The sequence below is a fragment of the Lissotriton vulgaris genome, chromosome 9 (assembly GCF_964263255.1).
Source record: "Lissotriton vulgaris chromosome 9, aLisVul1.2, whole genome shotgun sequence".
Lineage (NCBI taxonomy): Eukaryota > Metazoa > Chordata > Amphibia > Caudata > Salamandridae > Lissotriton > Lissotriton vulgaris.
Window position 1 is genome coordinate 442,101,865 of NC_141697.1, and position 72,089 is coordinate 442,173,953.

Genomic DNA, 72,089 nt, shown 5'->3' on the forward strand with positions numbered 1-72,089 from the left:
CACTCCGGAGATCCAGTATACACCTAGACTCCAGGTTACCCTCAAGGAGGAAAGGGGAGTGGATAACTTAATAAACAAAGAAGAGACTGGTCCTGGAATTCTGACTCTCTCTCTTGCTCCTTCTTACTTCTGTTCCGACCAGCGGATTTTTTCTTACAAGAGAATCTAGAATATTAAGCACAATTATTAACCTTCTAAACGTACTCTATCTATTCTACACACTATTCTGTTTTGCCTATGTACCTACCCTTATATTCCAAGACGTGTGCTTCTCTTCTACCTTCTTGGTTCTTCTATTCTTTCTAGTTTTTCCTCAGCTCTATATATTCCCTATAAACAAATAATACCTTTTAAACTTACTCTTTTCTTTACTGTACTTGACTTGTTTATTCTACTTGTATCTATTTCTACTTACTTTTAGAGCTGTAATTCTATCTTCTATTTATCCTTAAATCCTTAACCATGTAGTGAGTATTTACAATTATCTGAACAATCTCTATAGTTGAGTAATTCTTTGCTTTTTCTATATTTGCAGTGAGCTTGGACTGTCAACAGAGTTTTGTGGTAAGTATGAATTTTCCTAAGTTTCGCATAACAAATCATAAATCAGCTTTTAAACATAACACTTTATTTTCTTTAGACTTAGCTCAGTCTTCTTTCTTCTTCCGTTTTTTCCCACAGCTGACAACTTGTTGCTGAGATGAACTAACGTCAGCTGCTACTGCTGTTTGTTCTTTGCCGGTAAATGGAACAGTAAAGGTCTTGTATAAACTCTCCTCAGAAGCGCCAACCTCCTTCTCAACACCTCTTCGCAGAACCGCAATGAAACTTGAGCGGAACCCTAACTAAAAGCTTCCGACGGTAGCCTCGAACGAAACCGGACGAAATACCCGGTGTAGATAACTCTAGAAATTCTCTCTCAAAATAACTATGGAGTAACACTGAGTAGGTACGAGCGCCTCAGAGGATTTCGGTGAAGTGCGCATTTGTCTCAGCACGAGCGCTGCAAATTGTGTCTCTGAGAACACCTGTGGCAAATTAAACTAGACCGCTGCCTGGAATGAGAAGGCGGCGTCCATCTTGGAATTCCGTTTCCTATGGTACTCTGTCCAGTTATTGGTTCTAGGCCACCTCTTCTCTTTCTGGTAAGAAACTTCATTCAACGATGTTTCTATTATTGACAGCATATGGTCTGGAGGTCCGATAGTACCCCCCAACAAAGGAGGTCCTCTCGGTCTTGGCTTGGTAGAGAATCGATGATTAAAAGAGTTCACCAATCTTGGAGCATGAACATCCAATTCCAATTCCCACGACCGTTCCTCAGGTCCATATCCTTTCCAGTCTATTAGGTAATACAGTTTTCCTCTCATTCTTTTTGAATCTAAAATTTCTTTCACTTCAAATTCTATCCCAGATTCCAAATGGATTGGTCTTGGGGGTGAAGCTTTTCGCAATTCAGAGGATGCCTTTTTCAGCAATGTTACATGGAAGACTGGATGGATTTTCAGCTTAGTGGGTAATTGTAGCCGATAAGTAACTGGGGTAATCTTTTCCTCAATTAGGTAAGGCCCTATAAATCTAGGTTGGAATTTTCTGTTACCTTTTAACCTAAGGTTTCTTGTGCTTAGCCATACACTATCCCCTTTCTCTAGAGTAGGACCTTCTCGTCTCTTTTTATCAGTGTTAGATCTGGGGGTCTCTAGTTGGCTGAGGTAGGCACCTTAGACCAAATAGGGACCCTTGCATCTAGTCAGGGCACAGGGACACACACTGTAGATAAAACCCTGCTCCCTCTAGGTAGCTTGGCTCGAGCAGTCAGGCTTATCCCCAAGGTAATGTGTAAGTATTTGCATTCGGTTACAATGACCCCCCAATGTACACCACAAACTGATACCACACAGGTGAGTTATACATAAATAACTTTTATCTAGTTTTGGCACTGTAAATAAAATCACATAAGCATTGCACGTATTTCTCTTATCACTCTTCTTCTTGTTTCAGGTAGGCACTTGTTTTAGGAAAGTTTCAAAATAGTCTCTAGTCTCTCAAAAATAGATTGTGATAGAATGACTCAGGTGTAGGAATTCAGCACTCAAAAACGTGCTTCCTAAACTGTACTTGACCCTAGCAGGAGCACCGCTCCTTCTACTCAGGTTCCCCCCTTCTCAATGGGGAGATCGGGCACTCGTCATTGGTCCCCGTGTCCCACGCTCAATGCGGGACCTTCGGGGGACGATGCGCACGCCCAAGAATACTTCCGAGGCGAACGTAGTCACTTGCACAGCCCCAGCGCTTCCTCTGCAGCCGGTGTCAATACCGGGTGCTGGGGGCAGGCGATCTCTCTCTCTTTAGGGTTTCAGACTCACCCTCGCAGGTACGATCGTTGTTGCAGGCTTCAGGTGCTGAACGCGTCTTCTCCAATCCGGTCGCGGCGTTTGCAGGCTTCTCGCTGACGTCGAGGAGTTCTCCGGAGTCAGCCACTCACAGCGCGGCTCCAGGGACAGCTTCCGATGACGCGGCAGCACTTCCTCCAATCGATGCGCAGCTCACGAGAACAGCTTACAGCAGCGGCCAATCACAGCGCGTCTTCTCCAACGAGCCTCCAGGCAACAACCAATCAGGTCGCGGCCCCTTCGTGCATCAGCCAAGGTGCCGATCAGTTTGCAAGTTGGTTTCGCGGGCCCTAGGCCGCAGCGGTGAAGTCCGATGGCAAGAATTTACGGCTTCCGGGGTCACAGGTCACACAACTCCGCACGGAGTGCGATTTAACCCCTTGGGAACACCGACAACACTTCTTCAGCCCCACACGTGCCGATGAGCACGTCGAACAGTGGTGCAACTTGTAGGGAATCTTCAGCGCGGCGCTCCTAGACTCTCAGAGCAGCCAGCGCGCCCCACACTCGATCTCTTCCGATTCTTCAGATCGAACCCACGCTTCCAGGAACACACAGCAAGGCAAGCAGGAGGGCACAGCAGATCTTAGCGAACACAGCAGTTTCTTCTGGGGCAACCTTTGTAGTCCTGGGTTGCAGACAGGAGGCCAGCTCTTCTCAGGCCCTTGGAGATTCACAGCAAGACACAGCACACAGCAAAAGTCTTTGTAGGTTTCAAGCAGGGTCACAGCACACAGCAAAGTCCCTCTTCTCCTCAGCTCAGTTGGTTAGTAGAACAGGTCAGCCCTTAGAGCACACAGCAAGGCAATCTTCCTTCAGTTCTTCAGTCCTTCTTCCAGCAGAGGTTCCTTCTTGATTGTTGTAGAATCTGATTTTCTGGGGACAGGGGTCCTATACTTATACCGCAAAAAGGCTTTGAAGTCCTTTGAAGTCCCTAGAAGTTCTTTGAAGTTCCTTGTGCATTGGACCCTGAATCCTTGTATGATCCCAGATCTGGGTGGAGTGGAGCACTTCGTTATCTGATCTTCCTGGTTCCTTTCAAGGAGAGGGGCAGGGTCGTCAGCCACCCAGCAGGAGGTTGGAGCCAGTGTTGTGGCAGGCAGGCACATCCCTAGCTATTTCCGGGTGCTACCTCCCCCCTTCACTTCCAGATGCTAATACCAGCACCCCATCAAAGGGCTGACTCATCTAACCCCCTGGGGGCTTCCTGCTCCTGTCACTTCCAAACCAGACAGTCAATCCCCAACCATACCCAGGCACACAGGAGGGCCAGACAGGAGAATAGCGACTTCTCTAAAAATACTATTCTCCCACTCAGGATTTAAAAACCACCCCTCACAAAAGATGGGTTATTAAATGCTGAGCGCAGGGATATGAAACACTCATGTCTTATCTTGTTCCTATGAGGAGTTAGGCTGACAGCCATTGGCCCCAGCCTCTCCCATGTTATCCTATGGAGCAAGATAACCTTGCAGCAGTGAGTACATAAAATGGCTGTTGTTCACTACCAGGGCAAGGTACCTGCACTAGTACATGCCCTACCTTTTACATACACCGCATCCTGCCCAGGGGGGGTACCTTGGGCCTTCCATAGGGATGACTGATGTGCACAAAAATGGAAGGGTTAGGCCCAGTCAGTGTGGACACTGACCAGGGTGACATGGCAGTCCTAGAGACTGCAGGCAGGCCTGCAAAGGCAGGCCTGAGACACCATTTTAAAGCTACACGTGTGGGTGGCGCAATCAGCGCTGCAGAACCATTAGTAGCATCTGACATCACCAACCCTGGCACACACAGTGCACATTACTAGGGACTTCTTGGTGATACAGATATGCCAATCAGGTATATCCAATCAAATATGATATTTTACCTTAGGAGCACTTACACTCTGACACTGATTAGCAGTGGCAGAGTGTCCAATACATCTGAACCAGCAAAACGAAATTCAGCATAGCATCACAAATCCAGGTAGCAAAGGCAAACTATAGGGGAAGGACTCACGCCAAAGATGTCAGGTCTAACATGTGTCCCCTCCAGCTGAAAGTGGGGAGAACTACCCACCCTCTTGGGAGATCTCATCACTAAGGCGGAAAAACTTGGACAGGCCGTCAGCATTGGCGTGTTCTGTACTGGGACAGTGTTCCACCGTCAAATCCATCCCCTGTAGGGAAATGGACCACCTCAACAGTTTTGGATTCTCACCCCTCAACTGCATCAACCATCTGAAGGGCCTGTGGTCAGTCTAAACACGGAAGTGAGTCCCAAACAGATAGGGCCTCAACTTCTTCAGAGCCCAGACCACAGCAAATGCTTCCCTCTCAATGGCACTCCATTTCTGTTCCCTGGGGAGTAATCTCTTGCTAATAAAAGCTACAGGTTGGTCTCCACCCTCGTCATCCATCTGTGAGAGCACCGCTCCCACACCTTGCTCTGAAGCGTCTGTTTGCACAATGAACTCACTAGAGAAGTCAGGTGCCTTCAGCACTGGTGCTGTTCACATTGCAGTTTTCAGGGCATCAAAAGCAGTTTGACAGGCCTCAGTCCAATTTACTCTCTTAGGCTGGTTTCTAGAAGTTAGTTCTGTCAAGGGGGCGACAATGGTGCCATATCCCTTGATAAACCGTCTGTAATACCCAGTGAGACCTAAAAAGGCTCTCACTTCTGTCTGAGTCTTGGGAGATTCCCAAGCCAGAATGGTATTAATCTTCGCCTGGAGGGGCGCCACCTGGTCGCTCCCTACCTGGTGTCCTAAATACACAACAGATCCCTGCCCTATCTGACACTTACTGGCCTTGATAGTGAGGCCTGCCTTCTGCAGAGCCTTCAACACTTCACAGAGGTGTTGCAGGTGTTCCTCCCAAACGGAACTGAACACAGCAATGTCATCCAGGTAGGCGGCACTGAATTGCTCCAGCCCGGTCAGTACCTGGTTGACCAATCTCTGGAAGGTGGCAGGGGCATTTTATAATACAAAGGGCATAACACAAAATTGGAAATGCCCCTCTGGAGTGGAAAATGCTGACCTCTCCTTTGCTCCCTCAGTCAAAGCAATCTGCCAGTACCCCAAAGTCAAATCAAAGGTGCTGAGATACCTTGCAGCTCCCAACCGATCCACAAGCTCATCAGCTCTGGGGATGGGGTGCGCGTCAGTCTTAGTGACCGCATTGAGCCCACGGTAGTCCACGCAAAACCGAAGTTCTGGTGTGCCACCGGGTGTAGCAGATTTCTTAGGAACTAAGACCACTGGGCTAGCCCAGGGACTGCTGGAGGGCTCAATTACCCCTAGCGCCAACATCTTGGAAACCTCTTCCTTGATGCTAGACCTGACCTTGTCAGCCACTCTGTAAAATTTCTGTTTCACAGGTGGGCTGTCCCCAGTGTCCACATCATGGACCCACAAGTTGGTGATACCTGGGATCAGGGAAAACAGGGAGGCAAACTGTCCCAACACTTGGCGACAGTCTTGCTGTTGTACTGGGGTCAGAGTAGGTGAGAGAATCACGCCATCTACTGACCCATCTTTCTCTTTGCTTGCCAGGAGGTCAGGAAGAGGGTCACTCTCCTCCTCTCCTCCATCATCTGTAGCCATGAGCATAGCTACTTCAACCCTCTCAAAGTGTGGCTTGAGGCGGTTAACATGCAAGACTCTCAGGGGCATCCTAGGAGTCTTCATGTTGATCAGGTAAGTCACCTCACTCTTGCGCTCTACCACCTCATATGGTCCAGTCCACTTGTCACGGAGTGCACAAGGCTCCACTGGCGCTATTACCCACACTTTCTGCCCAGGTTGAAATTCAATCAGAGTGGCATTCTGATCATACCACCTTTTCATTTCTTCCTGGCTGGCTTCTAGGCTTTCTTGAGCGAGCTTCCTGAAGCGCAGGGTCTGGTTGCGGATGGCCAGCACATAGCTGAACACATCCTGGGGGGTTTTTCCACGGGATTTCTCCCAACCCTCTTTCACCAGTGTGAGAGGCCCTCTGACAGGGTGGCCATACAGCAGTTCAAAGGGACTGAACCCTAAGGACTTCTGAGGCACCTCCCTGTAGGCAAACAACAGGCATGGTAACAAGACGTCCCACTTCCGCCTCATGGGTTCTTCAAGGCCCATAATCATGCCCTTGAGGGTGTGGTTGAAATTTTCAACCAACCTATTTCCTTGAGGGTGGTAAGGAGTGGTAAACTTATAAGTTACTCCGCACTCCTCCCACAGAGACTTCATGTATCTAGAAATGAAGTTAGTCCCTCGGTCTAAGACCACCTCTCTGGGGATTCCCACACGGGAAAAGATCTCCATCAATGCACAACCCACCACGGGGGCTGTGATTGTTCTGAGAGGGACTGCTTCTGGGTATCTAGTGGCATGGTCCACCAAGACCAGGATAAACCTATTGCCTAAGGCTGTCTTGGGGTCCAAGGGTCCCACTATATCAATGCCCACCCGCTCAAAAGGGGTGCTTACCACTGGAAAAGGCTGGAGAGGTGCCACGCACTTCTTCCCGCTTTTAACACTGGCTTGGCAAGTTTGACATGACTTACAAAAGGTACTGACATGCTTCTTCATCTGGGGCCAGTAAAAATGGGTGGCAAGCCTGTGATAGGTCTTGTCTTGCCCCAGATGTCCTGCAAGAGGCACGTCATGAGCCAGACCCAGTAGGAAGTTTCTGAAGCGCTCGGGTACTACCAGCACACGGGCTGCACCGGGCTCAGCAAACTTAGGCTCACTATAAAGTAAGTCATCCTCCCAGTAAATCCAGTGCTCTTTGGAGCTAAGGCCTGCTGCCTGGTCTGCAGCCTGCTGCCGCACACCAGCGAGAGAAGGGCACTCCTTCTGTGCTTGGCAAAAGTCCTCCCTGGAGGGGCCACCCTCTTGCTGCCAATGGGTCAGCTCAGGCAATTCCCCTAGTTCAGCCACCTGTTCCCCTGTAGGTTCCAGGGCATCCCCCTCATGTTCTGCCTCCTCCTGGACCGTGGGAACAGTGGGGGCCGGTTTCCTGCGCCCTCTGCCTTTTCCTCTCTTGACAGGTACCTGGGCCATTATTCCAGGCTCCAGTTCCACTGATTCACCCTGACTAGCTGTCACTGCACAAGTGGTCACACAGATCCAATCCGGCAGTCCTATCATCCCTAAATGAGTTCTGTGCTCTACTTCCTTCCATGGAGAATTCTCTAGGTCGTTACCCAACAGACAATCTACAGGTAGGGCATCACTAACACAGACTTCCAAAGAACCAGAGACTCCTCCCCATTCAAAAGGAACACGCGCTATCTTACAAAGGCGCACTGAGCTGTCAGAGGCCATTACAGGATGTAGGAGATTGGGAATTACCTGCTCTTCAGAAACCCACTGACACCTAACAGATGTCACACTGGCCCCTGTGTCTCTCAAAGCCTCAATCTCCTTTCCATTGATGATCACCTTCTGCCCGTATTTTTTAGTGTTATCGGGCACAATAGGATCCTGGACCATCTCTTGGTCTCCTAATGAGACTAGGGTCATCATAGCTACACCCACATCCCTACTAGAAATCAAATCCCCTCCCAAAGCTGCACTACTCAACCCTGGAACTGGCGCAACAGCAGGTGCTGCTCGGGGTTTCTTGGGACATTTGGGAGCAATGTGCCCCACCTCCCTACAAGCATAGCAAGTTGGGGGAGGTCTTTTGCCCTTAGGGGGCCCGGCTTCTTAGGCTGAGGGGGTTGGGACTCCTTTTCCTTGGAACTGTCTTGGGGCCCTTTAGTGACCTCCTTACGGTTACCCTTGTCCTCCCCCCCTTTCTGCTGGGGACCCTGTCCATCTTTGGCTGTGGTACTCACCACCCCTTTGTGAACCCTGGTACTAGTCCAACGGTCTGCCTCTTTAGCAAGCTCACTGGGCTCAGTTAACTTGCTGTCTAACAGATGCTGGCGCAGCTCTGGAACACACAAACTACTTAAGTGCTCTCAACTAATCAAGTGACACAACCCCACATAATCAGTTACTTTTCTGCCTTTTATCCAACCCTCCAGTGCACGCGTGTACATACTCACACACTCCACCCATGTACTTGAATCAAGCTTCTTAAAGTTTCTAAACTTCTGGCGGTACTGTTCTGGTGTGAGCCCATACCTGAGGCATAAGGCCTCCTTCATAGTGGGGTAGGCTAAGGTTCCTGCTGCTTCTAAGGGTGCTAACACATCCCTCCCAGAGGCCTCAAAATGCTTCCACAAACCTACCCCCCAACTCTTTTCAGGCACTTCATTCATCTTCAAGGCAAGCTCATAGGATCTACACCATGCGTAGATATCCTCACCCTTCTGATAATTCTGCACCAGATCTTTTGGTATGTATACTTTACCCGCTTGTACTGGTTGTGCACTGCCACCATTTAAACTGGAATCCACTTGCTTGGCTTTAAGCTCCAATTCCCTCATGCTCAACTCATGGGCCAAATGAAGTTTCTTCTCTTCCAAAGCAAGAGCATTCCTCCTTTCCTCCGCCTTCTTTTCACTGCCAAGGCGTAGTTTCCTTTCTTCTGCTTGAGCTCTGAGTTTAAAAAGTTCAATCTCATGGGCCCTAATCTTCTCATTTTCCTCCAGCTCCTCTGGAGAAAAACCCCTACTAGAATGGACGCTGCCAGCCCTAAAAGCTGGCACTCTCACTGGTAACGCATTGGGTTCAAACCCATGCTCCTGTGCTCCATCTTCTCCAGTAGTATCCTCTGTTACAACATTCTTGGCCTCCCACCAGGCCCTTAGAGCTTTCTGTTGCTCTTCCTTGTTAGCGCTGCCCTTCACTGGGCACTTGAGCTGCTTGCAGAATTGCTTAAGTTGCTCCTTTTTGTAAATGAGTAACTCTTCTACCTCAAACTGCAGCTCCGCTATCTCCTCGCTTCCTTCTATCAGAGACATGATACTTCCTAGGTCCTCCAAAAATAGCTTTCACCAGAAAACGACTTCAAAGAAGAAAAAAAAATTGTGCAATCTATTGCTGCTACTAGACTAGTGATGTACAAGGAATCACTGTAGGTCAAATGCAAATACTGGCTCTAATCCGCACCGCTGACCAACAATGCTAGATCTGGGGGTCTCTAGTTGGCTGAGGTAGGCACCTTAGACCAAATAGGGACCCTTGCATCTAGTCAGGGCACAGGGACACACACTGTAGATAAAACCCTGCTCCCTCTAGGTAGCTTGGCTCGAGCAGTCAGGCTTATCCCCAAGGCCATGTGTAAGTATTTGCATTCGGTTACAATGACCCCCCAATGTACACCACAAACTGAGACCACACAGGTGAGTTATACATAAATAACTTTTATCTAGTTTTGGCACTGTAAATAAAATCACATAAGCATTGCACGTATTTCTCTTATCACTCTTCTTCTTGTTTCAGGTAGGCACTTGTTTTAGGAAAGTTTCAAAATAGTCTCTAGTCTCTCAAAAATAGATCGTGCTAGAATGACTCCGGTGTAGGAATTCAGCACTCAAAAACGTGCTTCCTAAACTGTACTTGGCCCTAGCAGGAGCATCGCTCCTTCTACTCAGGTTCCCCCCTTCTCAATGGGGAGATCGGGCACTCGTCGTTGGTCCCCGTGTCCCACGCTCAATGCGGGACCTTCGGGGGAGGATGCGCACGCCCAAGAATACTTCCGAGGCGAACGTAGTCACTTGCACAGCCCCAGCGCTTCCTCTGCAGCCGGTGTCAATACCGGGTGCTGGGGGCAGGCGATCTCTCTCTCTTTAGGGTTTCAGACTCACCCTCGCAGGTACGATCGTTGTTGCAGGCTTCAGGTGCTGAACGCGGCTTCTCCAATCCGGCCGCGGCGTCTGCAGGCTTCTCGCTGACGTCGAGGAGTTCTCCGGAGTCAGCCACTCACAGCGCGGCTCCAGGGACAGCTTCCGATGACACGGCAGCATTTCCTCCAATCGATGCTCAGCTCACGAGAACAGCTTACAGCAGCGGCCAATCACAGCGCGTCTTCTCCGACGAGCCTCCAGGCAACAACCAATCAGGTCGCGGCCCCTTCGTGCATCAGCCAAGGTGCCGATCAGTTTGCAAGTTGGTTTCGCGGGCCCTAGGCCGCGGCGGTGAAGTCCGATGGCAAGAATTTACGGCTCCCCGGGTCACAGGTCACGCGACTCCGCACAGAGTGGGATTTAACCCCTTGGGAACACCGACAACACTTCTTCAGCCTCACACGTGCTGATGAGCACGTCGAACAGTGGTGCAACTTGTAGGGAATCTTCAGCGCGGCGCTCCTAGACTCTCAGAGCAGCCAGCGCGCCCCACACTCGATCTCTTCCGATTCTTCAGATCGAACCCACGCTTCCAGGAACACACAGCAAGGCAAGCAGGAGGGCACAGCAGATCTTAGCGAACACGGCAGTTTCTTCTGGGGCAACCTTTGTAGTCCTGGGTTGCAGACAGGAGTCCAGCTCTTCTCAGGCCCTTGGAGATTCACAGCAAGACACAGCACACAGCAAAAGTCTTTGTAGGTTTCAAGCAGGGTCACAGCACACAGCAAAGTCCCTATTCTCCTCAGCTCAGTTGGTTAGTAGAACAGGTCAGCCCTTAGAGCACACAGCAAGGCAATCTTCCTTCAGTTCTTCAGTCCTTCTTCCAGCAGAGGTTCCTTCTTGATTGTTGTAGAATATGATTTTCTGGGGACAGGGGTCCTATACTTATACCCCAAAAAGGCTTTGAAGTCCTTTGAAGTCCCTAGAAGTTCTTTGAAGTTCCTTGTGCATTGGATCCTGAATCCTTGTCTGATCCCAGATCTGGGTGGAGTGGAGCACTTCGTTATCTGATCTTCCTGGTTCCTTTCAAGGAGAGGGGCAGGGTCGTCAGCCACCCAGCAGGAGGTTGGAGCCAGTGTTGTGGCAGGCAGGCACATCCCTATCTATTTCCGGGTGCTACCTCCCCCCTTCACTTCCAGATGCTAATACCAGCACCCCATCAAAGGGCTGACTCATCTAACCCCCTGGGGGCTTCCTGCTCCTGTCACTTCCAAACCAGACAGTCAATCCCCAACCATACCGAGGCACACAGGAGGGTCAGACAGGAGAATAGCAACTTCTCTAAAAGTACTATTCTCCCACTCAGGATTTAAAAACCACCCCTCACAAAAGATGGGCTATTAAATGCTGAGCGCAGGGATATGAAACACTCATGTCTTATCTTGTTCCTATGAGGAGTTAGGCTGACAGCCATTGGCCCCAGCCTCTCCCATGTTATCCTATGGAGCAAGATAACCTTGCAGCAGTGAGCACATAAAATGGCTGTTGTTCACTACCAGGGCATGGTACCTGCACTAGTACATGCCCTACCTTTTACATACACCGCATCCTGCCCAGGGGGGTACCTTGGGCCTTCAATAGGGATGACTGATGTGCACAAAAAGGGAAGGGTTAGGCCCAGTCAGTGTGGACACTGACCAGGGTGACATGGCAGACCTAGAGACTGCAGGCAGGCCTGCAAAGGCAGGCCTGAGACACCATTTTAAAGCTACACATGTGGGTGGCGCAATCAGCGCTGCAGAACCACTAGTAGCATCTGACATCACCAACCCTGGCACACACAGTGCACATTACTAGGGACTTCCTGGTGATACAGATATGCCAATCAGGTATATCCAATCAAATTTGATATTTTACCTTAGGAGCACTTACACTCTGACACTGATTAGCAGTGGCAGAGTGTCCAATACATCTAAACCAGCAAAACGAAATTCAGCATAGCATCACAAATCCAGGTAGCAGAGGCAAACTATAGGGGAAGAACTCACGCCAAAGATGTCAGGTCTAACAAGCAGCATAAATCCTATATTTCTTTTTTGCTTCTTCCAAATTTTCTATAGCCATTTGGTGGACCTGCTTTAAATGAGAGACTATATCTTTAACTGCTGGAACTGAAAGGTCAATTAGGTTTACAGTTGAATTTGGATGTCGACCATAGTTCAGGTAAAATGGTGAATAACCTGTGGAGACGTTTTTTGCATTATTGTGTGCAAACTCCGCCGTCCACAAATATTCTGACCACTCACTACCCTGCTTCAGGAGAAATAACCTCAGATACTGTTCTAATTCCTGGTTTACCCTCTCCGTCTGCCCGTCTGTCTCTGGATGATAGCTAGTTGAGTATCTAGCTTCTATTCCCAAACCTTTCATAAAAGTTTTCCAAAAATGAGACACAAATTGTGAGCCCCGGTCTGAAACGACAATCTTTGGAATTCAATGTATTCTCACTATTAGTGTGCTAAAGTGAGTAGCTAATCGTTTAGCAGTGGGAACTTCTTTTAGAGCCTTAAAATATGCCATTTTTTGAAAAATGTGTCCACTATCACCAGAATCGTGTTGAAACCTTGACTAAGAGGTAAGTCTACTATGAGGTCTAGTGTGACAGTGTTCCAAGGATAGGGTGGTGTAGGTAAGGGTTGCAATAGCCCTTTGGGAGCTTGCCGTTCAGATTTTCCCTGAGCGCAGACTTCACAGTTCTTTACGTACTTTTCTATATCTTGAGTCATGTGTGGCCACCAATAATGTCTTTTAACTAGCTCCTCAGTCTTAGCCTCTTCTTTGTGGCATGCTAGCATATTGTCATGGGACTCGTGCATTGCTTGATCTTGTAACGCTTGGGTGGGCAAATACAAGACTCCCATATGATAAGGCAGTTGTTGTTGAATCTTCCTTCCTGCTTCTTCCTTAACCCAAACTTGCATTTCTTCTGGACTCATGCCCTTTGAAATTTGTTTCTGAAAATCAATTGAGGTTACAGTGCCAATAATTTTTTGTACTCGGAATTATGATTTGATCTCCTGTGTGACTCTTCTGGTTTTTGGTGCCTAGTCTAGACAATGCGTCAGCCTTCCGATTTTGGGCTCCTGGTCTGTAAGTGAATACAAAGTCGTAATCCGCAAAATACAATGACCAACGAAATTGTCTTGGGGTCAGAGTTCTAGCTGATTTCAGAATTTTTAAGTTTCGATGGTCAGTGAAAACTGTTACTTGATGCTGAGCTCCCATAAGATGGTGTCGCCATTCTTTAAAAGCATCTTTAATCGCCAACAGTTCCTTTTCGGTTATTGTATAGTTCACTTCAGCGGGTGTCATTTTTCGGGATCTGTAAGCAACTGGGTGTAGTTGCCCCGTTGTTTTATGTCGTTGGGATAATTCTCCTGCAACTGCTTGATCCAAAGCGTCAGTTTCTACGTAAAATGGTTCCAAAGGATCTGCATGTAGGAGTATTGGTGCAGTGGTGAAATCTCTCTTTAAAAACTTAAAGGCATCTTCTGATTCTTCTGTCCATTTAAAACAAACTCCTTTCTGGAGTAGTCGTGTAAGAGGAAGTATTTTTTGTGAGAATTTGCTGATAAACCTCCTATAGAAATTCGCAAATCCTATGAAGCTTTGGACTTCTTTCACACTCGCAGGGGATTTCCAGTCAACAACGGCCTTGATCTTTCGCTCATCCATGTTTATTCCGGTTGGGGAGATGACAAATCCCAAAGACTCCACCTGAGAAACATTGAATGTACATTTTTCCAGTTTTACAAATAATTTGTTTTCTCTTAATTTCTGTAAGACTCTTCTTACTTGTCCCCAATGTTCACTTCTGTCAGATGAATATACCAAAATATCATCTATGTCCACAATTGCACATTGGTCTATCTATTCACTGAGGATATCATTAATAAAATGCTGGAAAGCGGCTGGGGTATTGCACAGGCCGTACGGCATGACTTGGTACTCGAACAGCCCGAATATCGTTCGGAAGGCGGTTTTCCATTCATCACCCTCGCGCATCTGAACTAGGTGGTAAGCTCCTCTCAAATCCAGTTTGGTGTATATTTGTGCTCCTTTTACTTGATCCAATAGAACCGAAATGAGAGGTAGCGGATGGCGATTCTTCTTGGTGATTTCATTTATTGCCCGGTAATCGATGCAAGACCTCAATTCCCCTTCTTTCTTCACACGAAAAACAGGGGTGAAAATACGGGAGACTGAGAGGGTCATATGAATCTATTCACCAAATATTTGTCAAGATACTCTCGTAAGTGATGATGTTCCTTTTCAGTCAGGGCGTACACCCGGCTACAGGGTAAATTTGAACCAGGCTCAAGGTCAATTTTGCAATCATACACCCTATGAGGGGGAAGTTGCTCTGCCTCTGTTTTATTGAACACATCTTCAAAATCTTGGTCATCTTCTGGTATTTCCTGGGAATTGATGACGCACACTGATACTTCTGCCGAACACAAGGAATGAGCTGGGTTACACTCATGAGTCTTCTCTATTTCTCCAAAACAGTTTATTTTACAGTAATCAGAATCCATTACTATGGTTCTGGTGCTCCAATTTATTGTGGGATTGTGTTCCTTAAGCCATGGTAGTCCTAGTATGAGCTGGAACTGGGGCACCTCTATTAGATTAAATTGAATTATTTCCTCATGACCCTCGTTGGAGATTAGTCGCATCGGTTCCGTATGGCTCACTATGGGTCCGGAAGAGAGATTTGTTCCATCTACCGCTCGGACTAGTTCACTTTTTGTTTTCTTAATTGCTTGTAATCCCACCTTGTTTGCAAACTTCAGATCACAAAAGTTTCCTGTAGCCCTCGAATCTATCATTACTGAAACTTCAGTCAGAGTTACTTGCCAGAACTTAACTTCCATGGACAAAATTAAATGCGGAGCGGATAACTGCAAAGTATTAGCCCCCCGATGTTCTGTTCTGTTGGAGTTGATTTTTGATTAGCACCCACTTGTTCAACTCCTTCTACAAATGGTGCTGCAAGTTTTCCTTCGGCTTGAATGAAGTCTTCGGTTTCTTCGGACAACCTCTAACGAAGTGTCCACTCGACCCACAGTACATACATAGATTGCCAACTCTCCTTTTCTCTTTTTTTTCTTTTGTCAATGGACCCCTAATTGTCTCTATTTGCATGGGCCCTGGACCTTGTTGTCCTTCCATACTCCTTCTTCCTTCAGATCGAGCTCTATCGAATCGTGGAACTATCGACTTGAAATCTTTTCTCTTCTCTCCTTTTCTCTCACCTTGGCGGAAATCGATTTCTAACACCAGGTCAACTAATGCCGAAAGTTCCGTGGGTTGGTTCGGTATTTGAGCTAGCACATCTTTGAGTTCGTCTTTTAGCCCACAACAAAAAAAACGCTGCTCTTTTACTCTCGGGCCAATCAGTCTCCACCACCAGTTTGTTGAACTGAGCTAAATAACGCACGAGATCCTGATTTCCTTGCCGTGGGTCGAGCAGTTTATTATCTACTGCTTGGGAGATTCTTCGTCTGTCAAAAATCCGGAGAAGCTCCTGTTTAAATTCTTCATAGTTGCGCAATAAAGGATCGTCCCTGGTAACCAGAGGCATCGACCAAGACGCTGCGTCACCACTTAAGTATGACAGGACAAAAACCCACTCTAGACTGCGCATCTGGGAAAATGGAAGGGCGACACATGAAGTGTGAGGAGCACTGTGTGATGAATATTTGTGCCTTTTGTGGGTCCCCACTAAAACGCTCCGGTGGTGCTAATGGAATAACTGGCGACAAGGAATGGATTACTTGTGTAGTCATTCTATTTGTACCCTCCATAGAAGGATCTAAGGTTTCTCGTCCTGAACCAAAGGGTTGTCTCAACCTCTGCGCTAGTTCTGCAGTTTCTTTTCTGGTGTTTATTACCTCTTGTCTAAGACTCTGATTTTCCTCCCTAACTGCTACCAACTCTTTCTGTATGGTATCTAAAACCGTACCTAAGGTCTGTAAGTTTATTCCTTCAGCCATTTCTTTTCGGGTGCAAGTATATTTCGTGGGCACTTCACTCTGTCAGACTCTATAATGACTGACCAGAACTTGCAGAGGAACAGAGACGCTTGTTCCCAACTCCCTCTCAAAGATACTCCGTAGATCCAGTATACACCTAGACTCCAGGTTACCCTCAAGGGGGAAAGGGGAGTGGATAAAACAATAAACAAAGAAGAGACTGGTCCTGGAATTCTGACTGTCTCTCTTGCTCCTTCTTTCTTCTGTTCCGACCAGCAGACTTTTTCTTACAAGAAAATCTAGAATATTAAGCACAATTATTAACCTTCTAAACCTACTCTATCTATTCTACACACTATTCTGTTTTGCCTATTTACCTACCCTTATATTCCAAGACGTGTGCTTCTCTTCTACCTTCTCGGTTCCTCTATTCTTTCTAGTTTTTCCTCAGCTCTATATATTCCCTATAAACAAATAATACCTTTTAAACTTACTCTTTTCTTTACTCTACTTGACTTGTATATTCTGCTTGTATCTATTTCTACTTACTTTTAGTGCTGTAATTCTATCTTCTATTTATCCTTAAATCCTTAACCATGCAGTGCGTATTTACAATTATTCTCAACAATCTCTATAGTTGAGTAATTCTTCGTTTTCATAAATCAGCTTTTAAAGATAACACTTTAGTTTCTTTAGACTTAGCTCAGTCTTCTTTCTTCTACCGTTTTTTCCCACAGCTGACAACTGGTTGCTGAGATGAACCAACGTCAGCCGCTACTGCTGCTTGTTCTTTGCCGGTGAAAGAGTAAAGGTTTTGTGTAAACTCTCCTCAGAAGCGCCAACCTCCTTCTCGACACTTCCTCGCAGTACCGTAATGAAATTTGAGCGGAACCCTAACTAACAGCTTCCGAAGGTAGCCTCGAACGGAACCGGACGAAATACCCGGCGTAGATAACTCTAGAAATTCTCTCTCAAAATAACTACGGAGTAACACTGAGTAGGTACGAACACCTCAGAGGATTTCGGTGAAGTGCGCATTTGTCTCAGCGCGAGTGCTGTAAATTGTGTCTCTGAGAACACCTGTGACAAAATAAACTAGTCCGCTACCTGGAATGAGAAGGCGGCGGCCATCTTGGAATTCCGTTTCCTATGGTACTCTGTCCAGTTATTGGTTCTAGACCACCTCTTCTCTTTCTGGTAAGAATCTTCATTCAACGATGTTTCTATTATTGACAGCATATGGTCTGGAGGTCTGACAGGGCCTCAGAGGCAGAAGAATCTAAGAAAGAATCATCTGGTCTCGAAACAATCAGAAAATCAGAATCAACTGATGTTTTTAAATGAAAGATTTATTTTAAAGTTCCATGACTTGACTGATGGGTGGATGGACATGGCAGGTTACACTTAAGAGGGACAAATAAATGGGATCAAAAAGTGATCCTGGCCTCTATTAAGAGGTTGAAATCTTCGAAGAGAAACTGGCCATATTTATTTATTTAAATATGTTTACATCTGACATTACCACACACGATTTCTCAGCAGGTCAAGAAGAGGTGTCCTCATGGGTCCTTTGGCAAAAATAGGTATCCATGAATCCAGCCCACCTGGAATGCCCATTGTTTCTTTCACCTAAAAGTGGGTTTCTTTAGGATTCTTCCAAACCTGGGAGTATAAATAGAGTAGGGTTGCACCTGACCTCTTTGCGTCGGTATGGTTCGTAAATGAAATAGCTTATCAAGACTATTTAACAGCAGTGTTTTTGCAGGCATCGTAAAAGTGTAGAGAAGCAGAGCACTGTAACCTGTAGAAGGTAACAGTGGCACTTATAGTAGTGTGCTGGAACTGGTAGTTGGTGCGTGGACCTACCTTGACTAGTAATAATGCTATATGATGTCACTATTAGATGAATCACCAGCTTTCACTAACTTCATGGCCCTCCTTAAGTACTTGCATAAACTCCCAGTGGAGATGTCAGAGGTGCATCCGAGAGGGCTAAAACACTTCAGAGTGGGCTTAAAGTTCAACACCTTTTGACTCCAAAAAGTGAGTTTGGGATATTTTGGAAGGTTGCACAGCCACATTGAGGAGCTAGCACCAGGACACAGCCCCATAGACACCCAAAGACGAGGCTGTCACTGTGGCAAAACATTTGTATAAGTGAACGTAGGTACATGATTTTTCCAAGCAATGTATCCCTCTCATCATAGAGCACACTAGCCTGGTATGCCCATTGCAACATTATTACCTGATGCTATTTGTTGCATCTTTGTAGATCCCTGTCTCCATTTAGTTGTTTCTCCAGTTACTACGCATGTGTAAGCGAGTACGTGGTTGCACACAGGCCATATTGATGGCTTATTCCGTCATGGACTGCTAAGCCATGCGCACCACGATGTGGGTACATGAAACGAAATGATAAGAGTAAGCACTTTAGAACTAACACGTTCGGTGATTTCCTTCAAGAGGCAGTGATGACAATTTGCCTATATGATTAATTGACAAGGGTAATAATAAGGACAATGGGGCACATGCAGCAAGATAAGGAATTGTGATTCCTTAATAGCGATTCTTTAAGGAATCGCTATTTAGGAGTTGCAATTGCTCATGCGTGTAGGTTTCGCAATAATAATAGCGATTCCTACACAATCCCTAATAGCGAATCGTAAATTGTGATTCGCTATTAGAGAATGCTTTCCCATTCACTCCTATGGGCCTAGAAAGCATAGGAATGAATGGGAAAGCATTCGCAATTTGCAATTACGAAATAGGTAATCGAAAATTGCGAATGCATTGCAAGGGTGCTAGAGGGACCTAATGGCCCCCCTGATGCACCCCCAAAAAAGGTAAGTGTGAAGATGTGGCACACACACATGCCCTAGGGCATGTGTATGCGCCATATGGCACTTAGAAAAATGCAATTTTGTGTACTTTTCTAAGGATTTGCACATTAACATCAACTTGAAGTTGATGTTAATTTGCGATTCCTGCAAAGTCGCATTTTAAAAATGCTTCTTGAATTGCATTTAGGGGATCACAAATTGTGATTCCCTAAATGCATTCGCAAAATAGGTAATCACAAAAATTGCGATTACGTATTTTGCAAATGCATTTTGGGTTGATGCATTGGAAATGGCTTTTGACTGGTCGCAAACGGCCCGATTCTGCGTTTCGGCCCATTAGCGACCGGTAAACTGCTTGATGCATGTGCCCCATATATCTTCAAAATAGTCTTCTTGCCTACCAATGAGAAGCAGATCTCCCCCATGATGGGAGGTGTATGGGGAGCAGATGGTGCTGCATTTCGGTCAGGCAGGTGTCTTTGAAATCGAAAGCAATGGTATTTTTAGAGCAGGTAAAATATGTATTTTTCATAAGCCTGTCGCTCTTCCTAAGCAGGAGCATGACTTGTAGATTGCTGGTTGTCATGTTTCATTACTGCTGATTTCTGTGACTGCAAAACGTCCCATAGGTTGACACCAGAGTCTCATCTTGAACGCAGGGAATGGAAGATTTCTGTTATTGTTTCAGCTCTTCTGTTGAAGACAGTGATAGATTCTCCGGTGCAGGCTTCAAACACAACTTGCTTTTCAAGGCACAAACATAATCATGGCTCTGACTGCTATTGTGCCGCAATAAAATCCCTTTCTAATAACCTTGGTTTCTTTTGCAGCTATCGAGGTGACACATTTCATCCTTTTAAGCGATCAAAAGTCAGCAGAGTATTAATGTTCGAGGCGCCGCCTTAAGCTCTGGGCTGAAGATGTGCAAGTTCAAATATGGATTTGCACTGTTTGATCGCCAGCTCGCAGGGGGTGTGAATGTCATGGGTGGAAGTGACATGTTTCTTTCTGGGATAAGAAAGAGGCTGCTGATGCTCCCTCTGTGTGAGGGGCTTCGGTGATACGGCTTTAAGGCAGGATCAGAATAGATTTACTTGTCAGCAGGTAAAGCACGGCCAACTATACAGAATAATAACAAGCAGGAGGAGGGCAAAGAGAACAAAATCCCACTGATTTCTGGGGAAATACTCTTGAAAAGCCACCGATTAGCTACATGAATTATTGGGGTGGTGTACCATTTTATTGTGGTTTAAATCTCGCCCTCCAAAAATTTTGTATACATGTTATTGACTGCCAACATATTGTCAATGGTCATAGACGTTGACTTAAGAGTAGTAAATCTGTACTTCCATTTACCTGCTTAACTTGTCTCTCATAATTCAATTAAATGGTAAGTGCAGACAATACGTCCCATATGGATGTATGTCGCTACAACGCATACTTTTACAACGCATACCTTTACGCATTTTTTACACCGCAACATCCATTACAACACATGCCATTACAACGCATGCCATTACAACGAATTCTTTGAAACTACCTTTACAACGCATTCCACTACAACGCATACTACATTTATAAAGCATACCATTACAACGCATACCATTACATTGCATGTATGGTAAGTATTGGATAGTGTAGGGGTAAAAATTACTATTCTAACTCCAGGGGGTGCAACAGTAGGGTAAGTGTTGGATAGTGTAGGTATGCGTTGTAATGGTATGCGTTGTAATGACTGCATTGTAATGACATGCGTTGTAGTGGTATGCATTGTAGTGACATTTGTTGTAATGGTTGTGTTGTAATGGTATGCGTTGTAAAGGATGTTGCGTTGTAAAAGTTTCGTTGTAAAGGTAGTGCGTTGTAAAAGTTGCGTTGTAAGTGTTGTTTCCGGTCCCATATTTATGAAGCCTTTGTGTTTTTCTTGCGTCACGCAAGGTGACACACGGCCAACACAAATGCTTCGGTAATATTTAAAAAGCCACGCAAGGCCTGATTTCTGTGACCTTGCGTGGTTTTGTAAAGAAATATAATGCCAGACAGCTGCTTGAGCTACATTACATTACATTTCAACTAGGGACTCGTTCCAAGGGCTGGAGCCTGGGTGTTTCCATACATTCATCCATGGATTTTGAGGCATTCCCAGATTTACAAAGACCTGTAAGGCATAACACATAGCAATATCTTTATTTCTCATTGTTATTTCCTCTTTCAATCTGTGTTGCATTCTGCAGCACATATAAAAGGAGGAAAATGTCTCTAAGAATTGTTTTTGTGCAGGAAGGTGTCCCTTCCTGTACAAAAATAATCCTGCCTGTAGCGCAGACAGCCTTGCATTATTGTGCAAGGCTGCCCTCATTGGCGCAACGTTGCACATAGTGTGCCCGAGCAAGGAAAGAGCAGAAACGCTCCATATTTTTGCAAATATTTCTGTCTCTCCCTTTCCCTTTCAAATTCGATTTCTAACCTGTCGGAGAAATGACCACGAATTTAGAAAACCGACTTGCCCACCTTTCCAGAATTGCACTTGTTATGCTTTAAATGTTGTAGAAATGTTTATGTAGGAAACGATTAGTAGAAAAACAAGCACTGGTGTTGCCAATAGGTCTCGCAGTAGGAATGTTGGAGCTATTGGTTTTTGTAAATGACATTTCATATTTATGTTTAGTGATTTACAATGCCAATATTTTTAACTTTAGCAAATGTGACACTTATAGCATTTGTAATGCCACATGTTTTGTATTTACGTGACTTAGATGTATATATCTTCGTAATATAAATCGTTTTTTTTGTTAATTAATTAATATTGAAATAAAAGTTATTTATAATGTATAATGGCAATATTGTAAACTTTCCTAAATACCTTTTATGAATATTATGTTCAGTGTTTTTTTTGGCGAAGAATATCTAAGACTAGAAGTGAAATCTTAAAAAAATGTGGCATTTGTAATAAAGTTTGAAACATTGAGCGAAGATTTTATAAATAGTTGTTGTTGAATTTTTGCATGGATTGATGCTGTGGTGGTGCGGATAGATGTTGTTGCCTGTGTGTGCGCAGTGCCGGTGTGTGTATGCAGTGCCTGTGTGTGCGCAGTGCACTGTGTGCACTGTGAGTGAGGGCTGTGTGCACTGTGAGTGAGGCCTGTGTTCAGTGTGAGTGAGGCCTGTGTTCAGTGCGATTGAGGCCTGTGTGTAGTGCGAGTGAAGCTGTGTGCACTGAATGAGGGCTGTGTGAACTGTGAGATAGGGCTGTGTGCACTGAGTGTGTGCAGTATGCACTGAGTGCGGACTGTATGCAGTGTGATTGAAGGCTGTGTGCACTGAGTGAGGCCTGTGTGCACTGAGTGAGGCCTGTGTGCAGTGTGAGTGAGGCCTGTGTGCAGTGTGAGTGAGGCCTGTGTGCAGTGTGAGTGAGGCCTGTGTGCAGTGTGAGTGAGGCCTGTGTGCACTGAGTGAGACCTGTGTGCACTGAGTGAGGCCTGTGTGCACTGAGTGAGGGCTGTGTGCACTGAGTGAGGGCTGTGTGCACTGAGTAACGCCTGTGTGCAGTGTGAGTGAGGCCTGTGTGCAGTGTGAGAGAGAGCTGTGTGCACTAAGTGAGAGCTGTGTGCACTAAGTGAGGGCTGTGTGCACTGTGAGTTAGGGCTGTGTGCACTGAGTGTGTGCAGTATGCACTGATTGCGGACTGTGTGCAGTGTGATTGAGGGCTGTGTGCACTGATTGTGTGCTGTATGCACTGAGTGAGGCCTGTGTTCAGTGGGTGAACTGTGTGCTTGGTGCACTGCAGTATGCTGGAGTGCACATGGGTGAGCTGGAGCGCACTGCGGTATGCTGGAGTGCACTGCAGTATGCTGGAGTGCACATGGGTGAGCTGGAGCGCACTGCGGTATGCTGGAGTGCACCAGGTTGTGCTGGGTGAAATGAGGTATTCTGGAGTGCACTAGGGTGTGCTGGGTGGACTGCGGTATGCTGGAGTGCACATGGGTGTGCTGGATGCACTGCGGTGTGCTGGTGAGGGCTGTGTGCACTGTGAGTTAGGGCTGTGTGCACTGAGTGTGTGCTGTATGCACTGATTGCGGACTGTGTGCAGTGTGATTGAGGGCTTTGTGCACTGAGTGTGTGCTGTATGCACTCAGTGGAGCCTGTGTGCAGTGGGTGAACTGTGTGCTTGGTGCACTGCGGTATGCTGGAGTGCACATGGGTGAGCTGGAGCACACTGCGGTATGCTGGAGTGCACTGCGGTATGCTGGAGTGCACCAGGTTGTTCTGGGTGAAATGAGGTATTCTGGAGTGCACTAGGGTGTGCTGGGTGCACTGTGGTATGCTGGAGTGCAGATGGGTGAGCTGGGTGCACTGTGGTATGCTAGAGTGCACATGGGTGTGCTGGATGCCCTGCGGTGCGCTGGGTACACTGTGGTGTGCTGGGTGCCCTGCGGTATGTGGAGTGCACCAGGGTGTGCTGGGTGAACTGCAGTATGCTGGAGTGCACATGGGTGTCCTGAGTGCACCAGGGTGTCCTGCGGTATGCTGGAGTGCACCAGGATGTGCTGGAGTGCTGCGAGCTCCGCTGGGAGGTGAGTTGGGATGCAATGGGGGTCGGCGCCGGCACCGAGATTGGCTCGTGCCGCAGGTTTTACACTCAAAGCACTGAAAGCAGTATATGTGCACTGGATCCGGCTGGATGTTGCCAGAGTGAACAGAATTCCATTCCGATTCAGGCCCCGCCCCCCGGCTTGGATGCCTCCGCGGGGGTCGTGCCTCTCGGCTGCAGCTCTTTGCATAAGAGTTTTAACAGGGAATACAGGCTGCGTGTGCTTCCCTTTTGGTCACTTATGTGATAAGGAAAGTTTGGGGGATGGGGGGTGGGGGGGTGGGGGGGGCGTCCGGAAGGGGTGGAAGTTCACTGATCGCCCTGGCTCCTGGGGTGCGGGCCCTTCACCTGGCCTGCGGCTCACAGCTGCCTATCGGGGTGAGGGCGGAGGGGGTGCATGCGGAGCCCTCGGAACCAGTAAGGGGGCTCTTCACACCCCACAGGGAGGGGTCGTCTCAGCAGCAAGAGTCGTTTCTCCCCTCCACCCCCGGCTGGCGTGAGGACCCGCCTCTGTCACCATCAGGACAATGTCCCCTTATCCTCCCCGTGGAGAGGGGCTGATTGCAAAACCCTCACACCCAGGCCATTGTTGGATGTCCGACTCCACCTCACATTCAGGCGCCTCAACACAACAACAAGGCGCTGGCAATACTCTGCTCTTTATTTTATTTGATTAGTCGCGGTTTTCTATAGCACGGACTTGGCTCGTGGGCTTTAGAGCGCTTTACAACAGAACAAGATTTGTGTCCAGGGTATCAAACAAGTAACAACTGCAAATTAGTAATCGGAAAATAAAGTGTAGCATCTGACCTTGCTAAGAGAAAGACATTGGAAAGTTTGTGTTAAACATACGAGTGTTTTGAAATTAAAAAAATCGTTGTGCTCTGCAATGTGTGGACGTAATGTGTATACTGTCACTTATGACTGCTAAGGGCTCAGTTTGCGCTACAGAAAACCTAATGTAAATAGATGTATACACTAAGATATGAAAGAGGCGGGTGTTCCCTGTGTACACCCACACACTCTGAAACTCATATTAAGACGTCCCCAACTCACTCGGTGAAAAGCTAACCTGGTTCGACCACCCCTTCCATCAGCTGAACTTGCCGCCGCTTTCACCCGCCGCCTGGAGGCCCCATCTCAAAAGTCGAGAAATTGAACGTGATTGCTTTGGGGGAGCGGAAAGAAGACAAAGCCATGCAATATCGGAGACCATGACAGTAGGCCAGGCCTAGAAGTCTGAGCAGAGAAGCACATAGCCAGAGAGCTGCTTGTTGCTCACGAGCTACTCATTGGAGAAGCCTGCTCTTTCTATATAGGGGAATTTATTTCAGAAGTTCTTCAACAGGTGCCAGTGCGCATCACGAGAATTATAGGCGTTTCAGACACAATAACAGTATTTAGGAGTTATACAGTAGTTAAGATATATGTTACCAACAGTAAGTTACAAAAATACATAGTTTAGGGTAGGTTCCACACAACAACATATTCTATTCTGAGAGCTAGAATGTTCAAGTTCTTTGAAACTATCTAGACAGAAGTCGAGTGGATAAATACACACACTGAAACAACTGGCTGACAGAAGCCATGAATGAGTTTTGTAATAAGACTGAGCTCTGGAGATGCTACGATTGTTAAGAGCAAGATCACAGTGTGAGGGTGAGGGGGCAACGCAGGGGGCAGGATTACAAACGCCATGGGAGAGGGGAGCAATTGAAGTGCGGCGGAAGCATCAAAGGGCTGGGAGAGGAGGAAAGGTGGGAGAGAACACGGCCTCAACAAGGGCATCAAAGCACTGTACAAAACCCGAAGATGGCAAAACCGTTCATTATTCAGAAGATTTGTAACTCGAGTTTGGGTGATGGTTACACTTGCTGTTGAAGCGCTTAGAAATGGTAGGATGAGCTGAGCTGCTGAATAAAAACACATGGATTTTCCTGCAGCCTTTCATTGGTGCTCAGCATATGAAGCATGCTGTCGGGAGATTAGTTCCTAGAAGCTTGTAATTTGTTTACATGGTGGGAGCAGGGATACGCAGGCCTACTCTGTAGCTCCAGGGGTGGGTCTCTTAGGAGCTGTAAGGGAATAGGTTTCCGTGTATACGTCTGTTCCCATCTTCATTTGTAAAAAGGCCTCGGCTAAATAAAGTCAGAAAATGCTCCCTCAGGCCTGCTTTTCCTAGTTTTATTATCGGCGGAAGGAGCGGCGCATCTAGAGTGAACATCGTAATTTAGCAGGCTAGCCTGGCGGACCTCTTAGGCACCGAGTTAGTGTGTGAAATAACTAGCTCTGATTGTTTGCGTTTGAAGCCGTCTTTAAGGACCTGCTGGCCACATTCAAAACAAATGCCCCTTTGTAGCTCGGTTTATTACGGATACTGCTTTCTTCTATGTTTATTAAGTGGGGTGTAACCTGCTCATTCAGTTCAGTAACATGGCTCGGGGATCACGTGGTAGTGCCACGTGCCCTTTTCATGTGGTATTTTTCTGTGCATCAATTCGGTCAGGCTCTACCTTACAAAATGTGTAGCAGGAAGGCATAGTATTAGCCCAAAATTAGTAATTGCAGTTAAGATGCAAACGCAATTGACTAATGGCTGCAAATACAGTAAACACCAAAAGCATGGTCTGATTTCATATGGTTGTAAAGCATTAAAGGCAAACTTCTTGATGTGGGTCGTAGCCAGATAGAAAAGTACATACAATGAACAGGCTTCATTTAAAGTGCAATTGAAAAAAAGAATTGTGCTGCGCTTCACTTAAAAAAAAAGAACATATGCGTGTGAAAGGGATTCCGACGAGGAGGGAGTGGAAGAATGAAAGGGGTAGGGGAGGGGATTCACGCACGGGCTGTAAGGTGGATTAGGGAGATGCTCGTGCTTGTGCTGATGTCGCTCCAGCAGCGCCCGTTTCCTGCTTGAATGGATGCACCAAGGTCACAGGGCTCCCAGCAGCTTCCTGTGTTACACCCGGGACATGCACGCAATTGCCAGCTTGTTTTTTCCTGTGAGCATACAACTTGACCAGCCATAGCTGGTTCTACTCGGGCATGCACTGTGACACCATGATTCCCAGCCAGGAAAGCAGGCGAGATAAGCCTGTTAATGAGGGGAAAGAGAAGTTCTGATGCTCCGATGCGAGGCACAGCAAATGGTGGTGTGTGACATGGCTGGTAAGCAATTAGGGGGGAGAAGTGAGGCCAGCGCTGGGTGCAGCAGGGGGCGGAGCGGATCGCTTTGAAGCAGCTCACGGCCTGGCGACCGTGAGGGGGTGGGCTGCCCATATGGAGAGGGGGGTGCGCTGGGCTGCCTTGTGAGGGAGGCTGGGCTGGCTGGGCTCGTTCACGAGAGGCTTGTGGTCACGTGATTCTCCCGCTTTTCACATGCACTGTGAAGAAACTGCAGTCGAAACTGCAGTGGTTTGACTAGTGGATCCAGCACTTGAATTTTCGCCATTTTCCAATGGAAAAGGCGAGACCTAATAAACGGATGATGGTTAGAACACTTATAAATCAAACTGTGAAAATATATTAACTAAATATATGTATATTAATACATGTTTTAAAGAACATTTTCCTGCACAAAGCAACCATTTCTTAATGTGTATATTAACAAGGCCCAAAAGTCTTCTCACTTGACTCTTGCTTACAGTTACAGGAATAACAGATTTAGAAAACTGCTTAGCATTAGGGACATCTTTCAGAAATGTGCTATCTGTAACATTGTTTTTTCTAGCTCCTCACCCCATGCTAGATCATGTGTTAGAATACAATGCGCCATTAAACTGTTTATGCAAAATAATAACTTAGAGGCTTTATAAATGATGTTTCCGAATAACATTTATAGATGCTTTCATATTACTGACTAGCTATTGTTTATGCATGGGGCTCACACAGAATCCATCTTTTAGCTTAGGTAAGAGGGTTCTCATGAGAACCTTCTATAATATAACGTATTAAATACATTGTATCGACTAATGGCAATGAGGGTGCAGAATGTGGGAATCAGAAGAGCATTGTGTGACCGATGACACCACCTCACAATTTATTCCTATTGGATATCGACAGAGAACGTCTATTGAAATGCTATAAAAAGAATGAATCTATAATAATGAGTGTTTCCAGATAGTTAGACAGAGATTCTCGGATTTCTCCGACTTGGACTCGGACCCCTATTCCAGTGGTCTCACTGCTGGATCTCTTCTTATTCTGAAACTCTTCTTTATGGAGAGTTGATTTCTTCAGCAATTCCTCTAAGGTGACTACACTAGGATTTTTTGATGATCAACGCTACTGCAAAGATCACATGCTTATTTACATTTGTTACTGCAGCTGTGGGGAACTAGGCTGATTTTCCAGTACTACTCTTTACGAGGAGTTCATTTCAGATTCGCTCTTCTCCAGAGTAACTCTTCATGGGCTCTATTTAGAATAGATCCTTTAGTTAGTTTATGGGGTTCCTTTATGGAACGCTGTGTATAATTTTCAAAAACAACTCTTAACAAATTCTGTTTCTCTAAACGTACTAATCTTAATAAAGATACTTTGATACTTGAACCTTAAGATAAATAAAGGTTTTGAAACTTTCACAGCCCTCTCATCAGTGACTGATTGCAAATTCAAAATATCAGAGATGTTTGAATTGATTTAATAAGCTCTAATTTGTCTACGGTGGAAAAGGTCAGTCAACCACTCCGGAGCCATAGTGATTCTCTACGGCGACATTTGTAAGTGGGTGTATATTAAGATAGGAACTATCCTGCTGAGTCCTTGGGCTCCTGCACTTTCTCTGTTGCGTGAAAGTTTAGTAAATGTGCTCGTACATATTTAAAATTACCCAGGCATATTTCAACCATCTAACCATGAGCAAAACAGCTTTAGATTATTTTTGAACACTGTCATTTTATCGTTTTGGCCAGGTAAAAGGCTGGTTCATACTTTAATAGAATTTTTGACTGGATTGCATAGATTGCACCAATGCCACTGCAGCCCTATGCTTCCCAGGTGAGTCACATTAAGGTGCATCTGGATGGACTCATGATCTTCTACCACAATTGACGTTATGCACCCCATAGCTGTGGATTGGAAGCCTCTGGTTCCAGGGGAACTACATAGACATATACCCAAACTGCCTGTTTTCAGTGCAAGCCACTGACTGCCTGAAATTGTCCACCATGGCTGACTGACTGTATGCCTCAATGACAAGTTACTCCTCACTTCCGAAAGAATAAAAGAGACCATCCAGAAATGAAAGTTCCACTCTTGACTTGGTTGGAACCATACGAAACCACATAGTCTGGCAGAGTCAACAATAAATTGATGTAAAATTCATAAACTCTGTCACTCCTCTGTACCTCTCCTTTCATTACATCTCTGAATGCAGTGATCTAAGTAAGACAAGATTGGTGCATCACTTTGGGCACTCACATACATCACCAAAACATTTTCCACATAGGCCTCAGCTGCACTTACAATACTCCTATAAACAAGTACTCCCTCAGTGTAGTGTGATACTTGTCCACTATTGCAGTTCAATGCCTAATCTATGTTTTAATGCACTATATAAATGCAAAAATAGAAAATAAATACTGCCTCAACATATCTGGACACTGTAGATGACACCATTTACACTGTAATTTTGCACATACATTTTCCCATCACATAAATTGTGCCATTGGCTCTGTTTAGAGGAATGGGCAAGCTTAATGCACATCTTGAGTTTTTTACATAAGAAAATGTCTTTGACCTGAGCAGCTGTGCCACCACCAGCAATAAGTGCTGGGTCCAACCAAATATGAACAAGACTGAGTTCCATTAGGTAGTTTTCCACATAGTTTGACCAGGGGTTTTAATGAATCCTTCTTGGAACTGAAACTTCAAGTATTACTCTCAGATAGGACTCCCCATGGTGATTTTTGTTTAAACTTAACCAGTACAAGACCAAAGCAAGGGGAACAGTGTCAGAGATCGGAACCCAACCCAGCACCAAAAATAGGGAAAGAAATGGTACCCCAGTCCAGGCTCAATAACAACATCAGGAAAGAATTTTCTGTCTTTTAGAGTTGTTTACAGTCGCTATATCCCCATAACTCTTCGCCATAAACTGCTTCGGCAACTTCTTTTTGCCTATGTACTTGAAGGATGACACTTAGGGCCTGATTATGAGTTTGGTGGAGAGGGGCCAGGTCTGCCTGGCCACCACAGCACCAAACCTGTTGCCAGGCCACCTGCCAGATTACAAGTTATTCTCGTGTCTGGCAAGCTTTTTTCAGGTTCTCACAGAGGTGCCCTAAAAATTTTGCTTAACAATGAGCCCTTCGTCAGGGGAATCTACAAAATGATAATTTTGTGAATTAATAAACATTACTGGCAGAAATATTTATAGCACATCATGCTAAGAGAGCAAGAACTTGTGTGATAATCAACACTAAGAAGGGCTCATTGTTAAGACCGAAATGCATTGGGACGCATAAACAAACATTGTTGCTGAAGTTCTGTAATTTGTGATTATACAACATCTTTACAAGAATACTTATTAAATATTCATCGAGCAACAAACCACCAACAGCATCTACGAAGTTTTATTGAATTGTTACTATTGCATGTTTATTATGTTAAATTGGAATCTTCTATGATTAACACAGTAGAATTGTTTGAAGATTCACCATTTACACTCATTTGAGTGAACGGGCAGTGCATTAGGTTCCTGAGAAATTCTCAGGAAACTCCCTCCGCAGTTTGTTAATATGGCATCAAGTCTTCACTCTCCATGACACAAATGCTGGGCAAGAATTGGCCTATAGGTGCCATTAGAGTGTCATTCAGGAAGTACTATGCACTCCATTTTCCCACTCTTCTACTGTTGTTGGGTACAATGCAAACACTTGACACCTTTTTTGTCCAGTCAAGATTTCACACTTGATACATAGAGGGTCGTGTTCACTCTTAGGTTGCTGGACTACTTCCATGCCCAATACCAAATCCCACTGCTCATTTAGGAGCAGGATGTAATTAATCCCCAATCACTCTAGTTCTATTGCTGCAATGAAATGTAGGGGTTGCAGAGCTAGCCCACGGAGTTCAGCCTTTTAGGAAGCTTAGGTAAAATTTAGGGAGGAGGTTAATAAATAGTTGCCCTTTTCTGTCTCCCAAGTGGGATAAGGCTTCCAAAATGTGGTGATGGAATCACCCCAACTTGCCTCCTGTTCGCATAGTGACCTCTCCCATAGGCCTTCGGCCAGCTGGATATTAAAATCACTACAATACTATATGATACTTTTCACTATTGGCCACCTTGCCCTTGATGTCTCACATAGCTTCTTTTGGGGATGCTGTCTGATCCTTCAGTTGCCATTAAAGCTTAGGTTAAAAAATACATTGAAATCATCCAGTTTTGTGTGCATTTTCTTTTGCATTTGAGGCAGTCTGATGTGCATTATACATAAAGGGGTTATGAGTGACAATATTATTGTTGCAGTGCAATTCAGTTTTGTTGAAATCCAAGTGGAGAGGTCCTCAGTTGCTCTCCTTCTGGTTGAGTTGGTGGCCACGCAGTCCGGCAGTTCCAGCATGGCAGTGCTGGCATCAACAGGCAATGTCTCCTGAAAACAGCATTTCTCCTTGGAGCTTACAAATTCCATCCAGACATTGTCCTCGAATTTCGATTACATACCATCTATGTCCTATGACAAAATAAAATATTCCTTTTGCCTCACTTTGGATATTGTCATTACTCGGGTTCTTGTATTCATGCTCAGGAGCTTCCATTAAAAGTGTGTAGCCATGGCAGAGTTGGCCTGGATGTGTTAGAGCTGTTAAAGACTGCTGGTAGCCACTGTATACAACTCCACAGTGCTAAATACTTCATTATTGTTGGCCTGCGAGGTTGAGTTGGACCAAAGGTCCGGATTTACCAATTTTATGTCGTGTGATTTTATTGTGGAAAGTGCAGGTTTAGCCCAGAACACTTCCAGCAGGTTCGCACAATTTAGTGGTGGTGGATTTTCTGGGTCGGGAAAAAGATTGATGAAGGTGAACTGCGTTAATGAATGGAGGGCTCAGAACTGTTGATGGCAAATGTTCCAAGGGTCTTTGCTTCAGTTAAGATTGAATGATATATTGGGACTGGTGAAGAGGCTGGTGAAAATGCCCTTGCACTGGGGTTTAATAGGTCCCTTGGTTCTTCAGTGGTGGAACCAAGGACTCCCTCTTCGGATGTATTTTGGGAAGGTTGCTGCTTGCAAGGAAGTGCCTCCTGAGCTCACTTCTGAAAGTGAACAAGCAGATGCATGTTTCCCCTTCCTATTTTGTGCATCTCTGATTTATTTTAGCTTTCTTGACTTTTTTTTCCTTTTATGAATTGCTGTTAGTTGCAGTGCAAGCTCATCCCCAACTTCAGTAACAGTCTTCTTGGGGGCTGGCATTACCCTTCTGAAAATTGGGTACAGATACTTGCCCTCCTCATGACCTTCTGCTGGTTCTAAATAGATCTCTCAGGTTAAAGCTCTCATCCACATCTGGCACTGTACATTTGTTGGGGAGATTCCCCCTTCTTTCGGTTGGCTTTTACTTGGGTTGAGCTAATTTTCTGATTTCCTTACTGCCTGTCAATTTGCTACTATGAGCTGTTGCATCAATTATAACACTATTCTTATGTGATCCTCAGATGCTGTTCCCATGAGCTTTTGTTCTTCTTTGTCTCAATCAGTGGTTGGATCTCCATCTGAGTGTTTGGTGCCCTATTTCTTAGCCAATCATGGCTATATTATTATTTGATCGTTTGGCTTACAGCAGCTTGTCCAATGACTTGTCTTGTTCGGAGGTCACTGCGCAACACTTACTACAGCTAGAATGCATTTCCTCAGATTTTATATTGGGAGAAAGCTTCTCCTTGGATGTCTGGCCCTCTTTCTGAAAATTAGATGTCCCTAATGCTATACTTATGCTGGATAATGAAGAAGGAGGGGAGCAGCACGGATCTCCTATTAGTCTAGCTGGAGGGGCAGCAAAAGTGCTTGCAAATGTTTGTGTTTGACTTCATGCTCAGTTCATTTCATGGCCTTATCTTCCAGAATGAGCGTTAATAGGTTCGTTTTCTGATCAGTGTTCTGAGCACAAAGCTCCGTATTCAGTCTAGAGAGAACCAGGATCTCAAAATGATATAGTCTTGGCTACAGGGAGAGCTCTGTGTGATCAGATTCTCTGCATAGGTAATCCCTCATTCCAGTGACAGAGGGGCACTCTCTCTCATAGGTTATCATTGGAGCTACCTTGTAACATATTACAAGTGTAACTTTCAATTTGAAAGAGATGGAGATTTAGAGTTTGGACTCGCAGACCTCAGAATTTAAAAATACATCTTTTAGTGAAGTTGTTTTTCAGATTGTGTGTTTGAAAATGGCACTTGTAGAAAGTAGGGATTTTCTTCCTTTGCCATCCTGTGCCTCTGCCTGCCTCTGGAATCAATGTCTGGTTTAGATTGGCAGCTGGATTGTTTGTGCATTCACACTAGACAGTCACACAAAGGGATCTGAGGCGTACCCTTCATATCCTGATGGCCCATCACCAGGCTGATGAGCCTTCCTGAGCCAGAGTGGTGGGAGGAGTTATCACTGACACCTGAATAGGGCTGATTCTGGCTTCTCATGATGCTGTCTCTGCCTCCCTGTAGAGCGCCTGGAGCCAAGACAGGGCAAGGCAGGATCTTGTGGACAACAAAGACTTTCCTTTGAAGTACACCTACTTCAAAGGTCAAAAGGGGTATTAGTATTGGACCTATAACCCCACATTTTCAGAACAGTTCTGGATTGAGAACTCTGCCAAGAAGAGCTGAAGAGGTGTCAGGAGGAGTACTGCCCCTTTGCTGTGTGTTGCCTTGCTGGGTTGGCCTGCAGTTGCTGTTTCTGTCTGTGGGCACCGAAAGAATTGGACTGTGCATTCTTGACTCCTGTTTTTCCAAGGTGCTCCAAGGGCTTTGTGTGTGCTTGCCTCCTGTTGGAAGTCTCTGGGCCATCAAAGATTTCCCCTGCAGCATCCTTGAACTCCACTGCTGGGGGTTCTGACCTTCCAAGTGGTGCCATTTCCAGTTCTGGTCCCTAGGAGGTTGTTCCTGCTTCAAAAGACTGCACAATTGATGCATTACCCTTCTGTCGTCTGTTTTTCAGATGCAGCCCAGCTGTACAGAAGAAGTTTCCTTGCACCGACACCTTTCAAGGCCCAAAGAACTGCCACAACCCAAGTTCAGCACAACGTGTCTCCAAGGTCAGAGACCAACGCACTGACTCCGACGCGGTCCGCGGCTGAAGGAATTAATGCTGCGCCTGTTTGTCGCTTCGACCTCCAGAGCATCCGGATTTCCACGCATCACACCTGTGTGCAAAATATTCCACTACATTGCCACAGACCAAAACCATCTTCTAATTTCAACACATTGCTCCCCTTTACAGTCCGGAAGAAAGGCAACACTTCTCCTGTGTGCAGCAGAACTGACACATTGCTTCTACAGGGACTCAGGAACTGACGTATCATTGTGTTTTCTGATGCTCCCCTCCTCTGCGGCTGTTTTTCCTTGTGGATTTTGATGCGTCCAGGGTATTTTGTAGAAAACACCCTATTCATAGAGTTCTATAGACAGAATTGCTTATACCTTTTAAAAGTGATACTTTATGTATGTAGGATTTTTGGTGTTTTTGGTCTTGTTTTATTTAGATAAAGATTGGTTATTTTTCTAATTATTTTTCGAAACTGGCATAGTGTCCATTTGTAGTGTTTTCACTGTGCTACTGTTTGTGTTATGTGCAAATACTTTACATATTGCCTCTGAGATAAACCTGACTGCTCCTGCTAAGCTACCAAATGGGTGAGATGGGGTTATCCTGGGTGTGTAAGTCCCTTACCCTTACTAGAAGGAAGGGTCCCCACTTGGGCAGGGTGCATGCCACTGCAAACTAGAGACCTCCATTTCTAACAGGAATATCCAAGATGGCAATGGTTACACTTTGCTGTGCTCAAGTTCTGAAGAGTTTTGTCAAATGAAAGATACTTCTAGCCTTTTTTAGGTGTCAAAGTTAGGAATCCTCAGTTGCCAGTGTGAGGAAACAACTATTTTAAAGATTTAAAGATTATATTGCCTTATTTTCATCCTACTTCATGTGTTTCTGGTGCGCCCTGTGTCTGCATTAACTACTTTCTCCGCAGAAATTCAGTGTGTCTCTTTTACCTGTCATTAATGCAATGCAGAGAAAAAGTTATCTAACCCCAACACCACCCTGCATTTCCCCATGATTTGACTTCTGGCTAGACAGTGTCTTAGTGTTATTTGGAGAGTAACATTCCTAAATGTGTTTTGGCGCACTTTATTTTGAACACTTATTACCTCCTTGTCCTTCTTCCCCGCCAAGGTAATAACACGTGAGCTTTAGGCTCCCACAGAAACTCCAAGAAAGTTAAAGTCAGCCTACTAGTCTCCCATCCTCCAACATGGCCCCACCTTAATCTTCCAATAAGATAAAAGGAGGCACCATACACACCAACAACCTATTCTTTTAGTTTCTGCGCTGCTCCCAGTGCTGTTTCCTATTTTTACAGTAAGTGGGATCGAGGTCCTACTGTAGCTGACTCTGGTGTCACTGTGGGTCGAAGTATTCTGGGCATGCTGGGGAGACCTCTGTTATTTATTATGTGTGTTGCACGCTCCCTGTGTCCTGCTTTAGCGGACTGCTGTGGAGCATGGTTTTTACATCTTTTCTGAGGCCTCCCACTGTGCAATGCTTATTGCTCACTGGAAGGTGTTGTCCTGGCTGAGCTGACTCACCAGTGGTGCGTGGTCTTGCCTTGGGTATTTTGCCTTTGGCCAGACCTCTCTGTCAGCTCCTACGCTCTGCTGTTTTTGAAAGGTGGTCTCACCTTGGTTGGGTATTTACTCCCTCCATATAGGGTCGTCGGGGTCTGACTGTGTCTTTTCTCTCCTCGAGCTTCCTGTCAGATGCGAAGGGGCGTAGCTAGTTGTGGTTCCTGTTCGCGGGTGGCTTGGGGGCTGAGGGGCATATTATCAACAAAGGGCGTTACATTATTGCCCCTTTCATCGGCAGGAAACTGCCGATAAAGCGGCAATATTGGGCTTGATAATATGCTCTATTGAATTCCAATCGAAGCCCATGTTAAATGTCTTCACATCTAACATGGGCTTCGATTGGAATTCATAGAGCATATTATCAAGCCCATTATCGCCGCTTTATCAGCAGTTTCCTGCCGATAAAAGCGGCGATAATGTAACGCCCTTTGTTGATAATATGCCCCTATATTTCTTATGGATTGGTGATGTGCATACTTGGAAAAGTCCAGATGGCTGCCTTGGTGCATTTTGGGTTTGTTTCCCTGACAACCACAGCGTTTTTTATCGTCGTGTGTTTGCAGTGTCAGTGGTTGTTTCTTACAGAGATTACTGTGGTGGTGTGCTGTGTTTGGCAATGGAGTCAGGTGGCAAGGCACTGGGAAAGTCCAATAATGTGGAGGAAGTTTAGCCATCGGAGCCTCTTCCTTCATTAGCGGTTATTCAGCAGATGATCCAAGCTGCTTTGTTTACTGCTTTTCAGGACAGAGAGGCTGTACCTCCTTCTAAAAAGTCTAGGATGGATCTGGCACTTCCTGATGGGGAAGAGGATGTGAAACTTAAAGGGCTTTATGCACAGGGTTCGGACCTGAAGGACGTCCTTCAGCACATTCGCTTTAATCTGAAGGAAGTACTGGAATCCTTGTCTCTTCACTCTTTGGATCTTGAGGTTTGGAGACTAAATGGAAGGATGTTGGTAAACATGGGCTTTCCCAGTTTCTGGCAAGACGTTATCCCTTGCCGGACTTTGCAGATAATTTTCCTGCTTCTGGGAAGGTAGATTCTTTGATGGCTGGGATGACTTACCAAAGTGCTATAATTTTGGAGGATGCTTCTCCTGCTGACCCGGTGGATAAGAGGGTGGATGCAGTGGTAAAATTTACTTTTTCTGCTTCTAAGTTTGCTATTAGGGCTGCAGCCTATTCCTGTTATACTATTCAGTCTTTAATGAAAGACTTCCAATCTTTGGCGGAAGTAATGGACCACGGAGAGGACATTACTCCCACTCTTGCTCTGATGGAACAACAGGTGCAGCTCCTTTCTGACATTCCTTTTGATTCCTTAGGAGCAGGTGCCTCTACGGCTGGCTCTTCTGTTGCTGCTCGCTGCCAGATGTGGTTGCGTTTCTGGAAGGCAAATGTGGTTTGATTTTGTTTTCAAGGGTGAATCTCTTTGGGCCTCCTTTGGAAGATATGGTTAAGATGTCTACTGAGGATCGGAAGCTTTTGGCTCTGGAGAGGTCAGCCCATTCTCGGTTCTTTGGTGCTCGGAGGGCCTTTGGTCCGGCTCAGCAAGTGAGGCCCTTTCGTGGAAGGGGGCATGGCGGGGGTGCTCCTTCCGATGACAAGTCCCGGTTCCCTACCTCTTCTTCCGCCTCCTCTGTTTCTTCCAAACCCTGACTATATGGCGGTAAATGGGGTTCCAGTGGGAGGACTCCTGTCCCTTTTTGTGAACAGATGGAGGTGTTCCATCTCGGATCAGTGGGTCCTTCAGGTGGTGACAGAGGGGTTTCGGAATGTTTTTTCAGTGAGGCCCCTGACAATTTTTGGGTCACTCCTTGTCCTCAGAATGGGTTGAAAAGGGAGGTCCTCCTGGCAGGGGTTTGAAGACTTGTGGAGAAAGGGGCGGTAGTTTCAGTGCCCCCAGAGCAGGAGAATCTCGGGGTCTATTACATTGTTTTTCTGATTGAGAAGCATACCTGAAACCTTAGGCCCATGTTGGATCTCAAATGGCTGAATTTATTCATCCACCGTCTCAAGTTCAAGATGGTTTCTCTACAACTGATCCTTCTCTTGATCCATCAGGGGGATCGTCTGGATTCCCTCGACCTGCAGGATGCTTATCTCCATGTCCTGGTCCATCTGGAGTCCCAGAGGTTTCTGCGCTTCTATGTGTTGGGCCATCATTATCAGTTCAAGGTATAACCTTTTGGTCTTTGTTCCTTTCCCCGGGTTTTTAATAAGGTGTTGGCCCCTCTAATTTGGGTTTTGCATGGGAGAGGTATTAGTATTTTTCCTTACCTGGATGATCTTTTGATTTTTGCCTCTTCTTTCCTTAAGTCATGTCTGGGATGTGTGGCAAGTTCTTTGGGACCATGGATTTCTGGTACATCTGAAGAAATCTGGCCTTGTTCCAACTCAGGATCTCACTTACATTGGGGCTCGGTTCGTGTCTCTGTTGGAAAAGTTTTTCTGCCAAAAGCCCGCAAATTGACATTGGTGTGGGAGATTCTTGCCTTGTTGCCCATAGACTGTCCTCCTGTGAATCATTGGTTGGGGGTGCAGGGCCTGATGTCTGCCTCCTTTATGGTGGTCCCTTGGGCCACCTGCTTATGCCCAGTTGTGAACCACATTTTATTCCACTGGCTCACGTGTGGTCAGGATTTTTGTCAGAAGGTGCCAGTGACTGCCCAGGACAAGGTGGGGTGGTGGTTGAACGATGTGAAACTCTCCAAGGGCCATCAGTTTCTAGTGGTCTCTTCTCAAGTGGTGAAGACGATGCAAGTCTGTTGGTCTGGGGTGCTAACCTGGGGTTTTTTTCGGTCCAGGGTGAGTGGTCAAGAGCACTGATGTCCTGTTTTTCAAATAGTCTGGTCATTTGCTCTTGGGTGGAAACAATGTCTCTCTGCTGTCATTTATCTGCCGGGCAAGGAGAATGCTGTGGCGGACTGTCTCAGCAGGATGTTTCCCTCCATGAGTTCTCTGTCTCTGACTCTGGAGGCATTCTGGTTGTTGCAGAGGTGGTTTGGGTCTCCGAGGGTGGACTTGTTTGCCTCTCTGGACAATGTCAAACTCCATTGTTTCTGCATGATTCTGCCTTGATTGGGTGCTTGGAAGGTGGATGTGCTGTCCTTTCTGTGGCCTCAGGGTCTGATGTATGCGTTTCCCCTGGTTCCCCTGATTCCAGCGGTTCTCCAGAAAGTCAGAACGGACAGCGCTTTGGTCCTTCTGATGGTCCCCAGAGGGAGACGACGCCCATGGTTTTCACTGTTGTTGCAGTTGTCAGTGCGTCCGGGTTGGACGGTTCTGTTTCATCCATATCCTTTGTTGGGTCCCCAGGTTCCCTTCCCGGTGTTCCAATCAATGAGTCTTCAGGCTTGGCTCTTGAACGGCAATCTCTGATCCAGCAGGATTGTTCCCATTTGGTGGCTGGCCTCATTCAGCAGTCCAGGCATCCTTCTACTATGATTGCTTATGAGAAGCACTGGGTTAATTTCTCTGGTTGGTGTCTACGCCAATGGAGGTCTGTTGATGTGGTGGTTCCGGCTTGTGTTCTGGGTTTTTTGAAGGGGGGCTTTGATCCTGGTTTGGCCTTTCTACTCTCCGAACCCAATGGGCTGCTATTTGAGCATTCCAAGGTTCCCTTGATGTTGACCCTTTGGTGGATCGCCTGTTGAAGTCTCTGGCTTTTCAGTGACCTAAGCCCTTGTTGTCTGCCCCTCCGTGGGATATTCTGTTGGTGTTGAGGGCGTTGCAAGGGGTTCCCTTTGAGCCCCTGAAGTCTGTGGGCTTAAAGTTTTTTGACCTTGAAGGTGGTATTTTTGTTGGCAATTGCCTCTACCGGATGTATTAAGAGAACTGCCTATTTCTTGAGAGCTGCCTCATTTGTGCGGTATTTGGAGAATAGGGTGATGTTGAAGATGCACCCTATTTTTGTGCCTAAAGTGGCTTCTTTCTTTCATAGGTCTGCGGAGGTGGTCCTACCTGTTGTCTTTCCAGATCCCCAGTCTGGGGAGGAATCTCTGTTTCATCTTTTGGATGAGAAGCATGCTTTGTTGATTTACTTGTCCTGCACTGCTATGTTCAGTAAATTTGGTTGTCACTTTCGGTTTGGCTAGACAGGGCTTGAGGCCTTTACTTTCTACTCTTAGTCATTGGCTTAAGGAGCCAGTTTTGTTGGCCTATGATGTCCAGGTCGGGGTTTCCACCCATCCTGCTCAGAGGTGGTCGACTCGTTCTGAGGCAGTTTCTTGGGCCACTTTCAAGGGGGTACCCATGTAAAACTTTACACAATTAGTATTGAATGCCTCATCATCATTATTCCCTAAAACTACTCTAAGATTTTTCGCTCATCGCGCACCTGTGAGTCACTGGATCACAAGCCTCATGAAAGTAATACCAGTGACTTAAACTATTTGCGCTTGGCGCCAGACAAATACCCAAGCGCAGCAGCCTGTTCTTCTAGTCCTTGATTTAGGATTAGGTAATTTGTGGTATAAACCACAACTTTGTCTGTGTATGCAGTTATATTGACTACGCACCCCTGGCCTCTACCTGCAACTATTAAAATATTGAGATTTCTTATAAGTGACTCAATTTATAAGGTGCACAACAAGGGCGTGAGACGACAGACATACATGTGCCTTATTTAAATGCAACTTCCTTAGACAAGGTGCCATTAATGCAGATCTTTGTGGTGAAAAAGTTTTTTTCAACTGCATGCCCATGTTTTTACACCACATTTTTCATTTGCCATGGGCATAATGTACTTTGCACTTGTATCCTAGTAGACTTCCATGTTAAAACTGGTGGAAATGCTTTAACACCCTACCATCACCTGGTGTAACTGTCCGACATATTTGGCACATCTATCTATCTATCTATCTATCTATCTATCTATCTATCTATCTATCTATCTATCTATCTATCTATCTATCTATCTATCTATCTATCTATCTATCTATCTATCTATCTATCTATCTATCTATCTATCTATCTATCTATCTATCTATCTATCTATCTATCTATCTATCTATCTATCTATCTATCCATCTATCTATCTATCTATCTATCAATCACACGTTTGGGTCATTTATTATATAAGTTGGAAAGGGAATAGAAAATCATATTTCACATAGAACCGTCAAACATGGGGAATATTTTACAGTTGCCCATGAAAAACGTTCACTATCCCAATGACAGTCCCCAAACTGCTCTGCAGAGTTTTACCATTTTCAAGTCTTCTGGGATTATGCATCAAGGATATCTAAGTCTAAATTAAATTGCAAGGTTATCTGAATTATGCGTAAAAGGTCAAATTGTGTGGCACATTCTCTGGTGGCATTACTTTCAACAATTTAAGGTGAAAACAAATTTTTGGTAAAATCTGCAAATTATGTGGTGACTGTTGTTAATCTATAATTATGCAGTAAAAGCTTTGGCCACTAAATTGCACAAATATACTAACCCTGACAGTTGTCCACGTTTTGCCAACAATGTATTTGTGAAAGGCAGACCTCAAGGTTTTCATTTTAATCATTGTTAGCTGCACTTTAAAGAAAACATACATTTTAAACTAATTGTCCTATCAATAAGCAAGTAATATAAAAAATACAAAGCAGATACTTGTAAAGTTGTCTTGTATTGCCACAGGGTTCTAGTGACATTTACAAACCACTCAGACTTCGGTCTTGTGTTTTATCGTGTAGTTCCCACCAGGGCCGGACTGGGAACCAAAATCAGCCCGGGCAAAGTGCTCGGCCGGCCCCCCAGAGGGGGTTGGGTGTATGACCGAGCTCTTTGCCGGGGCCGGTTTTCGGCTGATTTTGTTACAGGGCCGATTTTGCAGCTATACTGCAAAAACGGCCCTGTAACAAAAACGGCCGCCAGGGTCCCAAAATCGGCCCCCACCCTTGCGGCCGACCGGGGGATTGCCCGGTGCCCGCAACCACCAGTCCAGCCCTGGTTCCCACCAATCCGTAGGATCTGCGCATTGTTTGGACAACATAAACTAAGGGCTTGGTGTCTAGATTGATAGCGGTCACACCCACAGTATATGTTGGCCTAAAGACCATCTAGCTCACAGTGCCCCCCTAAACCCCCCTAACTAATCAGATAATGAATGGTTTTCAATGAACATGACAACCCTGACCCTTCAGAGATTGTGGAAACAGTGCAGAACCTTTTGCTTGGAAGATTGCAACTTGAAACAACAATTGAAAGAACAAACAATGAACCTCGGCTGCATCTACCTACATCCTTCTAGAATTAAGCGAGAGGAAACCCTGAGCAAAATTCTCCCTGCCATGAGAGACCTTTTCTCTTACTTTCCAAATGACATGTGGCTAATAATGGGAGATTTCAAAGCCAACATCATGGTGAAAGGCTTGGACCCTTCTTCTCTAACTTCACTGGAAGACCAAATGGGGGCCATCCCAGACATACGGCATCAGTACCAACGGAAGGACGGACGCAGCATAAAGGTAGCAGCTTACCTAATTCAACTAGGCCTCCGTATTCTAAATGGAAGATCCAAATCAGATTAGTCAGCCACTTACACACACGTATCTTTCTCTACAATGGCCACTCTGGACTACATTTGGACATCGATCGCTCACTTCCATCTAGTGCAGGAATTTGTGGCAACTCCCTCACCGGCAAGCGATCATGCCATGCTCACGTGAAAAGTGTCACTCTCGCAGTGCCCTGACCTGTAACCCAGCTGATTGAGAAAGAAGGCATCTTGGAACCTGTAAGAAAGGTTTGGTGGACCTTGGACAATCTGGTCATAATTGAAGAGAGAGTGAATCATTTCCTAGACAAATTGAAACAAGAATCCAATGATCAATTGACTGCAACATCGTGGGAAATGACAGTGGAAGACCTTAAAGAAAACTTAGCCATAAAGATAGTTAAATGGCCAAACAAACCCATGATAAAAACCCACTACTTCATTGAGCACAAGCAAACCACAATAAAAATAAAATGCAAATTAAACAGCCTATTGCGTAGGTCCATCTACGATGACGCTGAATACAAATTTCTCTGCGAGAAGATACCGATTACTCGCAAGGAGTACAGGTAAGCAAGATTCACCTACCGGAGGATGTAAGAAGAACATCTCTGGGTAACCGCTCTCGTAATAATAAAATCAAAGGACCAAAGGAGATTCTAGAGCTGGGTTAATAAAGGAGCCAGACCCACCCAACTATCAACTATAACTAACTTTGCTCCTGCCGAATGGGAGGCTCACATTGAAACACTCTACGTAGAGCCCATCCGCAACAATCGGACTGTCCACCACAGCTCTAGCCAAACCAATTCTCGTACAGGACCGGAGCCCACCATTAAGATTACACCAACCCAAGTAGCACTTATTATAAAATAATGCGCCCTGGAGGGGCGCTCTGGCCAAACTGCATACCGACAAAGGTTTACAAAGTCTCGAAGCACAAGTGGGCTGTACTCTTGGCCACCCCATTTGAGGCTAGCAGAGTGGGAGGGTCCATTCCTGACTCCTGCCAAAACTCTCTCCTCGTCCCTATTCACAAAAAAGGTCCTGGCTCCAGCCCTGATAACAACCAGATGATCGCTCACCTTGACGTTGAAGAGAAGGCCTACCAAGAATTCTACTTCAAGAATTGATCACCTGGATGGAAGATCGTAAATTGATACCATACACTCAAATCGGCTTTCAAGAGGCTGCCACATTGAAGACAACCCGATCTGTCTAGCTCACATGATCAAGGGCACACTCTCTACAAAAGGAAAGTCGCTGTATCTGGGGTTCATCAACTTCTGAACAGTTTTTGACAGCGTTTTTCCACCCCAGATTGTGGGAAAAATTAAATAACTTGGGCATCTTGCAATCCCTATTGAATGCTCTTATCGCTTTGCACACTGACACCTGGGCAAAAATAAGAGTTTTTTTCTGGATGGTCAACGACCAATAAAATCTTGACCAGCAGAGACCTAAAGCAAGGGGGCATATTGGCCCCACTGCTCTTCAATCTGTACCTAGCAGACCTGCGGGAGTGGCTGGCTCTCTCTCGAGCATTTCCGCCCAAAATGGCATCTACTGAAATTCAATCAATGCAATACACAGATGATACAATTCTCCCCGATCAAACCCAGGTGGGCCACCAGAGTCTCTTTGTCTCATTAGCCTTATACTGCAAAACAAACGCTTTAGAGATCAACATCGCTAAAACAAAGGTGATGATGGTATCGAGACAACAAGCAAGAAAATACTTCTGGTATATCGAAGGAAAATCTATAGAGGCAGTGGCTGCATATAAGTACCTGGGAGTCTGGATAAATCATAGAGCAAGATTGGCTCCGCGTATTGCAGCAATGCAAGGAGTGGCCCACTGCCTGGTGGGGACCTTCTTAAGAACAAAGAAAGCCCTGAATTCTCTGGATTTCTCACCTTTAGTTTATGCGACAGGTGCCAAATGTTTACAGACATTAGCCTTTGGTTCGCTGACCTTTAAAGATAAAATGTTCACATGGTTTGACACAGTGCAATCAGTCTGTTTTTGCAGAGTGTTCCATCTACCCAACTTGACCTCTCATGCCCAAATTTGCATGGAGTTAAGCCTTCCATCTCAACACTGGATCATGAAAGCAAGATTTATTGCCTACTGCTTAAAAACCAAAGATACCTGTGACCTTACATTAAAGAGCTACATCTGGTCTCTGTTAAATAACCTTAGAACCTCTTGGAGTCAATTCTTAAAACACTGTTTGGATGCACTGGAAGCCCACGACATAACGTCCAGGTCACTACCCATAGGATTGCCCGCAAAAGTGTTGACCAAACAAGCAAAGATCTTGTCAGCGGAACATGATGCACTAGTCGTGAAGAATCTTTCCTATAGCAACTGGGCGTCAAAACTCCACAATCATGAAACCCTCCCACACTATTTATCATCCGCCATGAAAACATCAGTGAAACACCATTTAATGAGACTACGTTTTGGCCTAATCCCCCTGATGGCGTATAAGTGCGGGAATGGGGAAGAAACTTAAATTTACGTTACATGCATTTGTAAGACCCTGTGCCCCTTGTACATTTTTGGGCTGTGGCAAATTTGGTGCATCCTCAATATGCAGACATGCCAAGAGGCCCTGGAGGAGTGCATGAAGGGTGACTCTGCTCAGATGGTCACCTGTTTTGTAAAATTAATGTGTGCAATTGAATCTATTTTTCCTGCAGAAGAACACTAAGAATTTTAGCCATGCCAGACACGAATTCTTTTTAATAGAGAATAAAAATTGTTTTGAATATCTATTGTAAGAGTTGCAATGGTTTTAAGTAATTGTGCAATAAAATGTATCTTATCTTATCTTTTGCTCAAACACTCGCGCTCACTTATTCTCAGAGAAATATACAGAGAATACACAACAGGACGTTTTCAATAATATTTATTGAACCAATGTTAGTCTTACATAAAATACATGTTCTGCAATGATTAGTACACAGAAGCAGATAAACGTGATTACAAGCACCAAAAGTGTAAACAATGGATGTAGTTCTACCATGGTACTGAACCAATATATATATGCAGGCATATAAAACAAGGCAGTAATCTAGCGTGCTCCCAGAATGGGAACCCTATTCTAATTGCACCTAGAGTGTGTGTAGGTGTGAACCAAAGAATCCCCCAAGGGGCGAACAAACCCATTACCTGATGATATAGAGTGAAGGACCCTGTATTGGTCACGAACCGGACACCCCTCACAAGATGTCAGACCACTGCTGTCCTCGGTGTCAGCAGAAGTGCCTCCTCTGCTAATCTATCAGGATGCTCATCTTTTATAATAGAAAGTAGTCTTGTGACATACGTATAGATTAGTGATGTTATGGATATGTAGATAGCCCTATCACCCTGTGGAGGAAGATAGTGATGACAGTTGTACATAGTGTGAAACAAGACATTGTACATGATGTTCAGGGCGTTGTGATAATATTGTGCGAAGCTAGATGTGTAAACAAGTTTAGTTTCAGGGAAACAAATCCAACATTGTTATGCACTCAGATATGTGCAAATGTTCATAGCTGAAATTTTATTTGTGAGGACAATGTAGGAAAAAAACTGTTTCCCTACATGGGTCTAACTTGAGAATATAACCGTTTATGATGTTTCCAGCACACCTCAGTGGCAATATTAGACTGTACTACGTAGTTTTACTTTCTCACTTTTTTTCTCTCTCTCTCTCTCATCCTCCTCCTCTCTCTATAAAATATTTATTCTTGGCCTATGTTGCAAAATGCTTGTTGCACAGGGAGATTGTGCACCACGATGTGGTCAGTGCAGAGACAGATGTTGTTACTAATACTGTGAATGTGGTTAATTTGTCATCAAGAGAATTTGATGAACAAGAGATCACAATACTATGTAAAGGTTTAAATTACTGTTTAGCTGACAAACATGCAATGGACAATCTCCATTTGGACTTATTTCGTTTTGTACGAAAACTAACATTACAAAAATACTTTTCAGAACATCCAAATGTCCGGCCGCCTGTTTTGAAAACAACATGTGTCTCTGATTTTACAATATCTGAAATTGACATTTCCCATGTAATTGCGACATTAGATGATGAAGATGACATTGGTGACTTAGTTGACTTTGCACGAAGTCTTGATGTAATTGAGGACACTTCAATAGACAGTGGGCTTAGAAATAGGTCCAAGTTCATTCCACCCAGTTGTACTAAGACTGTCATTGATGAATTTGCCTTGAGGGTGACACAGGATTTATATAATCTGGAGGATAACCATTCCTCTAATTCCAAATGTGCACACCCACAAAATATCAGCAAAGATGAAAGGGCCTTTCTTCAATCTGTGCACAATGATCCAACCTTAGTAATCCAGGAGGCTGACAAGGGTGGAAACATTGTTATAATGAATTTTCAGGACTATACGAATGAGATCCACAGACAATTGAATCAGCCTGATTGTTATGCAAAACTACAGTCCAATCCCATCAAAATGATTGAAAGTAAGATCAATGGTAGACTAATTGAGTGGCATGAGTCCGGTTTATTATCAGACCTAGAGTACCAATACTTATTAGCCAATAACTCAAGATTCCCTTGTATTTATGCACTGCCTAAAGTGCATAAAGGGGGTACATTTCCCCCGGGTAGGTGATAATATCAGGTAATGGAGGGCCTACGGAACATCTCACTGAATATGTAGACTCATTCCTTCAACCCCTTGTACAGAACTTACCTTCACATTTAAAAGATAGCAGGGAACTTCTCTGCAAATTGGAGGATGTAATGTGGGAAGTGGAGACTTTCACATTCGTAACCACAGACGTGGAAAGTTTGTATACAAGTATAAGACTGGAAAAGGGCCTTGAGTCTTTGAAATACTTCCTTTTTAAACGTAATGCCTGTCATTTAGAGCATACACAAATGCTATTGACCATGTCCGAACTGATTTTGATCAAAATGTCTTTTTGCATGGTAACAGTTGGTTCCTACAAAAACAGGGATCTGCCATGGGTTCTAGGTTTGCTCCATCTTATGCAAACCGGTTAAGCATGGGCGGAAAATCCGTTACGCTCGCGGATTTTGCGGATTTTCGGGAAATCCGCAATCTGCGAGATTTGCGGATTTCCCGCAAAATCCGCAAATTCGCACGCAGCGGATTTTTTTGGCGGCGCGCGGCGTTGGTGATACAATTTTTGCGGCGCGCGGCGTTTATCATCGTTTGCCGAGTTGTTTTTTTCGATAGTTTGCGAGTGCTGCGCCATTTTGGATCTTGCTGTGTGATCCCGCGGGAATTGGCGAGCGCGATTACGTCATCGCGGCTTGCCAGCGATAGTTTGTCAACGCGAGTACGGCGAGATCACGTCTCGCGGTACTTCGCAATTGCGAGATTTGAGATGCGGCGAGCGAAAATATAAATTTGCAATTCTGCACAAGAAATCCACCAGCAAGCAGCATAAACCTTCTAGAAATGATGATTTTTATCTGAATAACTCCTTAGTTTGACATTTGCCTGCACTTTTTTAGCGAGGAGTCCATTTTGGGGAGGGGGGCAGGGGGGTGGGAGGAAGGAAGTGCCCCACAGTCTTCAACTTTCTGTTCCTGTTCAGCAGGCTCCTCCCAGTGCTTTGTCCATCTCCTGGTCACTTTTCATTTGGGTCTGGAGCTGGAAGGATTACTTTTTGTGGATGCTGCTGGATATTTGGATTTGAGGCCTTTTTGACTTTCTTTGGATCACTGTTGGATTAGAAATTTTACAAGTAAGTTTGTTTGGGGCAATACAGTTGCTGCAATTAAAATTTTGGAATTTTCGATTTTTGGGCTGTTTTGGGGCCTTTTGCCCAGGGGTACTCAGTGGTGGGTGGACTGAGTCTTTCTGTGGGGTGTCTTGAATTTAAACATCATGGAGGGGCTGGATGGCTTGGGATTGTGCTTATTTTTCAGTGATTTTCGTTTTTTTGGGCTGTACTTGTGGCCTTTTCACCAGGGGTAGTGAGTGTTGCATGGGCCTAGTCTTTCTGTGGGGTGTCTTGAATTTAAACATCATGGGGGGCATGGATGGAATGGGATTGTGCTGATTTTTCTGTGTTTTTCGATTTTTGACCTGTTGTTGGGGCCTTGACCAGGGGTAGTGAGTGGTGCATGGGCCTAGTCTTTCTGTGGGCTGTCTTGAACTTTAACATCATGGAGGGCATGGATGGAATGGGATTGTGCTGATTTTGCAGTGTTTTTCGATTTTTGGGGGTGTTCATGGGGAGGGACATGCCATGTGGCTGGTGGCCATTTTGAGTGCAGCTACAGGCACTGGCCATGTGCTGGCAGGCAAGTGGCCATTTTGAATGCAGGCTTTGTTGTTAGGCCTCCAACCATTTTGCCTACTTTTCAACCTTTATTTATGCCCAGGGGTAGTGAGTCTTGCATGGGCCTAGTCTTTCTGTGGGTTGTCTTGAATTTAAACATCATGGAGGCCATGGATGGAATGGGATTGTGTTGATTTTGCAGTGTTTTTCGATTTTTGGGGGTGTTCATGGGGAGGGACATGCCATGTGGCTGGTGGCCATTTTGAGTGCAGCTACAGGCACTGGCCATGTGCTGGCAGGCAAGTGGCCATTTTGAATGCAGGCTTTGTTGTTAGGCCTCCAACCATTTTGCCTACTTTTCAACCTTTATTTATGCCCAGGGGTAGTGAGTCTTGCATGGGCCTAGTCTTTCTGTGGGTTGTCTTGAATTTAAACATCATGGAGGCCATGGATGGAATGGGATTGTGCTGATTTTGCAGTGTTTTTCGATTTTTGACCTGTTGTTGGGGCCTTGACCAGGGGTAGTGAGTGGTGCATGGGCCTAGTCTTTCTGTGGGGTGTCTTGAATTTAAACAGCATGGATGGAATGGGATTGTGCTGATTTTGCAGTGTTTTTCGATTTTTGGGGGTGTTCATGGGGACAGGCCATGTGGGTGGGGGCCATTTTGAGTGCTGGTACAGGCAGGCCCTGGCCATGTGCTAGGAGGCAAGTGGCCATTTTGAATGCAGGCTTTGTTGTTAGTAGGCATGGGCGGAAAATCCGTTCCGCTCGCGGATTTTGCGGATTTTCGGGAAATTCGCAATCCGCGAGATTCGCGAATCTCCCGCAAAATCCGCAAATCCGCGAGCAGCGGATTTTGCTCGCACTGCTCGCACTGTTCGCGTGAGTTCGCGCCCCGCGAATAAGTGCAAAATTGCAGAAATACGATCTTAGCAAAACTGAAAGTAACTACTTACCAGGTTCAAAAGTTCAGGCTCATCATTAGTAGCCATTTCCTGTAGTGCTTCCTGAGGGGCCCCTCCAGAGTTCAGTTGCCAGTTGAAACTATTATGTGACCCTGCTCTGAACCTCAGAATAGTTACACATATGCCACAAAGGTCCTGAATTACAGCTAAGGGAGACAAGCAGGAGCCAGGCTGGAAGTTAAAATCCATTAATCAGCCCCTAATTCATTATTGTCAGTTGGGGCAGGGCAGGTGTTGTAACTAATTTTGCAACAATGAAAGCACTTAGCAAGTGCAAAAGATCACTAATCAGGGCGCACTAAGGAAGCAGGTGCCAGCTAAAAAAATATTCTGTGACACATTAATCAGCCCCAAATTAATTCAGGTCACTTGAGGCAGGGAAGGTGTGCTTTGCTTTGCCGAAAATAATGTACACTGGACAACCAGAGGGTGTGGTGATGAAACAGAGGGTGGCATGGGTGGGCCAGAGGGTGGCATGAGTAGTCAGAGAGTGGCAGTGGTGACAGAGAGTGGCAGTGATGAAGAAGAGTGTCCCAAACAGGCTGGACACGTAGAAACAACAAGTTCGCGAAACTTGCGACCCGACAGGTAAGTTCGCAATTTGCGACATTGTACAAAACCCTCGCGAACTGGCAGAAACCCGCGCAAACACAAAAAAAAAAATCCGCAAATTTGCGAGAATTCGCGGATTTTGCGGATTGCGAATCCGCAAATCCGCAAAATTCGCGAACGCGAGATCCGCAAAATTCGCTCATGCTTAGTTGTTAGGCCTCCAACCATTTTGCCTACTTTTCAACCTTTATTTATGCCCAGGGGTAGTGAGTCTTGCATGGGCCTAGTCTTTCTGTGGGTTGTCTTGAATTTAAACATCATGGAGGGCATGGATGGAATGGGATTGTGCAGATTTTTCAGTGTTTTTCGATTTTTGGGGGTGTTCATGGGGAGGGACATGCCATGTGGCTGGTGGCCATTTTGAGTGCAGCTACAGGCACTGGCCATGTGCTGGCACTGGCAGGCAAGTGGCCATTTTGAATGCAGGCTTTGTTGTTAGGCCTCCAACCATTTTGCCTACTTTTCAACCTTTATTTATGCCCAGGGGTAGTGAGTCTTGCATGGGCCTAGTCTTTCTGTGGGTTGTCTTGAATTTAAACATCATGGAGGCCATGGATGGAATGGGATTGTGCAGATTTTTCAGTGATTTTCGTTTTTTGGGCCTGTACTTGTGGCCTTTTCACCAGGGGTATTTGAGTCTAGCATGGGCCTAGTCTTTATGTGGGCTGTCTTCAACTTAAACATCATGGAGGGCATGGATTGAATGGGATTGTGCTGATTTTTCTGTGTTTTTCGATTTTTGACCTGTTGTTGGGGCCTTGACCAGGGTTAGTGAGTGGTGCATGGGCCTAGTCTTTCTGTGGGGTGTCTTGAATTTAAACATCATGGAGGGCATGGATGGAATGGGATTGTGCTGATTTTGCAGTGTTTTTCGATTTTTGGGGGTGTTCATGGGGACAGGCCATGTGGGTGGGGGCCATTTTGAGTGCGCATACAGGCAGGCCCTGGCCATGTGCTAGGAGGCAAGTGGCCATTTTGAATGCAGACTTTGTTGTTAGGCCTCCAACCATTTTGCCTACTTTTCAACCTTTATTTATGCCCAGGGGTAGTGAGTCTTGCATGGGCCTAGTCTTTCTGTGGGTTGTCTTGAATTTAAACATTATGGAGGGCATGGATGGATTGGGATTGTGCTGATTTTGCAGTGTTTTTCGATTTTTTTGTGCTCTATAACTGAACTGATGTTCCTCTGTCTTCCATTTTTTTTAGGTGCACAAGACTCAAGAGAACCACCAGTGCCAGGAAGAAGTCCTGCAGCGGTGTGTGTGTGCAGCATAACGTCACGCGACGTCACGTCTGGCCTCAGACAACTCTACAATTCGTGCAACTGCGGCCTGCTGTCTGACCTGCTCTGAAGAAGATGGCCCCGCCCCCAAAGAAAGTTCTCCGTAGCTCCTCTAGCAAGAAAGTTGCTAGTAAGGAGCAGAAGAAGCAAGTTACCAAGGAGGCTGGTGTGCCACCCGCCACGTTTTTTGGGAGCAAAAGAAAAAGTACGCCTGCAGCAGCAGGATCTGCTGGGGACCAAGCTGGGAGCAGCACCCCTGCTCCATTGGGTTCAGTGCCTCCACCACCACGCCAACTTAAGTCAAAGCCCTTGAGTGCTTCAGAGGCAGTCAGTGTACTTCTCCAATCACCATCGACCAGTGATGTTGGCTCATCGCAAGAAAGTAGCAGCAATGTCCCTGAATCAACACAGGTTGTTGTAACTCATCTGACAAGTGTTGAACAACCACAGCCGCAACAACAACACCATGTGCAAGTACACGCCCAAGTACATGTGGAAGGAGAGGCAGCAAAAGGAGATGCGCAAGCAAAGGTGCATGGAGGTTCACAAGTGCCCACAATAGTTGTTCCTCCCGAAGTAGGGGCACATCAGGAAATCGACAATGAAGCCGAGGTATCATTGGAAGCCACTCCTCCTGATGATCATTCATTGTCTTCCACATCCCTAGCAAGGAAAAGATCAAGGGGGGTGTCTACATCTTCTTCAAGTCCACCTCATTCTGATGCAAGTGATCTGTCTTGGGAACCACAACTGCGGTCTGACAGTGAGGCACACCATGATCTGACACCGGTACCTAAGCGTAAAAGGAAGGTCGTCCAAAAACTCAAACCTATGGAGTGTGATGAGGCTCAACAAGAAGTGACAGATACTGCTGGTGATGAAGCCTCTCACGATGACGACGAGCCAGTCATCACAAAGGTCACTGCAGCCCCACCGGGCATGCAGCAAAGAGACATTTTGACCCTATCCCGAGAAGCTGCTGAGCGTGATGATGATGTCGGCGAGGAGGCAATGGAAATGGAATCATTAGATTTGGAGTTAAGTAGTACACCAAAACCTACCGCTTCCATATTTCTTCGCAAGAAGGTACCCACCTCGTCCTCGACCTCAATTCGTGGTGGTGAAAGTGCAAAACGTACTGAAGTTCGGAAATCCACATCCTCCACTTCATCTGGCATTAGCAGCAGGACTACCACCACCAGTATCGCCGCCTCCTCCGGCCCCCGAAGACATTTCAAGTCTCCAGTTTGGGACTTCTTTAGTGTTTGCCCAAAAAAGGAAAACGTAGCCATTTGTAGCCTTTGTAAGCTTCGATTTAGTCGTGGTAAGCTTGGTTCTAACTATGGTACCGGAGGCCAGAGAGGTCATCTTGAGAGAAGGCATGCTGTCCAATGGTTTCCGCACCTAGAGGCGGTCAAGAAAGCCGGAATTGCACGTAATGAAAACGTTAATTTTTCATCTGCTGATGACGAGGAGGTAGAAGAAGACGATTCAAACACTTCACTTACACCCAGTTCCCATGTCAGCAGCACACCCCATGGGAGCCACACTAAGAGTGTGGGAGAGAGTGAGACATCAATGCGGAAAAGTTCATCAGCGAGCGTAACTGGGTCGAAGAGATCATCATCATCCCGTAAATCATTGGTCCAGGGCAACATTAAAAAGATGTTGTTTACAGAAGCGCAATATGAACGCAACCACCCAATGACCCGTCTGTATAACACTAAGCTGGCTAAAATGCTAGCTCTGGACCTTCTCCCTTTTTCTTTTGTAGAAGGGGTTGGTTTTCTAGAATTAGTGACAGCGCTCTGCCCTAAATGGAAGGTTCCTAGCCGGTTCTATTTTGCCCGAGTTGCGGTTCCAGCACTACATGAAGATGTTCTGAAGGTGATTGGGGCAGCTTTGCAGAAGAGTGCTGTTCACACTATACATCTGACAACAGACATGTGGACCAGTGGCGCAGGCGCTGATTACATGTGCATCACTGCACACTGGGTCTCTTTTTCAGGGGCTAAATCAAAGCTAAACGCAGGTGTTGACACGAACATTGTTTTTAAAGCTGCTCGGAAACATGCAACACTAGCCATGTTTGGTTTGGAGAAACGTCACACAGCAGAAAACATTTTGGATGTCTTTAACACAAAGGTCCTTAACTGGCTGTCCCCACTAAAACGCAAGGTTGGTTATGTTTCCACGGACAATGGCGCCAATATAGTTAAGGCCATGAGGGACGGTTACTATTTCAGAGTGCCGTGTTTGGCGCACTGTATAAACCTGGTTGTCCAAAAATTCTTGGGTAATAAAGGCAGTGCAGCGTACAGTGTATTGGACACCTGCCGAAAAATGTGCAAGCATTTCAGCCATTCTTTTAAGGCCCGGAAGCAGCTGAGGAGCCTGCTATATCAACATCAAATGCCAGTGAAAGCACTCATCCAGGAGGTGGTAACACGTTGGAACTCAACCTTCTACATGCTTGAGCGTCTGTATGAGCAGTATGCGGAACTCGATCAATATTTCCTTAAAGAGGGTACAGCAGAGGAGCTGAGGATGGGTGGGCCGCAATGGAACATAGTTGAAAGCCTGACACGCATGCTTCGTCCTTTTGAGTTCTTCACGCGTGCAGTCAGCAAGGAGGACTCTAATTTGGGAAAAGCTATCCCATTGTTGTACATGCTGGAGGACCAACTGAAGGAGGTGTGTTCTGTGTTTCGAAAAGATAAAAACCAAGACTCTTTGCTTCTGGCTGAGCAATTATTAGAGCTCCTACAAGGTGATGAACGTCTTAAAAAGATCCACTCAGAACAGCATTACATTTGTGCTACTATTCTGGATCCACGCTACAAAAAGGCGCTGGCAGGCCAAGCATTCTTTCCTTTTGATGATGAACATGTTCCAAAGTACAAACGTTGGCTAGCCTTGTCAGCCAAGAAGTTTGAAACAGAACGGCTGGAAATTGAAGGAAATGGCAGTACATCAGCAGGCCATTCCCAGTCAAAACAATCCACTTCTGCACCTGTGGCTGTGGCACAAGTGACCTCTCAGCCGTTAAAGACACCGGCAACCGGATCATCTGCACGAAAGACAACAGAAACATTGGAGGCTGAAGAGGATTGGCTAGCTCTGCGTGGGTTTGGTTCTCAAAAGGTCAGAGGCACAGCAAGAGCTAAGCAAAGTGGAGGAACCTTGGATGAGGACCTTGAGTCGATGGTGAAGGACTATCTGAATGACTCAACAGAGGTCTATGTTAATTCTGACCCATTGGCGTATTGGCATGGGAAAAAAGAATTGTGGCCACAGCTCACCAACCTGGCTTTAAACTACTTGTCTTGCCCACTCGCAAGCGTGTCTTCTGAACGGGTTTTCAGTGCGGCTGGTGGGATTGTAACTCCCAAACGGAGCCGCCTCTCGCCCAAAAATGTGGAGAGGTTAACAATGATCAAGATGAATCAGCACCTCATACCACCAGATTTCAGAGTACGAGAGAGCGTGCCGGATGAAGAGGAGGTGGCCAGCAACATAGATGAGGGAATTTCTACTCTGTCAGGTGACACTGAGCTCTCCCTGCCTGAATTCGCAGAGTATGATGACGAAGCCTTATTCTTATTCCTGGACCGTGATACCGACTTCGAGCCCTGAAAATGAGACAACGAATCAATAACTTTCTTTTTCATCCTTATTCACTTTTATTCCTGTGTGTCTGTCTTTCTTTGTTGTGCACAGTTAATATAATTCAAACTTTAATCAGATAATCACAAAAACAAGCCCATCAGCAGAACTGTCTTCACTTGTTTGCTAATTTATTTGAAGGTGCCGCAGTCTGCATTCCTCAGGTTCACAAGTTCAGAAGAACATGCTCCTCTATCCTCCTCCTCCAGACTCCTATTTCCATCAAAGCAGAGGGCTGGTTTACGCCCAATGAAGAAAGACTCAGCACTTGTGGGGGTGTTGTTCTACCTCTTTGCAGGTGAGTTGACGGGCCTGGGGCCATTGCTGGGAAGCACTAAAAGTGGTTTGGACCAAATCCGAGGCGGAAATTTTTTTGTGTTTTTGATGACTTGCTTGCCTTTGAGGTGCTCTTAGGGGGGGTTCCGTCTGTTTGTGGGTGAGTTTCGTGGTCTGGGAGCATTGCTGGGACACTCTAATCTTGATTGCATTTGCTTTTCAGGAAATCCGTCGTGCCAACCCCGACTTATGGCCTAGCTACGCAGCGCGTTTGGACCGAAGGCCCAGAAATATTGCAAGTATGAGATTTTGCTTTTGGCCTGTTTGGGGGTGCTATGCTTCTTGGCGGGTGGGTTGCCGGGTCTTGGGGCATTCCTGGGAAGGTCTAATACCGGGTAGAAGTGGTTGGGACAAAATCCAGGCCGATTTTTTTTGTGGCTATTTCTGACATTTTGCTCTATGTAGCGTTTTCGGGGGTCCTGTTTGGGGGGCTTCCTGGTGTTTGTGGGTGAGTTTCGTGGTCTCGGAGCACTGCTGGGACACTCTAATCTTGATTGCATTTGCTTTTCAGGAAATCCGTCGTGCCAACCCCGACTTATGGCCTAGCTACGCAGCGCGTTTGGACCGAAGGCCCAGAAATATTGCAAGTATGAGATTTTGCTTTTGGCCTGTTTGGGGGTGTTATGCTTCTTGGCGGGTGGGTTGACGGGTCTTGGGGCATTCCTGGGAAGGTCTAATACCGGGTAGAAGTGGTTGGGACAAAATCCAGGCCGATTATTTTTTGGCTATTTCTGACATTTTGCTCTATATAGCGTTTTCGGGGGTCTGTTTGGGGGGCTTCCTGGTGTTTGTGGGTGAGTTTCGTGGTCTGGGAGCACTGCTGGGACACTCTAATCTTGATTGCATTTGCTTTTCAGGAAATCCGTCGTGCCAACCCCGACTTATGGCCTAGCTACGCAGCGCGTTTGGACCGAAGGCCCAGAAATATTGCAAGTATGAGATTTTGCTTTTGGCCTGTTTGGGGGTGTTATGCTTCTTGGCGGGTGGGTTGCCGGGTCTTGGGGCATTCCTGGGAAGGTCTAATACCGGGTAGAAGTGGTTGGTACAAAATCCAGGCCGATTTTTTTTTGGGCTATTTCTGACATTTTGCTCTATGTAGCGTTTTCGGGGGCCTGTTTGGGGGGCTTCCTGGTGTTTGTGGGTGAGTTTCGTGGTCTGGGAGCACTGCTGGGACACTCTAATCTTGATTGCATTTGCTTTTCAGGAAATCCGTCGTGCCAACCCCGACTTATGGCCTAGCTACGCAGCGCGTTTGGACCGAAGGCCCAGAAATATTGCAAGTATGAGATTTTGCTTTTGGCCTGTTTGGGGGTGTTATGCTTCTTGGCGGGTGGGTTGCCGGGTCTTGGGGCATTCCTGGGAAGGTCTAATACCGGGTAGAAGTGGTTGGGACAAAATCCAGGCCGATTTTTTTTTTGGCTATTTCTGACATTTTGCTCTATGTAGCGTTTTCGGGTGCCTGTTTGGGGGGCTTCCTGGTGTTTGTGGGTGAGTTTCGTGGTCTGGGAGCACTGCTGGCTATATATACTTTACTTTGCAAGAGGTTTGAAGCAAATCCATGGTGGCAGAGGGGACTTAGGGCCTAGCTGCAGAGCGCGCGCGGAGTGATTTGGGAAATTTGTGAAAAATCGACTGTCCCCATTTTTGTACTTTTGCTCTTTGGCTGTTTGGGGGTCTTCTACTCGTTTTCTCCTGGGTTGACGGCTCTGGGGCCATTGCTGGGAAGCTCTAATACCGGATAAAAGTGTTTTGGACCAAATCCCAGGCGGAATTTTTTTTGTGTTTTTGATGACTTGCTTGCCTTTGAGGTGCTCTTAGGGGGGGTTCCGTCTGTTTGTGGGTGAGTTTCGTGGTCTGGGAGCATTGCTGGGACACTCTAATCTTGATTGCATTTGCTTTTCAGGAAATCCGTCGTGCCAACCCCGACTTATGGCCTAGCTACGCAGCGCGTTTGGACCGAAGGCCCAGAAATATTGCAAGTATGAGATTTTGCTTTTGGCCTGTTTGGGGGTGTTATGCTTCTTGGCGGGTGGGTTGACGGGTCTTGGGGCATTCCTGGGAAGGTCTAATACCGGGTAGAAGTGGTTGGGACAAAATCCAGGCCGATTTTTTTTTTGGCTATTTCTGACATTTTGCTCTATGTAGCGTTTTCGGAGGCCTGTTTGGGGGGCTTCCTGGTGTTTGTGGGTGAGTTTCGTGGTCTGGGAGCACTGCTGGGACACTCTAATCTTGATTGCATTTGCTTTTCAGGAAATCCGTCGTGCCAACCCCGACTTATGGCCTAGCTACGCAGCGCGTTTGGACCGAAGGCCCAGAAATATTGCAAGTATGAGATTTTGCTTTTGGCCTGTTTGGGGGTGTTATGCTTCTTGGCGGGTGGGTTGCCGGGTCTTGGGGCATTCCTGGGAAGGTCTAATACCGGGTAGAAGTGGTTGGGACAAAATCCAGGCCGATTTTTTTTTTGGCTATTTCTGACATTTTGCTCTATGTAGCGTTTTCGGGGGCCTGTTTGGGGGGCTTCCTGGTGTTTGTGGGTGAGTTTCGTGGTCTGGGAGCACTGCTGGCTATATATACTTTACTTTGCAAGAGGTTTGAAGCAAATCCATGGTGGCAGAGGGGACTTAGGGCCTAGCTGCAGAGCGCGCGCGGAGTGATTTGGGAAATTTGTGAAAAATTGACTAAGTCCCCATTTTTGTACTTTTGCTCTTTGGCTGTTTGGGGGTCTTCTACTCGTTTTCTCCTGGGTTGACGGCTCTGGGGCCATTGCTGGGAAGCTCTAATACCGGATAAAAGTGTTTTTGACCAAATCCCAGGCAGAATTTTTTTTGTGTTTTTGATGACTTGCTTGCCTTTGAGGTGCTCTTAGGGGGGGTTCCGTCTGTTTGTGGGTGAGTTTCGTGGTCTGGGAGCATTGCTGGGACACTCTAATCTTGATTGCATTTGCTTTTCAGGAAATCCGTCGTGCCAACCCCGACTTATGGCCTAGCTACGCAGCGCGTTTGGACCGAAGGCCCAGAAATATTGCAAGTATGAGATTTTGCTTTTGGCCTGTTTGGGGGTGTTATGCTTCTTGGCGGGTGGGTTGCCGGGTCTTGGGGCATTCCTGGGAAGGTCTAATACCGGGTAGAAGTGGTTGGGACAAAATCCGCGCGGAAAAGCCTTTAGTTTTGGCACTTTTTGTAACTTAGGGTTCGTTAGGGTTAGCCCTAGCAGCAGGATTGCATGTGTTTCGGGGTGTTCTAGATTTTTCCAACTGAGTTCTGGGGTCTTAGAGCACTCGTGAGAATGTGTAATTTTGGTTGCAAGTCATTTGAAGAAAATCCATGGTGGGAAAGGGGGGATTTGGCATAGTTAAAGAAAGCCTTTGCCACTATTCTTAACTTAGGGTTCGTTAAGGTTAGCAGTATTTCTATTGCATGTGTTTGAGTGGGGGGGATTTCGAGTCTTGGAGCGATGCTGGCTATGGCTACTTTTGCTTGGTTGCTTGCAAGTGGTTTGAATGCAATCCACGGTGGGTAATGGGTAATTAGGAAGGGGGTACTTCGGCCTACTTTTACTTTCAAAGTAAGTTTTGTCACCAGTTTTCTGCTAGGCCTCGTTTTTTGAGATTTGATTGGGGGTCTTCTACATTTTTGCGACTGGCTTTAGTAAGGGTCTGGGTGGGAGCACTGCTAGGAAGATCTAATTTTGTTCTAAAACACAGTTTACAGTACACCTAGCTTGAGGGGCAAGATCCGCTACATTAATTTGCCCATACTTATTTATCCTTCAAAAGGTGACTCAGAGTACGCACTTTCAAAAATATTGTACTGTCTACTAGGAAAATCAAATTGTGACTTTTTGCACTCCACAGCCTACATACCTTATATTTATTTATCAGTGGTGTTGTAATATTATATCACTTCCTGTTTTTCATTGAATAATTACAGGCCGGGTTTCAGTCTCTGCAATGGGGAAAAAAGGATGGAGTCAGGCTTCACAGTAGCGAGCCACAATTCAGCATCAGGCAGGCAGTGGACAGGGTGTCTTCTGGTGACCAACATCGATGGACGAAGCGTCGGCTGCAATGGAGGAGTGCCGCTAATAGGAGGATTTTTTTTCTGCAGGCAACTTACTTACCACTTCCAACAGGACCACTACAACCACATAGATACAGTATCCCTTGCCTTTTTCTCTGACTGTGACTGCATTTCTTGGCTCTCTCTCGGCTTCTACATTGATCCCTTAACACATCACTTAGTCCACTCCACTATCACATCTGCACCACACATAGTCATTTGTAAGTGCTCCTACGTAATTCGCAAGTCGCAGCACGCCCCAGGCCGTAGAGGACTGGGATGGCCCCAATGATGAAGCATGTCACCAAGGGGCAACCCTGGTGAGTGAGGGGACACCTAGAAAAAAAGCAATTTCTCCTTTTCTATCTACTATACCTTCCAGACCAACCCCACTGAGTGTTGTTGTAAATGGATTTATAGTGACCAGCAAGGCTCTCGGGTATCTGGCTACAGAGACCTTATGTTGAATATCGTTATCAATAATTTACACATAGGCCCTTTACTGTTGCATTCTTTCTTCCACAGTTGTCGAATGTACTACTTACTTTTCACTGACATGCATGCAGTAGTGCATGCACTTTCAAAGATTGATGGATAGGTTTGTACCCAAAGAATTGTTTATGTTCAATTGTTTGTCTATGCTGTGCTTTTTTTTACAGGGTGTCTTCTGGTGACCAACATCGATGGACGAAGCGTCGGCTGCAATGGAGGAGTGCCGCTAATAGGAGGATTTTTTTTCTGCAGGCAACTTACTTACCACTTCCAACAGGACCACTACAACCACATAGATACAGTATCCCTTGCCTTTTTCTCTGACTGTGACTGCATTTCTTGGCTCTCTCTAGGCTTCTAAATTGATCCCTTAACACATCACTTAGTCCACTCCACTATCACATCTGCACCACACATAGTCATTTGTAAGTGCTCCTACGTAATTCGCAAGTCGCAGCACGCCCCAGGCCGTAGAGGACTGGGATGGCCCCAATGATGAAGCATGTCACCAAGGGGCAACCCTGGTGAGTGAGGGGACACCTAGAAAAAAAGCAATTTCTCCTTTTCTATCTACTATACCTTCTGTCAGGTTACGCAGCCCCTAAGCGCCTACCGTACTATGAAACTACATTTCCCATGAGTAGGCGGGAGACTTGCAGGAAGTTTATCTGGGGAACAGACGCGCTTCCTGTTGCGCGTTATTCTGGTTTCTGTTCTGCACCGGCATGAGAGCGGACGCTCTGCATGCTTTTCTATCGTGTCTCCTGTGGACTATCACCTTCCCCCCCCCCCCCTGAGGCTCAGTGGGGAGCGCTTCCGTGTTCTGTCCTTGGCGGTAGACGGACTTCACGCGTCTTCAGGTAAAGCCGCTCTAAACTCTTCGGCCGCCCGTGCGGTCAGCTGATTACTGCCTGAACGGATTGTTAAGGGAGGTTCTGTGACTGTTTTCTAACAGAATTCTACCTTTGATGAATTCCTGTTTGGTTGAATTGTGTGTGGCGGAGCACAGTGGCGGTCTATACCACGTGTTAGCGTTCACATCGGGGATCGTTTTTGTACTATTAAAACGGAGCGCGGTAGTAAGGACAAGTACGCGTCTCCGTTGTATAACTGTGTATTTCAAAGGACCTCCATAACTGGGCATGTAGTGAGGTAACTACAGGCTACCCCAGTTCTCTTTGTGTAGTGCACCGTGGGGTGTGTTGTTGGCAGAATTCAGTGGTGGTCGCAACTACGTTTTTCTGTTTGACCTTCACCAAAGATTCTCTACTGGGTCATTACTTAGAGAGCGCAGTGTTGTAGTTCTTGCTTCCTACACACTACCGTTTCCCTCTTCCTTTTTGTTGGACCATACATCTTTGCTTTGACTATTTGGAACCCCCTTTGTACATTGAGTCCTCTACCATGTTTGTGGTATGTTGTGAGTAGTGGGTTTGATGTCTTAGTATAACGCGAGTGTGTTTGGTGCGACAGGAGTGTGTTCGTTAACTATATGTTTATGTGTTTCTTAGGCCTTCCTCACAGATTGTGGCAGAAGGGCTATAGTATTTCCTATCCAAGGTCATGTTTTCTTGGTGCTCAGGTACTTGTCTACTTCCTTGGTTATTTAGTGAGACTATATGAGAGTACCCTTGTATGTTAGGACAGCACTTCACTGATGCCTGTCTTGTCTTCTGTTACAGGTATCCTTTCCCTGCTGACCCTACCTTTACCCATCCCACATTTTTTATTTTAGTTTGTTATTTTTCTCCCCCGCCTAATGGCTCGAACACCCTGTGTTTACACTTCTGGGTGTTGGTGACATTTGGAGGTGGAACCATATTTGCATCGACTGGATCACGGGGAGTAAACCTGACACCTACCAGACCAACCCCATTGAGTGTTGTTGTGAATGGATTTATAGTGACCAGCAAGGCTCTCGGGTATCTGGCTACAGAGACCTTATGTTGAATATCGTTATCAATAATTCCACACAGGCCCTGTACTGTCGCATTCTTTCTTTCCACAGTTGTCGAATGTACTACTTACTTTTCACTGACATGCATGCAGTAGTGCATGCACTTTCAAAGATTGATGGATAGGTTTGTACCCAAAGATTTGTTTATGTTCACAATAGTTTGTCTATGCTGTGCTATTTTTTCTTGTCTCCCAAAACCTTTCCCAAAAACCCCCGTACCCATCCATTTTTCAAACCCTAACCCTCTTCCCCCGGGCTGTGTGGTTTTGATTGATGTGTGACTAAATTATTATTACAGCAATAAATCCACACACTTGCTGGGTGGGGAGGATAAGGTGATAGCAACAGGCTGGTGAAGAAATCCGAGGATATATTCTTACTCTGCTTGACAAAGAACCATTGCTAATGTGAAAGAACTTCAACCGAATTAGTAGTTATACTTTACCATTTGTTAGGCTACAATGTGGCACTGCTCTACTGTACTTCTGTCACCTGCTATATTCTCAGTTGTACCGTTGAATTGCTCAGGAGGACAAACCAGATTTCATTTTCTTTTTTTTCATAGGCATGCAACTGCCACTGTGTCACACCACTAGTACCACCGCTATGAGGAAATTTTATCCGACCAAGATTGCCAACCTTATTCGGTGTTTCCCGTGGAGCCAGCCCTGGGTCTAGCCCTACTTTCAAACACAAATTACAGGTAAGATAAGCATTTGGTGGTTTGGGGGTATAATGGAGTATTAGTACGAGAGACGAGAGACTGAAGGTAGTACTACTAAAGTCCTAGGACTCTTGGATTCACTTCACTTAGTCTGTGAGAGGCACTTAGTGTTGAAAACATTTGGGCATTTACACTTAAAGGAAGAAAATGGAACTAAACTTTCAGGAAAACAGTCAACGTTAAACCCCCACCCACCAGGCAAGCAGTAAAAAACAGGTATGCTCCGATAAAGTTTGAAAAAGTATATTTATATCCCTAACAAAATAATCTCCCGCAAGACCCTCCCTAACCCCAACGATTGTCCTTCAAAAGTCCCCAAAAACCCAACTCCCAATTCCCACCCCCCAAAAGTCTCTAAAAAAGGGGCAAGGGACACTATGGGTGGATGCTGTTAACTTTTTGGGCCAGGGCATCATGCTCCTCGCGGAGCAAGGCGAGCTCCTGTTGAAGGCGGGACACCATCAGGGTAGTGCGGCGCAGGCGTGCCTTCACTGCCTTGCAGGTGCAATGCCTGTGAGAGGTAGCTGTTGGCCTTGCTGCTCGGCGGTGGCGTTTGCCTTTGGCAGCCCGGCTCAGTCTGGGTGGACCACTGTGCTGGGTGGCAGCCCGTGGGGCCACGGAGGCCGATGCAGACGACGTTGTTGTTGTTGTCGACTGCACACTTTCCTCGTCCTCCAGGGCCACCAGCCGCCGATATTCCGCAACAGTGGCCTCGATCCTCCGTTGCCGGGCCGCTCTAGCCAGCTCCTTCCTCCTTGTTCGTTTGGAAGGAGAACCTATATGAAGAAAGAAAGACATAGTCTGTAACCAATGCTCTTTAAGATTAACTCAATCATTCAGCAGAAATTTGTGCTGCAGTACAACTAGCAACTTGCAAGCGCATTACATAACTATTGAGGCCAGTATCTATCTAACCTCACACTTCTTCATCCTTGCTCTAACATTAGTGGGAGTTTAAGGAACAAATTCCACGAGCACTGTGGACTTTCATTGGAGTCGACTATGAAAGTACACCAGTCTTATTCTTCTTCTTATCTCTTGTTTTGGAAAATTGGTACGTTATTTTCTGCAAGCCGGCATAATGCCAGCGCAGTAAACTTGCACCCGAGAAAAAGAGACGCACGCCATGAGGAGTGACCTAGACTTGCGTTGCCGTTGCGTTACTGTACCCGTCCAGTACATGCAGGTGGTGAAGCTCTTACTTTTCTATTACGGGTGGCACTGAGAATACTCTGTTACAACTCAAGGGCTACTGCTTAATTAATTTAACTTTCACCCTACAGTGGAAATGAGTACTAGAAATGGAAAATTGAAGAAGATAAATAATCTGATTATCTATCACTTCACATGGGATGTTTTTGCTTATATATGGGATGACTTTAGGTGCTTTGCTTTTTATTGAGTGACCAGTGATACATCCACACATGAATGACTGAGTACTACTAAACTTATTAAGAGAGGTAGGGAGTGGCCACCATAATAACCGGATCTATGCAGTGCTTGCAATACAAACTACTGCTACTATTTATGGTAGTATTTGGACAAAATTAAAAGTTCTTTTCCTTGCCTTTCCTACACTGGAACGGACGTGCGGGTGCAGTGTTACATGCTCTTCAAAGTTACACTTAGTTCATCCACTGACCGTCTACTCTCTCTAGATCATGGTTACTCACAAACTTTCTCTCAGGGGCTACATTTACAGTGTAGTTTGGGGCCGAGGGCCGCACTGGTGGGGGCGGAGTCAGAGGGGGCGGGGCTAAAGCAAAACGATAACTTGTGACCATGAGGTTGCACACAGGTCCCTGCAGCAGATGCCCTCATCCACTGAGCCACCAGACCCAGCATTTACATACATCTCTCTCCCTCCTGCTCTCCCTCCTGCCCTCCCTCCATCTCTCTCTCCCTCCTGCCCTCCCTCTCCCTCCCCCTCTGTCATCTCACTGTGTGTGTGTCTATCTGTGTCAGCCTTCAGCCCGGGTTGAGACCGCTTCCTCAACGCGCACACACAGACAACAACACCAAAGTACTTAACAGGTCTTTAAAAGACCATTAACATATTATTGAGGCTTTGTTTGTTGTAGCGCCCCTGCTTCTCCACCCTGACAATCACTGCTTGCCCGGCCCCACAGAGCAGAGGCTTTGTTCTATTTCACCTCTTTGTGGCCTTGCATCTCCACTCTGCTCTGTGGGGGCCGGGGGAGCAGTGATTGTCAGAGTGGAGATGCAGGGGCGCTAACAGGTGAAATACAAAAAAGCCTCTGCTCTGTGGGGGCCGGGGGAGCAGTGATTGTCTGCAAGGTCTGCGCACCGCCAAGGAAGGCTTGCCGGGCCACCACCGGCCCGCGGGCCGTACTAGGAGTACCCCTGCTCTAGATACACATAAGCTATCTAAGAGTCAGATAGTAGCATGATCCAGGTATATGGACACATACAGTTTCTGTGTCACCCACCCAGGCTGTTGTCCTTCCACCCATCATTGCTTCATCATTCACCCAGCCATGCATCTCATATTCTTGCCTTCCCAGCTAGTCTTCAATCTCAATAAGTAAGGAATATATAAGAGCTTACCTCTGGCCGCCACCACCACCGTCTCAACTCTCACAGCCGCCGCCTCCTCCCCTGAAGAATCGCCCTCCGCCTCCGTGTCGAGCACCACCACCTCCACACTGGCCCCGCCACCAGATGTTCCACCTACAAAGTACATTTAAGAATGTTAGAATAAAGCACTCACTAGTCACTAGTCTTTGGTCTAGGAATGAAGACATGTGAAAACAATGTAATTTGTGACTGTCTACGTTAAAGTTAAAAAAAATGTCCCTTTTTCCAGGGAAGGTTGTCTTGCTGCACTTTTTGGCACAACTAATGAAGGCTGTTTTTTTAACACGCACCATTTTTCTCCACACAGACAGAAGATGGACTTCTAACAACAAGATCAAGTTGAAACCAGGTGAGAGCTCGGCTCGACCACAAGAAATGTCTTCAATTAATCGTCAGCACTAACCACTTTTCCATTATCAGTTAAACGTTTAGTTTTATTATGACTTCATTTTAATAAATGTGTTTACTTTTAATAAAGCTTTTAAACTTAAATACAATCTGTGTTTTTTGGTCCAGACTAGAGTGACTGAGCGAAAGGTTTTGCAATTTTTGCAAGCATGAGTCCAGATAGAACACTTCAAAAGACATTATGGACAATCCCAGAGGACTGCACTAAGTTGATAGAGCTATTGCTGACTAGAATCATTGGAGTTTCGCCAACCGTGCAATCTTAGTTAGCTACACAGACAGACTAATAAGAATAATCTAGTAATACCACAGAGAGTCATAGTAGAGGCAGGATAAGAATTTAGATACAGTCTACAAGAAGAGCAAAGACAATTTTGAAAAAAGTCAAATGAGGAACGCTAGGAAAAATAGGTACTAGTCTAAAATGAAAACTTACTGGGGCCAGCAGAGGAGCCCTCGCCTGCCCGATCCTGGCCCTGTTGAACAGCATCCGCCGCCTGCTGCTCCTGTGTCCTCCTCTCGCCCCTGGGGGGAGCTGACGTACAACATGAAAGAAAGAACAGAAAACATGGATGATTGTTGCTTGTCAATGTCAACCAAATCAAACATTTCAAAAGAACAATAACAAAATATTTCCGCGAAATTATATTGATTATGGTTACTTTTCATTTATTTGCGGACCTGTGACTTCGAAAGTCACGTAACTCACTAAACAAAGTACTGAAACGTTCACCTAGGACTGGCAGGCAGCAGTGAGTCCGCAGGCAAGACGCAAAGTGACAGACAAACTCCATTGTGATTTCAGTCAGATCAGTGACAACACTAACAGTTGCCTGCTACATTACCAGTCATTTAAATAGTCAAACTATCAATCCACCGCCACTATTTTTCTTATTGTCAGGGGTACAAAGGAAGGGGCAGATTTAAGCCCTTGCGGCTCTTTTGCGCCGTTCTTGCGTAACTTTTGTGACGCAGCAGCTAAACAAAAAAGGGCGCCATGGTGCGGCGTATAATATTATAACAACGTGACGCATTTGGGAGATGCATCCCGTTATAAAGCCCTGCGCCATCAGGGGGCGTTCCGGCGCATGGGAGGGCATTCCTGCGCTGGAACACATCCTAATAGTGGCTGAGGGAAATCTACAAAATATCAATCAGTCACCTTTAGGACAATGATGCGTCACACAAACCCTGCACCTGCTTGAAGCAGACGTACGGCTTGACCCAGCATTGGGGAGATAGGGTACCCCAGAGCATTGATGGAGCTGCGCCATCGTTGCGACGCAACTCCAGCAGTAAAGCTTCGGTGACGTTTTGGGCCCATGGTGCGCCGCATTGCAAATACGGCGCACCATGTTTGGTGGTGGTAGCGGGCCGCACAATTAATGGCGCATCCCTGCTACTTTGCAGGGATGCGACGGTAATTGCAATTCTGCCCCTTAGGGGCATACTTACTTACGCGTTCTGGCGCATCTCCAGAGATGCGCCAGATCAAATGCGTCACGCAAAACTACCCTTGCGACACGGCAGATGTGCCTCATTTACAATGCGGCGCGCCCTGGCGCAAGGGTAGGCACTTGCGTGACGCATCTCGTCACGTAAGAGCGGCGCATCGCTGGAGTCACGTCGCCAACGCAATGCAACTCCAGTAATGCTCAGGGCCACCCAATACTTAACATGCTGTGTCAGTCCTTTCGCCTGCTTCGAGCAGACATAAGGAATTGAATTGACGTAGCAGCGTCGCAGAAGTGCCTGCGTTAAATCTTGTACATTTCACGCAGGCAATTTTGCGAGGCGCACAGCCGCTGGACCGCCCACCCTGCGTACTAGGAACGCACCCATTGTGGTGCAGGCCCATGGCTTTATAACGTGACGCATCTCCCTAGATGCGTCATGCTGTAAATGACTCGCAGGGATGCGGCACGTTTACGCCGCTGTTGCGTCACGCAAGGCAACGTAAACGTGGCGCAAGGGGCTTGTAAATGTAATCTGCCCCCTAGTGTCTAGCATTACGCAGTTCTGTAAAGTACACTCATACATAATAGTTACTCAGGCCAATGAGACCACGAAATAGAAAACAAATAAGCATAGTAGCAACGCCACTGAGAAGGAGAGCAGTGCACCTGAAATGCACAGAAGATTTTGAAATATAATTTAACTACAATGTAATCGTCATCAGCGGCATTATTGGCTTGCTCCATGTAAAAAACAAATATTTGCAATACAACAACACAGAGCAGGAGAAAACATCATAGTAGTGAGTGATTAAATGGCTACTACTACTCACCAAGCCCGGGGATCTCCAAGCCGAGCTGGTCCAGCAGGTCGCGCTCGCGGTCCAGGAGGTCCGTCCAGCGATGGGTGACCTGGCTGTAGGTGCGCTGGACCCCGTAGAGGTGGGATATGGCCCAGCACACCTTCTCCCACCGCTTCCGGCGCTCCCGCATGTTGTAGCCGCCGGCCGCGATCCTGCCGCCTCCCGCGATGGTCCTGGGCAGGCGGCGCTGGACGAAGTAGACCAGCGCGCCCACTTCCTCCGGGCTGAATATCTCCCGTCGCGTCACCTGCTCCCCCCTCAATCTCCCGCATGCTGTCCTGCCACTGGGTCCAGCACTACTCCCCGCCGCCGCTGCGGCCCTCAAGTGCCTGGGCAGCTTCACGGCACCTGGCTTGACCATGGTCTGGGCAGGTAAGGTAGGAAGAAGTAGAAAATTAAGAAAGAATAGGATAGGGAAGAAGAAAAGAAAAGAGTTTAAAAAAGTAGTTTAAAAGTAAAGAAAAATAGCAGAAAAGACAAAAATATACAGCTAGGAAAAGAGAGGGATAGATAAGAAGCAAAATCGTAAAAAAAAAACTGAAAACAAGCAAAGGATGGCAAAGATACCAAGAGGATTAAACACCATGCCCAGACACAGGAAATGAATGAAAAACAAGATGGCCGGCGCCCGTTCACGAGCGCGAAAGTAAGTTCGTGCGAGATTTTCCTCGCGATCTCGTGCGAACCTCTAGATTTCCCGCGCGATCTCGTGCGAACCTCTACTCGCAATGCGCTTACTGCGCGAGATTATACATAGCGGGCGGAAACGGAAATACGTCACGCAAACAAAATGGCCGCGCCCGTACTCGACCTTGGGGTAAATTCGCGTGTTGTGCTGCAAGCGGCTCGCGAATACTGCAAAAAAACTCGCGAAACAACAAGCCGCAAAAAAGATAAAATGCTCATTCGCATGAATTGGCGGCTTCCGCGGTCGGTTTCGCACGACGCCGCGCCCCGCGAATAGCGCAAAAAAAAACGAAAAACGATTTCAGCAAAAGCAAAAGCAATGAGCAGGTGCAAAAGGTCAACCTCATGATTTGTAACGATTCTTTGTAGTGCTTCCTGAGGGGGCCCTCCAGAATTCGGTTGCCTGCTTGCAACTATTGTGTGACCCTGCTCTGACCTTAACTGTATGCCACAAAGGTCCTGATTTACAGCTAAAGGAGCAGACAAGCAGGTGCCAGGCTGGAACTTTAAATTCTTTCAGTGACACATTAATTAGCCCCTAATTCATTATTGTCAGTTGGGGCAGGGCAGGTGTTGTTAATAAACTAACCCCAAATTAATTCATGTCAGTTCAAGCAGGGCAGGTGGGCTTGCTTTTCCCCCCCATCTTCTACAGTGATGATGAACCAGAGGGTGGCATTGATGTAACAGAGGGTGGCATGGGTCAAAGAGAGGGTGCCAGTGGTAAAACAGAGGGTGCTGGGAGGCTGTGATGATGAACCAGACGTAGAAACAACATAGTCGCGACCGTTGCGAGCCGACAAGTAAGTTCGCAATTGCGAACTAGTACCAAATCCTCGCGAACTGGCAGAAACAATTGCGAACACACAAAAAAAAAAAATCCGCAAATTCGCGGGAATTCGCGGATTTTGCGGATTGCGAGTTCGCAAATCCGCAAAATTCGCGAACGCGAGATCCGCAAAATTCGCCCATGCTTAAAACCGGTTCATGGGCTTGTATGAGATGGAATATGTCTGGGGCCCAGGCGCAAAAAACTGAGTGGACCATATACTTTTCTATGTTCGCTACATCAACAACATTTTTTTAATATTGAAAGGGAGTTCAGAAGATTTGAATGAGTACTTTAATTACCTCAATGAAAATGATCGCAAAATTAAACTCAGTATCAGTAGTTCTAGGCAGGAGATCGTGTTCTTGGACCTTAGACTCTATGCGAAGGGAAATGTGGTCCATAGTGATATGTATAGGAAACCAACATCGTGTAATAGCGTATTACATGTGACCAGTTGTCACCCCAAAAATACTGTTGCAGCCATACCCTATGATGAAATGGTGCGGGTCCACCGAAATTGTAGCGAAGAGGACAATTTTGAGAAAAACATACAAAAAACCAAGCGTGACTTTCAAGCCAGGTTTTATGACAGTAGCTGCATTAAAAAAGCTGAAAACAAAGTCAGAAAAAAGAAACGGGTGACACGCTAGTCCAACAACCGCGTCCTAGCGAAAGTACCAACCAGGGTCAATGTGTCTTTGTGACAGAATATGGAGTGTATAGCAATCATATTTTCAATATATTAAGGAAAAACTGGCACTTATGAAAATCAGATACACTCCCTCCTGATATTGTCCCTGACAAACCAAGAGTTGTTTATAGAAAGGGATCTATGATAAAAAATATACTTTGTCCCAGCTATGTGATGACATCGTAGGCTCCTCGGGCCACATGGTTACCAGATAAACCGTTAGGTTTCCATATCTGTGGCAACTGTTCAATCTGTATATATGGCGTAAACATGGAGAAATCATTTTAAACACAATAGGCCTTGGGAATACACAAAAAGGTCTTTCATTAATTGTACCTAATTATCTGTCACTGTGATAAAAATTTATGCGGGGAGCAGTATCGGGAGTCTCAAGGTTAGGATCCAAGAACATGTCAGAAGTATAAATCATAGAGATGTGAGAAATCCTGTGGCGCAACATATTGCTGACTGCCACCCACATAATAGTCAGATCAAGTTCCATGCAATAGACAGTATGGGTCTGAATCCTAGGGGTGGTGACAGGACTATACAATTGAGACAAATGGAAGTCCGTTGAATTTGCAGGTTAAGATCTGTAACCTTTGGGCTAAACATTAATAATTAATTTCATTACTTTCTGTAGAATTTGTCTTTAGTGCCTGGTTGCTCATGATGAAGCGTTAGAATGGGTACTCTATAAAGTGGACATATCTGTGTATTTATATAACTCTGCTGAGGTGCATGTCCACAATATTGGCCTCTTGAACTCTGACTGTTAAGTCATTTCTTTCTTATGGCTAGGCTTACTGCCATGCCTGTGCTGCAAATTGTCAGACACTGGTAGTCTATGAGATGTGGTGAGCAATAAATAGGAGAATCTATGGGTGATATGTGATGCCATTATCACAAATTGGTTTGGAAAATATCTGTCTGTGGCTTTAGAAAATTGCTGACTGCTGCAGCCATATATCTACATAATGATAGAATCTGTAGAAGCACACCATAAATATTTGCGTACTGAGATTCTTGATGAAAGTTGCACTCAAAGTTGGTACACTCTGTTGATGTGAGGGTGTGCACTTAGGAAATGTGCGAGTATGATTTTTATAATTTAAGTTTGTAATTCGGCGTTTTGAAATGGCACTATGTGTCGATTACCACACAGCTGTCTTTTTAACAAAATGTATTGACACTGTTAAAATAGTTGAAACCATTTGCATATTGATAGATATAAGAGTTTCGACAAACTGCAAACTATTACGGAAGGTCCTTGTTGCAGTGATCTATAGATAGTGGATTGTAGTTAAATATGATATGGCCATGGAATATATTGATATTTGTAAGATAGTACAGGGTGGCATTCCTTCATGTCCCCGCAAGTTGGTTTTTGACCATTTTTTGATAGGCTACAATGCACCTAAGAAATTTCTTATGCTGCTTTTAAGATGGCCGCCCTATTCATTGTCATCTTTGAAGCAATGCGATGTTGGGACTGTTTATGCTGGAGGCGCTATGATTGGGTTTTGATTGTAGATATACGCCATCATTTTCGACTGTCCACACTGGTTGACTTACTTTTACTGGTTATTTTTATGCCTAATCGCACATAAATCCTACGATCTAAAAACAGTTATCCTTTAATAAATACATCAATATGCACTTTAACCATGAAGATGCCGGCAATTTCACTCCAATCAAAAATGGCGCTGGTTTTAACCTAGACATATGTCATCAGTAATGCGACGTACGAAAATGAAATAGATTAATTGGAACTAATTAATGAATTATCCAATTGTCTTGACATATAAAAGCGGGTAGCTTTCGGAGTTCTTCTGAAGCTGCCTTAACCAGATGACCACATGAAGGACGATACGCGAACTACTGTGGTAGGTTTTTGTTATAGTGACGCTTAGACTGCGTGTTTCTTGGTGTAAAATAATTTGGCCACAGAACTATTTAACATATGGAAGCTAGTATAGGATGGTCATTCCATTTGTTCATGAACGCGGCTTTGACTAACTTCGTTAGGTTATAGTACACAAAATAAACCCTGTTTGATGCTTTTAGGATGGCCGCCCTTTTTACTGTTTCTTTGAAGCGATGGGGTGTGGGGATTGCCTGTGTTGAAGAAACTGGGAATGAATACTGATTATAGCTCAATGCTATTATTTCTGACTGCCCCAACCCGGTCGACCTATTTTTTATTGGTTATTTGAATGTCGGCATTATGTATAATGTTATATGATCAAAAAAATG